This window comes from Cupressus sempervirens, chromosome 3 (genome assembly GCF_028749045.1).
Source record: "Cupressus sempervirens isolate cs-2001-9-10 chromosome 3, ASM2874904v1, whole genome shotgun sequence".
Taxonomy (NCBI): domain Eukaryota; kingdom Viridiplantae; phylum Streptophyta; class Pinopsida; order Cupressales; family Cupressaceae; genus Cupressus; species Cupressus sempervirens.
The window spans coordinates 391,424,124-391,496,018 of record NC_143120.1 but is presented as its reverse complement, the minus strand read 5'-3'; the positions used below and the strand labels follow the sequence as shown (position 1 = coordinate 391,496,018).

The window sequence follows — 71,895 nt, the reverse complement described above, 5'->3', positions numbered from 1 at the left end:
CTACACATTGTAATTTGTCAATCATAGACTTGTACAATGTTTGATTCACCTCAATTGAGTCATTATTCTTTGAAAATTTATGTTATGTCACCATAGTTGTGCTTACTAGCTTGGAATCTTCCAATCTATAAGTTTTTAGTATTTCCTTTACATATCTTGACTGAGTGATGTATATACCATATTTCATCTAATGTACTTGCAAACCCACAAAGAACTTGATCTCTCCAAACATAGACATTTCAAATTCTTTCTTCATTTCATTTGCAAAAGCCTTACATAATGTATCTTGACCTCCAAATATGATATCATCAATAAAATTTTCAAATAGTAAAATACCTTTGCCTTTCTCTATCTTCAAGTATAGATTGTTGCTATCATTAGTCCTCTCAAATCCAATCTTCACAAGATAACTATGAAGTCTTTCATACCATGTTCTTGGTGCTTGTTTCAAACCATATAAAGCTTTGTGTAGTCTATATACCATATTTTTGTTGTTAACGTCAACAAATCCTTTTGGTTGTTCTATATAAACCTCCTCTTCTAATGTACCATTCAGAAATGTAGACTTAATATCCATTTGATAAACTTTGAAACCTTTATGTATAGAGTAAGAAAGCATAGTTCTTACTCCTTCCAATCTTTCAACATGGGCAAATGTTTCTCCGTAGTCTATCCCTTCTTCTTGTGCATATCCTTTACAAACTAATCTTTCCTTTTTCCATGTAAATTCCCTATTTTCATCTAACTTGTTTCTGTACACCACTTGGTGTCAATCACATTTTTATCTTCCAATCTATGAACTAGAGTCCATGTCTCATTTTTCTTAATTTGTTCAATCTCTTTTTTTGTGGCTTTACTCCAATCCACATCCTATAAGAAATATTTCACTATTTTAGGTTCATGCATGCTAAGAAAACATGTATCATTTCTCAAATTTTTCCTTGTCATTGGTTTTGAATTTGTATCTGCTATAATTTGCGTTGCAGGGTGATGTCTCTTAACATACTTTGACAATCTTTGTTCTACTCTATTTTTCTCATTTGGTCTCTCAACTTCTGGATCACTATGTATATCTCTATTAGGTAGCTCAACATTTCTTTCATGTACACTAATATTAGAATCAGAATGTGCCTCAACTTTATTCTATAACTCAATACCTGAATGTAGCTCAGTTTCTAAATAAAACTTGACATTCATAGTATGTGACTCGCCAATTACTAAAACTTATTGATTTGTAACTTGATTTACAAAATCTTCATCAGTAAACATACCTTCATAAAAGTATACATATTATTTGTGTTCCTCTAGTTCCTTAATAGGTTTAGCCTCATGCACTTCTATATATTCATCAAATTTCACATTTGCACTTTCCACAACTTTGTTAGTGTTAGTATTTAAACTCTTATAAGCTTTACTTCTTGTAGAATATCCAAGGAATATACCTTCTTCAATTTTTGGATCTAATTTACCATTCCTAAAATACTTGAGAATATAACACTTTCTTCCAATACCTTAAAATATTTTACATTGGGTGAGTATCCATAACATAGTTCAAAAGGTGTGGAATGAGTACCTTTCTTGACTTGTACATGGTTCAAGATATAGACAGTTGTACTTATATCTTCTCTCTAGTATTTCAAAGCAACATTCTTCTCCATCATGAGTGTCCTAGCATAGTCCATTAGGGATTTGTTTCTCCTTTTAGCAATTCCATTTTTTGAAGGGGTCCTAGGGGTAGATGTTTGTCTTTTGATTCCTTTGTCATTATAAAACATCTCAAACTCATTTGATATAAATTCTTGTCCTCTATTAGATCTCAAACATTTCAAACTTTTACCTATTTCATTCTGAGCTCTTGCTAAGTATCATTTAAAATTTTGGAAAGCATCATATTTTTGTTTTAGAAACATAATTGTCATCATTATGGAATAATCATCAACAAATAGCATAATGTACTTATCTCCTTTGTAGATTTTCACTTCAATTGGTCCACACAAGTCAATATGAACAACCTCTAATATTTTGTTAGAGGTATGAGTCTTACTCTTAAAACTTGACTTTGTAATTTTTCCTAACTAACATTGTTTGCAAATTATATTATCATGTTTCTTCAACTTAGGCAAACCTTTGACTCTTTTTATGTTACTGACACTAACCAAGTTATCAAAATTAACATGACATAACCTCTTGTGTCATAGCCACACATCATCAAATTCTACAACTAAACAAGTAGCATCCTCCATATAAAGTAGAATAGATTACCTCTAGTTTGATCACCTTTCCCAATTAGTTTTCCATTAGTATCATATATCTTAGCAATCTTGTTCTCAAACTCATCCTTACAACCTAAATTATTCAGTTGTGACACACTCAACAAATTATAGTTAAGTCCTTCAACATAATAAGCATTGTCACATAAAAAAAATTCTATGAGTTTGATAGAAACTTTTCTTTTTATTAGACAAGGTGCATCATTACCAAACCTTACACTATTTCCATCATAATTATTCAAGATAATAAACTTACTTTTATCTCCAGTCATGTGATGTGAACACCCACTATCAATGATCCATCTATTATTCTTGTTCACACAAGACACTAGTGTAGTTGCCTCATCCTTATCAGAATCATCCTTCATTGCAACATACACCACTTCATCATCATCATCATTAGATTCATCTTTAGTTTCCTCTTTAGCAATGTAGCAAGACTTCTTGCCTTTGTCTTTGTAATCTTTGTTATCTTCATCCCTTCTACTTTTTTACTCATCTCCACCTTTGTAATTTTTCTTCTCTAGACATCTAGCAACATTATGACCAACCTCATTCCAATTGAAACATGTGATAGGTAACTTAACTTTGAATTTTCCTTTTCCTCTACAAAATCTCCTTGCCAGTAGTCCTTCAAGTTGTTATATGTCTTCCTCATTTGTATCATTGTCACTGGAAACATATTTTACCTTCTTCTTCTTCTTCTCATTAGGTTCCTTCAATGACAATTTGGCTTTGAAAGCATATTCAAAATTGTCCAATTTGAAATTATCAAAATAAGATAGCTCAAAAGTAGTGAGCCTACCTACCAGACCTTCAAGAGTTAGATTAGAACCTAGTGCACATCTTATTTCTTGTATTATAGAAACTCTAATAGCATAAATGGGTAGTAATGTTTTTAATACATTTCGTAGTACAGTCTCATCATCTATTTTACCATTAGCTCCTCTCATTGCATTAACAACATCTTTTATCTTAGATCAATATTGAGCAATATTCTCATCTTCTTGCATTCTCATATCATCAAACTTACCTCTAAGACTTTTAGATTTGGATCTTAGAACATTTGTGTCTCCATAAATAGTGTGAAGAGAATTCCACATTTTCTTTGCACTATCATAACCCTTCATGTCATCAAACATGACAACTTAGGGTAGAGGCAATCTCCAACATTGTCTAGTTGTGTTTTTTCTTCTTTTTTAGATCTTTAGTAGTTAGGGCTCCAACAAGACCAACATGCTCTATGGTGATGGTGGATTGTGCATGATCTCCAAGACTTTCAAAGTGTAGCTTCATCAGGCTTTTCCATTTAGAGAAGTTATCTCTATTAAGCTTAGGTACGTCTCTTTTCAACATTTTGATATTTTTTCTTCTAGTACCTTTAAACTACTCCTATTAAGTGGATGGCACTGATACCAATTGTTCGAATTCTATAGAATAACTAAGAGGGGGGTGAATCAGTTATGCAAGGTCCAGACATACAAATAAAAATTTTCACAACTTAGTGAATCCATATCCATAAAACATATTCATCATGCACGCATCCATTAGATCATATAATCACTTAAACTTTTAGGTTACTGTCAAATCAACTTTGTAGAAATGTAAGCATGAAACATAATAGATTCAATAACACATTTGACACAATGATTTTATGTGGAAATCCAATTTGGGAAAAAACACCAATAACATGTTTCTAACTCTCACTCTTCTGAAGTGATGCCTTGTGAAAGGCCAACTCTATTAAAGGTTATAATGAACACTATTAAATGTAACCTGGTTAGAGGATTTCAATCAACCTATTAGGAGTGAGCCTTGTTAGAGGACTTTAGATCATTCACTTGGAAAGTCACCCAATTAAAGGATTTACAAATGACTATAGGATCAACCTTAATCCAATGGATTTACTCTAGAGTGGTACAATGATTAGAAAGTAACAAGAAGGCTTGATCTGATTAAAACATATAACTCCATTTTGTAGATTATAGATATTTGTTTTAGTCCTCCATTCTGCTTGACTTTCACACACTTCAACTCTAATATCTTGTTCACCCTTCAAGCATCCATATCCTTAAACCTTCTTTCTTTGCTTGCCAATAGTAGTCTATTTTATTAGGTCACTGAATGAAGCAATATCCTAGACTCCTTGTCTTCCTTAGCTTTTCGCACATGACAAGCTTTTTTTTTTTTAACTAGCCATCTCTCTATATATAGAAAATTTAGATCTTTTGTCATTGATCCTCTATTGTGCATTTTAGGGTTAGGTAGGATTAGGTAGGATTCAATGAATCTACACATCTTTTCATTTTATTCCCTTCTAGAAACTTATCCTTCAATCCTCTTTAAATTTTCCTCAAAATAATTCATCTTTAATTCTGTGCCACCATCTCATCAAGTTTATCTCCCGCACGGTTCACACAATCCAAAAAATCAAACTTGTTAGCTCAAATTCATCGAATTCACAATCTTTCTTATAATAGTAACACTTGGCATTAACTTGCTTCTAATGCTCAACATGTACTACATTGCTCATCATCCACATTCAAATTAGTCGGCATGAACTAAAGTTTACTTGCTTGGCATCAACTAAACTTTACTCAACTTATACTGTATCACTCCACATACACTAGAATTTGACTTTACTTAGCTCCAACTGATTTTTAACTCAATTTCACTCACTTTGCTTGGCACCTACTATCCACTCAATCAAGCTTAGTGGACTCAATTCTTCTCTGTTGTCCTTCTAGACTTTGTTAGTGTATCCAACTTTTGCAACCTTATGTAGATAATCAATGCACTATAATTTCATTGTCTCAACTAATCTTTGTACTCCTTTTCCATATCATAACTCAACCTTTACTCTAGGTGCTAGTGTTACCTCATTTGATTAAATCATCATCATCAATCAAACAAATGATAGTACTCAAATCATCTAAGAAATTGTCTTACTAGCAAGTAGCAGGTTTGACATCAGTGACAAAATAATGATTGAAACACATACTTATACTTGTATCAATCAATTTTCAACAATATTAGATTGGTTTTGACATATGAATAACAATATACTAAAATCATTTACTTATTTCATGTCGAACTATCAAGAAGAATTTATTTAGGAACTATCTAATGGAAACATGTTTGATGAATCTAATGTTGCTATGGCCAATCTATTGGAAAAGAATCACAACATTACTGAGTAGGTCAAGCCATTAGAAATAGAACAAGAATTACAATCTACCAAGATGTGTGAAGTAATGGAGAAAAAGAGAAAAGTTGACGATGACAAGCAAATGATTAAGGATGACGAGACAAAAAACTACAAGACTAGATGCCAAGGATGAAGATATCACAAGGTTGACATAAAATCACTATGATATGGTAAATGATGTACTCGGTGAAAATCATGAATTGGAAGGAAGATGGAAGAGATTGTTGAATTAAGTACTAAGAATGAAAAATTCAAGAGTAGTCTAGAATTTGAAAAAGAAACCATTGAGAAACTACAAAGATCACAAGAAAGTATCAAGATACTAGATGAACAAATCAGAGGACATAGGTGATTGAAAGATACATCTAGACTAGGCCATACCAAGTATTTGAGCAAGGAGATTCATCAAAATAATATTAATAGAGGAGTGTGTACACCAATCCAAATCCAAATAAAACTACATGTTATCTCTATGGAAATCCTAGATAGATAGTAAATGTTTGCAAGAGAAAAATTGGTAAGATCAATGTTACTCCTAGGTTTGTTTCTTATTATTATCATTACTATAAGCAAGGCCATAAATCATATCAATATTGATCTAAGTTCAATGAATCCTAAAAGATGAATGCATTTAATAGATATTTCTTTACTTGCAACAAGTTTGGACACAAGTCACAAGAATGTAGATCACAAATGAAGTCTAACTAGACATCAAGAAAGAAAGGTAATACAATAAATTAGGATTACAACACATGGTATTATTGCACTAAATGTGGAAAGTGTGGTCATATTGTTTCTAATTACATGAGATTTCACTTTGGAGGTAGATTTGGTAATTAAAGGAACTCTGGTATGACATGTTATCATTTCCATAAGGTCAGTCACTTAAGAAAGAGCTATATATAATAATTGCTAGTGCCAAAAGAGGAAAATCCAAAAGGAAAATGAAAAGTCAATGTGGATGAATTACATGAACAAATAAATAAGACATGGAGGAAGAAGTCAGAAGAGAATGAATCATTAAATGAAACCGATGGTGACACCTTGTCTAATGGATTAGGTGAAACATCTATTTCCAACTAAGCCTTAGAAGAAGGTATGGAATTGAACTACTATTGATATATCTTACATTGGTTCTTACAATGAAATGGAAAGAAGTCCATATCTGCATATTGTATGATGCACAAGGACAACTCAGGAAGTTTGGAAGTATTGCAAAATTGGTAAGTCACACTGAGATGGTCAGTAATTAAAGATGTAGTGTTGATTGAGCAAGTAATGTTGTAAGAAGAAATTGTTTTATTTGAGTGTAAGATAACTCTATTATTCTAATCAAGTGTGTGATGGAAATAATGTTTTAAGTGAATTTATTAATGAGAACTAAACATGGGGTATGAAGCATTTAATATGCCCTAGTGGTCATAAAGGAAGCCTTATCATATATATGTTGGTTTCTAATATTCATTATTTCACCTTGCATTCACAAAGAAGAATTTTTTGTAAACTGAGTGAAGTGTAAAGTGTTTTTTTTTCTAAAACCCTAACTTGCAAAAATGGCTTCAAGTTCTACAACTGTAAAGAGAAAGTCAAAGGAAAACTTAGTGAAATTGATTCATAATGAAACATGCAAAGAATCGAAGTATAAATTATATCTAGAATTTTATATGCAAATGGATAAGGTGGGTGCACTATCTTCCATCCCACCTAGGGTTTTGATCGTGAATGACATTAATTCATTCTATCACTATAAAATTGGAAAAATTTGTGATTTAAAGCTTCAAGAAGTATTTAAAAACTGTGGATGGGAAATTAAAAGATGAATACAAAAACTTGGAGACTAAGGGTCTCACGTGTTCTCTTCATTTCTCGAAGGAGTTCAAAGATGATTGGATTCACATATTCTTGAGTTGAGTTCATGAAATGAAAATGTGGTTAGATGAACCTATTAAGATTACACAAGATGTAATTCATATGGTTACCCGATATCCCATAATAGAGAAAGATATAAATCATTGTGTATGGCCTCTAAGAATGAAATTGAAGCAAACAAAAAAGCACAATGGGATAACCAAGGATTAAAGTTTGTTCTAATTGATGACCTAGAATTGAAATTTGGAGTCTATCTTGTGGCATATAAGATCTTCCAATCAAGTAGACCCAAAAACATTATTTTCATGGCAATTGACCTAGGATATAAAATTTTGAAGAAGGGTCATAAATATGACACTGTTGAGCTACAGTTGAGGAAACTTGTAGTGAACATGAAGACGATTCAAGTTGCAAGGTCTAATTTTTTAAAATTTGACTCATTAGTGGCATGAATTTTCTTTTATATAAAAAATTATTTTCCCTCCATTGGTCAAGTAAATTGGAGAACAAACACTCCTATCATATTTCAAATCATAGAGTTTACTCGAACACTACGAGACAACTTTGATAGTGTGATGATTGGGTATTTTGAAGATTCCAAAGAAATAATGCATCAAAGGTATATGATTCCCTTACAGTTTGTGGAGAAATATCATGATGATATTTTCTTTATTGTTGATAGCGATAACACACTTTTGATAGCAACAATTCCTAAGATTGCATGGCTTGTACTTATGGATTATGAGATCAATATAGATCAAGCCACCAAGGCCATAGAAGTTTTATTGAATGAGTCAATTGATAAGGAAGAAAAACCATTCAATACATATGAAGAAGCTAAGGAAAATATTAAGATGGATATTGTTGCTCCCAAGGTATTTAACAAAATTAAGAAAATGATTGACAATTTGGAAAGTAAACTTCGTGTTGGTGAAGAAAATCAACCCTTGATTATTATTGAAGGTAAAGGTGAAGATAGTGTTGAAGAAGAGGATAAAGGTAAAAATATTGTTTTTTCCAAACCACAAGCATAGAAAGGAAAGAAAATACATTTGGAAACACCAATAAGTCCAAAGAATACAAGGTCAAGGACTTGTGCAACACAAACAATCACACCCCCATTGAAAAAGGGTATAATGAGGATTACTAAGCCCTCTCAACCATAAGTTAATACTTATCAAAAGAGAAATGAGGTGTCAGAGTCAACAAGAAAATCTATTAAGAATCTCTCTCAAAGGAGAAACAGATTAATTATGAAAGATGATAATAAAGAAAGAGAGAACAATGAGAAAATTGGGTCAAATGAAGGAAGCCATTTTAGATTTTATGTAAATAAGAGACCCAAGACTATCAATGAAATAACTAAGAGAATTAAAAATAGTAGAGGTTTTTCTACATTTAAATACTTCAAGTATGATTATATGAGTGACGAGGACAACAAAAAGTTAGAAGATGTTTTGATAGTCATGATGACTAGAATTAAGTACATACCTTTAGAAATTAGAAATTAAATTCTTGATGATCTATATCAAAGAATTGATAGTTGACAGAAACATGCTTTAAAATTTGAGAATGAAATGAGAGGAAGCATAATGGTTACTCTTATGCCACATTTTGGTCTTGAAGATATAAGTGAAGCATTGGATCATTATAAAGATATATTTGTTAAGAAATGAAGAGCTATTTATATTTTCACACAAAATATGTAATTAGTTGATCAGGACTCACAAATGATTTTCAAACAAGTGTGAAATATCAAAAATCCATAAGAAGTAATTCAAGTTGACAACATCAAGACATAAAAAAATATCGATCTCAACAATAAAGAGGAAGAGTGTGTTAGTATATCCCCACAAGAGATGGCATATTGTGTTCATCAAATGGTTGAAAACGTATTAATTAGAAGTGTATATGAGCAATGTTAGTATGCTAATAGAAACCAAATTTAAATAAAGCTTCTACAAACTAAACAAAATTTATAAACTTCAAGATAGACTAAGATGAACTCTCAATTGAGAATATGAGCCATTAATGGGCTCTCTCAATGAGAAGCTCTCTTGTTGAGTAGCTTTGTCTAAATAGATAGGATGTATGCTCAATATGCTTCCAAAGGCTTCAATGGATGATTGTGGATTTTTGGTGTGGATAGATGGCTTTAGTATGGATTTGGCTCTCAAAATAGCATTATAACTTTACTTCATGGATTGTGTTATTTTGCAAAGGGGAAGGATCCAATTTATAGGCAAGAGCCTTGAGGGATTGAGGGCTAAGATGCAAAGATGGGAAAAAGCTTATGGAGGTCTCAGATTGCATGAGAGGAGAGCACATGGATTGTGCTTCCTTATAGCCAATCAAGGAGTGACACATGTCACATGGTGAGAGGATGGAGGAAAGGGGAAGGATGAGTCAACAAAGGAGGCTCAAGGGATAAAATCTTCATAAAGACCCTCATAATGACTTGTAAGAGCAATAAAAGGGCTTGTAAGAGTCATTTATGACCTAGTGGACTTCATAAAGTTTTATGGTTGAGATATTTTGAGGGTGATGAGAGAAATTTCGACTTGGACTTGATTAGGAAGGTTTTAAGCTTGCTTAGGCTTGTGCAAATGATTAGAGGATGGATTAGGATGGTTTAGGATTAGCTTAGGGATAGACAAGTGGATGGCATTTAATGAGGGTGGGTGAAGGAGGAGATATTTGTTAACTTTGGCTTGGGTTAGTAAGTTTTAACCCATGTTTAGGGAATGTGACAAGGTTAGGAGGGGATTAGGATTAGGTTTAAAGACATCTTCTAGAAGAGTCTAGATTTTGGATGAGGATAAAGACTTTCTAGAATAGTCTAGAATTTCCTAGGGTGAGGATAAATTAGATTTTTAGGAAATAAATAAAGTTTTATTTATTTCAAGGGTTTGGGTTGAGGAGATATTTATTAAAACTTTTTTAATAAACATGAGGATTAATATTTAATCTTAATTAAATATTTTGAGTTGGGATTAGGGGTAGGAAATGATGAGATTAGCCTTTAATTGAAATTAAAGAAGGATTAGAAGATTTTGGAAGAGGTTATTGGTCATAAGGAAATTGGCCAAGTTTTGGGCAAAAAATAAATTTTTTATTTATTTTAGGATTTTTGGTCAATTTATTAATTAAATAATTAATAAATAAGAAAATAATGTTTAAATAAGATTTAAACATTTTTGGGAGGGATTCCTTAATTAAATATTTTTAATTAAGATAAAGGGATTTAATGGCATAAAAATTAATTAATTAATTAATTAATAAATGATGATGTCATCAGAACTTTTTCAGAAAATAAAAATACTTTATTTTCTAAAGGTTTTTAGGTGTCTACAAGAAGAACTATAACCATTAAGGATGCACTAGAAAAAGATCCAGTTGAAAACCTAAAGAAAGATGAGGATGTTACAATTGGAACTAAGAAGAAGGATGAAGATCCCATATCTATCAAGTTAGCATTCACTTGCATATCGAGATATACACCTGTTATTGAACAAATCAAACCATATCCTACATGTGAGACATAGGAGAAACCACAAAATAAGAATGACATATCTATTAAGTCATTATATACTCCTAATACTATTCCTATGGTTATCGGTGGAGAACAAAATGATGTAGATACCAAGAAGAAGGCTCAAGAAAATCAAGGGGGACAAGGGGAGAAATGATTAAAACTACAGACCCTAAATAAGGAAAAATAAATGTTGATACTAAACATGCTCAAATTGGTAGAGACTCCATAGAGCATAAAGAAGATGATTCTACTACAAGTGAGACAACACCAGCGAGTAGACCTCTCAGTGAGAGAATTATTGGGAAAGGCCAATTAGTTTTTGAAAATATAAAAAAGATAGAAGATTCATCACTATCTACCTATACGCAAAATGTTATATTCAATTCAATGTTGTTATATCCACTCTCTCCACATCAGTTAGAACAATAGAAGAAAGAGGAGAAAAAAAATTTTCTACACTAAGACAATTTGAGGAGATGCGTCAAGAGTCACCAATGCATATTGTTACTTCTCTAAGTATTGCAAAAGATGAGCATATAAAGGAGAAAAAGGAAGAGGAGACAAAACATTTTGAGGAATCCAAATAGACACATTAGGAGTCCATAGCTCTAGTGTCAATACAAGTATCCCCAAGCATAAGTCATATTGATTCGAAAGGAAAGAAGATGAAGAAAAAGAAAGAGGAAGCACAAGTAATCAAAACTAATTATGTTACATTAGATAAAGTCATTGCTATACTATCATGGGATCCAAATACTCTAGATGAAGAAATTATGGCTATATACACTGAGTTATGTGAAACAAAAACTAAGAAAGAAATCTTGAGGAAGGAGAATAAGTAAAAATAAGTGCTACATGATGGCAAGCATATATTGCTAGATAATGTGTCAGATATTGCATTGAATGAGAAGACATCAATTTTGGATCAACTTGTACAAATTGTGGACCAGCTCAATGCACAAAAAATTAATACCTGGTCAAAGCTTATGGAGAAAGAAAAGAATAAATTTGAGTGACAAGTGTTGGAAAAAATTTCTAGTGAAATTGCTATACAATAAGTCACTTTGTCCACCAATGTTACCAAATTGGAAAATACTATGAAGAATGTTTTACTATTGTTTCAAGAATTTTGTGATATTCCCTAGTTAACAAGTGAAGTTAAAAACAAAGAGCAAAAGGTTAGTGATGATAATAAGGTAGAGAAAATGATTTGAAAATAGATCCAAGTATATCATCCCTACACTACTACTAAATGAGATTTCTCACTAGTCTTGAACATGATTTGTTAAAAGAAGAAAGTAATATGAGTGCAAAGATCAATGAAATACAAGCATTGCTACTACCTCATCTTGAGGTTATGCAAGATCATATTAAAGTTGCAAAGGATCTCATAGCTTCCCTAAGCTTATCAATTGTTGATCACATGACCAATCTTGTAGCCAAGCTAAGGATATAGGAGAAGATTATTGAGTGGATCAAGTCCAATTGGGATAGTACATTAGAAATTATACTGAAGAATCACAAGGATTTTCCTTACCACTATGGATTGTATCCAAAGTAAGTATTTTGTATATTTAGAGCTATTTTGACATTAGTGTCAAAAAAGGATGAAATTATAAGCTTTTATTTGTATTATGTTCATTTACGAAGTTATGAGGAGCTGATATAATACAACAAACAAAAGAATTTTTTAAAAAGATTTTGAAAAATAATTTCAACCAAGGAAGTATATGCATAGGAGGTGTTGTATTTTTTTTTCACATATTTTTTTCCTACTAATATCAAAGGGGGATAATCTTAATCCCATCTTTAATCATGTTTCTATTTAGTGTCAAAAATATGGAAAATCAGAAGTGTAAATAACAATTGATGAACATAGTAACCAACTCTATATACTTAGAAATGGAGGAGATGAATGAGTTTCACAGTTATACCCAAGCTTAGTACTTACCAAGTGATTATATACTCACTAAGCAGAAGAACTCGCCAAGCTAGATAGATTATCCTAAGAAAAGAGATTACCAAGCTACATAGTTATAACCAAGTAGAGATAACATTGAATGACAACACAAAGAACAAAGCATTCACTAAGTGAAATAGAGGCTATGTAAAATATTGATTTGGAAAAAAATATGATGAGACACAATCATACCAAGTGGAAAAATGGTTTACACAGTTGAAGGTAAAGATTTATGAATATTTATTAAAGAATGTGAATTGATTGTTTTATGATTACAAGGTAGGAAAGACCAATGAAAATGAGGAAAGGGAAGGAATGAAATGATGGATTATTTTGGATCTTTAATTTTAATCAATGAAGCATTATAGAATGTGTAATGTCCCCATTTTAGCAGTTGACCAAGTGTGTGTGCGTTAGCCTTGTTCTACATGGTCCCGAGGGCTAACGAAGGGTTTAATGGGATCTTGGAGTGTTTTGGCCTAGTCATTTCCAGTTTGGGCCAAAATGAAGTTGATTTACTCAGTTTCAGGCATACTTACTATTTTTAGTAAGTCGGCAGGACACAGTGCAGATCAATTTTGGTGATTGGATTCGATACTCCTCGGTGAGAGCTTTCCGATGAGCTATCACTCACATTATTCGGAGTCCGATTGCTAATACATTTTAATGCCTGAAGTTTTATTAAAGTAACATCTAATTTAATTGTAAAATATTAAAGTGTTACTTTAATATTTATTTTATGGTGATGTGTACCCAAGGGAGACATAAGGGGTATTTTAATATATGTTTTATATTACACATCTTTTATCCCACATCGCCCATATGAGTTGAGCGGACCCGTGGGAATAGAATAAAAGGAAGCATTTGTGGCTTCATTAGACAGGTTGAATATGAGAAGAAATTGGTGTGTGAGTTGCAGCTTTGTTCTTGGCATTTGAGGACGTCTATCCTCTCTTGTAACATTCTAGACGTCATTGCCTTGGGGTTTGGCCTTTGAAATTCTTTCTTATTGGCTTCATTATCAGGCAGTTTAGTTGCATGTTCGGCTACAGGCAGATTTGATATTTTGCTCATATCTTCTTCACTACTTGTCCGACGCTTATGCCGCTTGGAGGGAATGGTATTATGAAGGTAGTGGACTGATTGGAGGACAAAGTATTGTAGCAACAAGTTCGTAAGCATGGGCTGGAGTATTATGACAATATTGCTGAAGTAATTAGTGAGTTGATAAATCTGCCATGTATTTGGTTTTATGAATTCTGAAAATAACATTTTATTAGCAGCCGTTCATTTCCACTTTGCATATTATTGTAGTTTCTTTCTTGTTTATGTTGTATGATACCAATTCCATGCACGAAACACAACAAACAAATAAACATTTGATTTTCGGAGTTATAAGGGGTTTTAAGAAGTTGAATGCAAACTATTTGACATAATTCCTTTTAGCAATTTGGTTTAGTTTTTTGGGACATCCAGGGGTGCCCATTAAAGTGGTATCAGAGCTATAAGTCCTGCCATCCTGTGGAGGTCTTATAGGGAATTTGGAACAGCCAGATAGAGGGAAAAGGTGTTCGACGAAATGTCAAAACACTAAAATCAGAAATAAATAAAAAACACAGGCTAAGCATTTATGTTTGAGCATGCGACAGGGGTCTTATAATTTCCGCAATACCAGAGCAAGACAAAATAGGATTTCAGACTTGCAAAGCAAACAGTCTAGTACATCCATGCAAGGGGACATTGAATCCAACCATACAGACACAGAGGAGATATTCTGTGATCAGGACAATAATATGGGTGATCGAGATGACAGGAATACAGGATTAGGCGGAGGCAGAAATGTTGGTCCAGATCAGGGGTAGGTACTGTTCCGACAATTACTGGATACATTAGAGCAGGGGCAGCGTATGCAGCAGGAGCAGAATAGGCAAATGGACATGATGTTGCAACTCATGGCTAGACAGATGGGTGTCAATATTAATCCAGGTGATGCCAACAACAGGAACAATAACAACGAGGGAAACAATAACAACGGGAGAAACAATAACCATGAAGGCCAAGGCAACAACAATGGTCCTGAGAATAACATTAATGGTAATAATGGACATGGCAACAATGGGAATGAGGCTGATAACTTTAGACACGTTGTACGCCCAGCACGGACTGCGAGCTCGAGACCTCTTCTACCCAATTTCCCACCCAAAGATCCGGTTCAACCAGTAAACGAACCGCAGATTACCGAATTACAGGATCAGTTCAGGAGGGACTGGGAGGCTAGTGGACCAGAGTTTCAGGCAGATATTTCTCTTAGAGATTATATGGACTTGAGGATGAGACACATGCCTAAAGCAGGAGGGAGGAATCAAAACTTTGAGCTGAGGAAGAAATTTGGAAAACTTTCTTTACCTTATTATGATGCTTCAGGGAAGATGATTGCACGAGCTTGGGTGCAGAAGGTAGATACATACTTGCAGCTAAATCCTATACCTGAGGAGGAGGCTATCAAGTATGCGGCTATGCACTTGGATGGTGTTGCACATGAATGGTGGCATCATGGCATGGTGACTTTGGGGCATAATCAGATTACATCCTATGAGGAATTCACCGAAACATTGATTGGGAGATTTGACACTAAGGATCCCGAGTTACATTTCAAGGAGCTAGCACAGTTAAAACAGTCAGGTTCTGTGGATGCTTACATTGCCGAGTTTCAGCGCTTGTCTGTACTTGTTACTGATATCTCTCCTAGGAGATTGGTGGTGTTATTTTGTGATGGTCTTGCTTATCCATTACGAGGTTGGGTGAAGGGACATGATCCACTCACGTTAGCTGAAGCAACTAAAAAGGCACGAGATTTAGCCCCTTCGGTATACAAAGGAAAAAACCATTCAACAGATTCTTCCTACCGCAAGGACAAAGACAAAAATTTGTTTCAGAAAGAGTATAGCAAACTCAAAGAAGGATCAAAAGGACTAGACAATGAAACCTTGAATGAACTTCGAAAGAAGAAGTTGTGCTTCCATTGTAGAGAGCCTTGGGACTTATCTCATAAATGTTCTCTCAAGGCTAAGGCAAATCAAATGGAGTATTTTTCAGCAGAAGAGTCAGAGTCAGAAGGGGAGGATCAGCACTCCGATTTAGATGAGGGTAACACTATAGAGGAGAGCAACATTCCTAAGGATGATAAATCGTTGGCACGCTTGACAGGGGCCTAAAAGGCAATCACATTTAAGGTCAGGGGTACTATCCAAGGGCAGAAAGTGATATCTCTTATTGACACTGGGGCTACACATAACTTCATAGATGCACAATTAGTAGCCAGGAGAGGGTTACAGACAGAGGAGCATCATGGGTTTAGAGTCATGGTGGCTAATGGTGATAAGTTATTATGCAATCGGAAGATATCTAATCTTCGCATCAGGTTTGGAGATGGCTACGAGTTGGAGGATGAGTTCTATGTTGTGGACATGGGAGATTATGATGTCATCCTCGGCATGACATGGATGGCTTCACTAGTTGAGTTCACACTCAATCTAGCGAAATTGGAGATGAGATTCCAGCATGAGGGCAGAACTGTGGTACTTAGAGGGCTTTCAGATGGAGGTTGCAAAGTAGTGTCCTTGAGGAGAATGCAGAGACTTTTTCGTCATGATGACATAGAGTGGGCGGCAGAGTGCCACATTATGCCAACTTCACCAAAGCCACAAGAAAAGGGTCATCCACTAGATGTCCAGAAGATACTTGATAGACACGCTAAAGTATTTAGTGATATTCCTCATGGGGTTCCTCCTGACAGAGGGATGGAACATGTTATTGAGCTCGAGGAGGGAGCCAAACCAGTTATGATTACTCCCTATCGTCATTCTAAGAAACACAAGGATGAGATAGAGAAGGCGATTAAGGATTTGTTGGAGATGGGGCATATCAGGCCCAGTAAGAGCCCCTTTGCTTCAGCAGTAGTATTGGTAAAGAAGAAGGATGGGACGATGTGCATGTGCATCGATTATAGGGCACTGAATAAGAAAACAATTAAAAACAGGTATCCCATTCCTAGGATTGATGAGCTAATTGATGAGTTGTATGGGGCATGCTTCTTCACCAAAATTGATTTGCGATCCGAATACCATCAGATCAGGATGAGAGCAAAGGACATTGAGAAAACAGCCTTTCAATGTCACTATGGCCACTTTGAGTTCATGGTTATGCCATTTGGTTTAACCAATGCACCTGCTACATTTCAAAGTTGTATGAACTAGGTATTCAGGAAGCAGCTAAGGAGATTTGTCTTGATCTTCTTTGATGACATCTTGGTCTTCAGTAAGACCTGGGAGGAGCACTTACATCATCTAGAGGAGGTGTTATCTATTCTGGAGAGAGAGTCATTGTATGCCAAGGAATCTAAATGTGAGTTTGGCATGACTGAGCTCCTTTACCTGGGGCATATCATTAGTGCAGATGGCGTTCGGGTTGATCCCGAAAAGATTAGAGCTATTGTAGAGTGGCCTACTCTCACAAACCTTACACAGCTTAAGGGATTCTTTGGTTTATGTGGTTTTTATAGGAGGTTTGTTAAGGGATTCTCACAGATTGCTACACCCTTGACAGATCTTACTAGGAAAGGAGCCTTCATGTGGACAGGGGCAGCACAGAGGTGTTTTTAGCATTTCAAGCAGGTAATGTCTTCATGTCCAGTTCTAGCTCTATCGGATTTCACGAAGCCTTTTGAGCTTCATTGTGATGCATCAGGTGATGGGATTGGAGCAGTATTGATGCAGGAGAAGCATCCCATTGCATTCGAGAGTAGGAAGCTCCGAGAAGTTGAGAAAAGTTATTCTGTCTATGACCGGGAGATGTTGGCCATAATGCATGCATTGGCCAAATTTTGATCATATTTGGTAGGTGGACGTTTTATGACCAAGACTGATCACAACAGTATTAAATACTTCATGAGCCAACGTGATCTTAATGACCGGCAACAAAAATGGCTGACTAAATTGCAGGCTTATGACTTTGACATAGAGTTTGTCAAAGGTAAGAAAAATGTGGTGGCTGATGCCTTATCTCGGAGACCTCACTTATGTGCTCTGGCAGAGATTTCAGGAGATTGGAGAGATCAGATTATAGCAGAGTATGTCGGAGATGCTTGGGCTTCTGGATTGATTTCAGGTACCATACAGGATGATCGCTATGAGGTGATAGATGGATTGATCAGAGTTCAGGACAGGGTTTATTTGATTCCGTCATCACATTTGAGAGAGGCGATACTGAAGGCATTTCATGATGCACCCACAGCTGGACATCCGGGGGTCTTCAAGACCTACAAGCAGATCCGAGAGCGGTTTTCATGGAAAGGGCTCAAGGATGATGTTCAAAGGTATGTCAGGGAGTGTGTGGTTTGTCAACAGAATAAGGGAGAGCACACATTTCCTGCAGGTTTATTACAGCCCTTGCCCATTCCTGATAGGAAATGGGAAAGTATTTCGATGGACTTCATCACTGGTTTACCATGAGTGCAGGGAAGGGATTGCATCTATGTGGTGGTGGACCGCTTGACGAAGTTTTCTCACTTCTTTGCTATTCCGTCCACTTACACAACAGCACAGGTGGCAGATCTTTTCTTTAAAGAGATATTCAAGTTACATGGGCTGCCCAGATTCATTGTCAGCGACCGGGATGGTAAATTTATGAGTGTTTTTTGGCAAGAGTTGTTTAGGTTCTGTGGTACAGATCTTACACCTAGCACTAGTTATCATCCACAAACAGATGGGCAAACAGAGATTGTGAATAAATGGGCGGAAGGATATTTGAGGAACTATGTAACTACGCAACAAAAGGCTTGGATCAGATGGTTGCATATGGGAGAGTATTGTTATAACACCACTTATCATATGTCCATCAAGATGACTTCTTTCATGGCACTCTATGGTTATGAAGCACCTAGCTTCATGGATTTAGTTTTGGGGGACAGTAGAGTGCCCAAAGCCAAAAACTTATTGCAGGATAGTCAAGACATCTTGAAAGTGCTCAAAGAGAATATATAACAAACTTAGAATCAACAGAAATTGTATGCTGATCAGCACCGAATAGAGCGTAGCTTCGAGGTAGGGGATATGGTTTACTTGAGGCTACAACCATATAGATAGTCATCGCTCAAGAAGAGCGGAGCTAAAAAGTTGAAACCTAGATTTTATGGTCCCTACAGGGTGATTCGCAAAGTGGGCAAAGTCACCTATGAGCTTGAGCTTCCAGAGGGCAATCGAGTGCACAATGTGTTTCATGTGTCTAGGCTTAAGAAAGCCATTGGTCAGAGTGTAGTGCCTTCTGCAGATTTACCCCCTTTGGATGAGGAGGGGAAGCTTGTGTTAGTACCTGAGGCTATTCTGGATACCAGAGAGAGGAAGCTTAGAAACAGGGTAGTGAAGGAGTATTTGGTCAGATGGAAAGACCTGTTAGAGGAAGATTCTACATGGGAGAGTGAGCAGGTTATTCAGCAGGCTAGACTGAGATTGCTTGAGGACAAGCAATTTCAAGGGGGGCGGACTGTAATGTCCCCATTTTAGCAGTTGACCAAGTGTGTGTGCGTTAGCCTTGTTCTACATGGTCCCGAGGGCTAACGAAGGGTTTAATGGGATCTTGGAGTGTTTTGGCCTAGTCATTTCCAATTTGAGCCAAAACGAAGTTGATTTACTCAGTTTCAGGCATACTTACTATTTTTAGTAAGTTGGCAGGACACAGTGCAGGTCAATTTTGGTGATTGGATTCGATACTCCTCTGTGAGAGCTTTCCGATGAGCTATCACTCGCATTATTCGAAGTCCGATTGCTAATACATTTTAATGCCTGAAGTTTTATTAAAGTAACGTCTAATTTAATTGTAAAATATTAAAGTGTTACTTTAATATTTATTTTATGGTGATGTGTACCCAAGGGAGACATAAGGGGTATTTTAATATATGTTTTATATTACACATCTTTTATCCCACATTGCCCATATGAGTTGAGCGGACCCGTGGGAATAGAATAAAAGGAAGCATTTGTGGCTTCATTAGACAGGTTGAATATGAGAAAAAATTGGTGTGTGAGTTGCAACTTTGTTCTTGGCATTTGAGGACGTCTATCCTCTCTTGTAACATTCTAGACGTCATTCCCTTGGGGTTTGGCCTTTGGAATTCTTTCTTATTGGCTTCATTATCAGGCAATTTAGTTGCATTTCCGGCTACAGGCAGATTTGATAATTTGCTCATATCTTCTTCACTACTTGTCTGACGCTTATGCCGCTTGGAGGGAATGGTATTATGAAGGTAGTGGACTGATTGGAGGACAAAGTATTGTAGCAGCAAGTTCGTAAGCATGGGTTGGAGTATTATGACAATATTGCTGAAGTAATTAGTGAGTTGATAAATCTGCCATGTATTTGGTTTTATGAATTCTGAAAATAACATTTTATTAGCAGCCGTTCATTTCCACTTTGCATATTATTGTAGTTTCTTTCTTGTTTATGTTGTATGATACCAATTCCATGCACGAAACACAACAAACAAATAAACGTTTGATTTTCGGAGTTATAAGGGGTTTTAAGAAGTTGAATGCAAACTGTTTGACATAATTCCTTTCAACAATTTGGTTTAGTTTTTTGGGACATCCAGGGGTGCCCATTACAGAATGATCCTAAACACTAATTAGGTCAGAGATGAAAGAGGCAAAATAAAAATACAAAATGACCTATATAGAACAATTTAACGTTGTTGTTGTTGAGAGATGTATTGAAGTGAAAAAAAGAGATAAGATGATAGAGTAAAGTATAAAGCATAATAGAGGTTAGAGATCAAATATTTAAACAAATTTGAGAGTAATTGCATAACAATCATAGGAGATGATATATTAGTTAGGATAAGATGGATCTAATCAAGAAAAGTAAGTTGCTATTACAAAGATCATTTGTTTCTACTTTCTAAACCCTTGTTAAGGTAAACCTAATAGTCCTTATGTAAATCTCTGAGTAGACACTAAGAAGAGTGTTTTAAAATCCTTGAGAAAGGTAGATCCTAGTAGATCTAATTGTATGCTCCTAATAGAGTAAGTCACCGGAAGTGAGGAAACATTGTAGCCCTAACAAGGCACCCTCGTACTAAAGTAGTGATGTATTTGTAGGTACCATCCCCATTGCAGTTTTCTATCTGGCCAAGGGTTTCTATATGACCAAATGATTGTAACATGTGTAATGATTTTATGCTTATGAGTTTATGGTCAATGCATGTTGAAATAGCTAACTCACTTTCAAATAAAAGTAATGTGGTAAATTTTTATTGATTACCCAGTGATAGAGGAATCAAGGTGAATATACCAAATTTGGGTAAGACTGAAAGTTTTGAGGACCACCCCTCCCTCTCAGTATCCTATGTTTCCTAATATTCTGACACACATGTTGCAAATGATTCAAGAAATAGACAATAGGGAATTATCAAGAAACAAATTTAAATTTAAATAATGAAGGAACATGAAAAGAGGGGAAAAGCTACAATATCATTAGAAAAGGGTTAAAAGACTTTAAAGAAAAACAGAGAACAAATATTCTTGCAAAATAATATATCAGACATTATAGTTGAAGTGGATAGGTGTTATTCAACAATAAAACATGATAGGTAAGAGGTTTGAATGAGGAAGGGCTAAACACATAAGAGTAATATTGAGAAACATAGAGAATAAGAGTATTATCCTTAGAAATAGATGGCTACTCAAAGAAGCATAGTTCTATCTAGATGAATATATGACTTTTTCTAAATGAAATGAGCAAATGAAGGAATGGGTAAAAGTAAAATCAGTAAGAAACAAAGGTAAGTATGCACGGATGAAAAATATGAAAGCTCAAAGAGAATTTATCAAATAAGAAATAGGAAATAGGGGTCCCATGAAATCACTTGAGTATAGTAAGTTAAAACTACATAGGTTTTCCATGGAGTAGAGGTCTTGGGTTGGGGCCCATAGAAGAAGGGAAGGATATTATTATTCTATTTGAGACACATGAGTATGATATTTGTATGGTCCCATATTTTGATTGTTACAAGAGAATTTCAATTTTGAACAATGAGAATGAAACAAGTAAAAGAAATAGTGGAATCACAATGTTTATAAAAGATAAATGGTATGTAACGATAAAATTTTCAAAAAGAAGATCCAAATAAGAAATGCATATGGTTGTGAATAGTAGTGAATTTAATCTAGGAGCATATTTGGGTTATTGGTGATCTTGCATCACCCAAAAATATTTCAAATTTATTAACTATTTAATTATTCGCATGGATAGTTTCTTTTTTTTTTTTAATCTTATGATAGATATATTTGGCTCATTTCCTAATGTAGTCCTTATGGGATGATCTAGGAATCTTGGAATTCCTATGTCTAAGTTTGTATCATGATTAAATGTTTCCATATGAATATATCTTAAGATTGGTCTAGTACCATTCTGGATTTCATGTTTTAATAGCTAGGTTGGTGAGATTCGACTTGTGATGCACCTTGGCGCATTGTTTTGTTAGAAAGTAAATTCAACCAGTATAACTGGGGGGTGAGGGGTGAATCAATTATGAAATTTAAATAATCTTTATCAAAACTTTAAAAAATAACCAATAGATACTATAACCACAAGATGATAACAATGCAGAAAGACATGAGATATGTTAACTACAGAAACCCTTGATTAGAGGGAAACCCCTGATGGGAATGAATCCCATAATATGATGTACTAATATTGAATGTTCCTTGTGAAAGGATAAGACCATGTTAGGAGTTGCTTCAACCCTATTAGGAACTGGTAATAAGTCAACTGAACCCAATGTCCAAATTTTTTTATAACTATTTTCACTAAATAGTTCAATATAGCATATCCTAGAGTGAATTGACTAATACAACAACTTATCAAGCTAATATTGTTCCTTTGAATTTTTCAACACAGCAAGTTCTCAACACGTCATCAACATCATTATCTACTATGACCTTATAATGTTTGCATCGGAAACTCACATAATACAATGATCATACACATTATGCTACAATCACTGTCTACAACCAATGAAAATATCTTTCCTTTATACCAAGTCCTAAAACAACTAATTGAGACAGCCTTGAGGCTTCCCCAATGTACAAAGAGTAATATAGGACCTTCATTTGACAATGATAAATCAATGTAAATCATGGAAGAATAATGAAGATTTATATGAAATTTCAAAGATCAATTTTAACATACTAAGATCAATTATGGCCTTTGGAGGAAACTATACCAATGTAAAGATTAATGGTCCTAAGGGTCTTGATAAGGACCCTAGGACGAATTTCTAATGTTAGGGGGGTCAATAGTATCCAAGGCATAAAAACTAGTTTAGAGGACTTAGAATAAGTTTATAAATCAATTTGATAAGGTTGGATAGGTTAAATGTTACAAATAATGCATAAGTTGTAAGTTGAGAATTCAAATTTTTGAATCCTAACAGCTAATTAACTTTTAGAGGGAAACCTTTTTTTTATGTAATGTAACAACTCTTAACCACTTGGAATTTTTTTTTGAGCTTAAAATGAAATTATAAATTCTTATATACTGATGGAAAATCCAAAATGGTGATTATATAAAGGACTGTACAACTGGAAGTGGAGATTTGCAATAAAATATAAGGCTTTCTCATTTTTTTACTCTTATTGATTGATTTAAATGTTTGGACGAATTGAGTACATTAATATGGTCATATTTTAAGTATGTGTATGCAATTCAGATCTGTTAACACCTTAAAATCATATATATATATATATATATAGACTAGTGAGGAAATTGGTATTTTTGTTAACTAGTTTTGATAGAACTTTGGATTTGGCACCCATTTCATGAATGAAACCTTTATTCTCAAGGAATGGACCTCTATTAACATATATATTATTTTCCTAACCTTAATTATGCAAGGAAACTAAGATTTGTAGGGGTGCCCTATGAGTTTTGTGGAGAAAAGTGAAGGAAACTTGAGGCTAGCCTATAGCAGTAGAAGATCTACTTGAAGGAGGCTATAATTTTATGGTTGGAAAAGTTGTAGGACATCAAGAACTTTTTTTTTTATGATCAACTAATTGATCCTAGAAGTGACTGTGGAAATTTGAACTAAGAAACCCTCATTTAAAGGCCTATTTGGGCATGGTTTTGGGGTTTTCATAGTAAGTAAATTCATGGATTGAAATTGATTTTAGAAACCTTTAATTGGGACAAAAAATCAATATTTTTGAAGATTTGCTAGGTTGGGGTTAATAAGTACTTGTACTTCCTTTGTAAACAAGGTGGTTTTTAAACCTAAGGCACAGTGAAGAGTTAGCATATACTTTCCAAAATAAGCCTACATGTAAATTTGATATGTTGTAAATGAGAAAAATGGGTGTCTAAATCTATAATTTATTTACCAGTTGTTTTGGAAAATTTGAGATAAAATTTCAAGAGGATAGCACTGGAGGGATAACTAGGGCTTATTGGCCTAATAGGAGAAAATTGGGGATTGGCCATAAAACCATTTCTTAGAAGCCTAAAACTTGTGGAAACACTTCAAACCAGACATAGAAAAGTGATCCAAGTCATTTGGGGAATTGGGTAAGTTGACTTTTGAGCTTTGACCTTGTAAAGCCATTTAAGTGCATTAGGTTCATGGCGGGAATTCGGGATAACATTGCATTTCCCTTATAAATCTTGACATCCCACCATATATCTCTACATCAATCTATTTGATCTTAAAAGAATTATCTTCGATCTTGATTCATTTTCTACTCTATTCTTGAATAACTTGAATTTTCCAAAAGCTTTAGACTTTTTGGTAAGAAATGCTACCCATAACATTCTTCGAAAATCATCAACAAAAATCATAAAGTAAATTTCACCATAGAATTCTCTATTTCTTGTAGGACCACTCAAATGTGTATGCACAATCTCTAACTTTATTGATGTAGAAAATATCTTGCTTGGAAATGAACTCTTCTTCTATTTTGCCATCACATATTCCTTTCAAACCATGTCCTTATGGGATAAGCTGGTTTTAGTATGACCACTTAGAAGAAGTGAAAGAATAATTTTGGGTTGCTTTCAACATTGGACCATATCGAGGTACAATCTTATATGAAGTAGTTGATATGAGTTGCATACCATTTTGTTTTTGGGTAGACCTTCACAATAAGATGTTGGAGCTATTCATGATTATCAAAGAATGTTGTTTCTATCATCAAAGATGGAAAGATACTTACATTACTTCCTTGTATGGATGAAGGAATGAAAGCTAATAACTTAAGATTGATGAATAATTTCACTATAATTTTTCAAACTAATTTGAATCATAAGGTTATGAATCTATAATAGGTGGCTGGAAAGATTTATAAGGTTGAGAAATTGTTAAAGAATTTGATGAGTACACTTGAAACTATTATTTTGGAAACTAGTGAAGACCATAACGTGATGTTACAACATGGTATCAAAGGTGAATTGGTATCAGATGAGAAACAAAATATTATGGATGAATTTCAAGTTGATAATATGGATGGTAGAGGTAAAATCAAGCAAAAATTTTTTAAGAAAAAGTTGATTAAAGATTACGATGGTAAAACTAGTAGTGGTAATCTAAATAAGAATAGAGTTTGTCGAAGAAGTAACAAAAAAGTTATTTGACATTGGCTATTTTTACTAGATTTGTTGCATACTTGCATGAACAACAGTAGAATAGGTCATGGATAGATTCAAAATAATATTGGATCTTCATATGAAGAAGACAAGTGGATGAAGAATGTTCATGGTATCTATATTCAGAACATTGTCAAATGTTCAAAAATTCATGTTGGACACAATTGATGCTGATGAAAGTAAAGGAGAGATTATTGAATGATAGGTGATGTTGATGAAGGTCAAGGTCAGAAATGATCTAAAAATTATATGTAGAGGACTTAGATCAGTTGTTATGTTATCATTGATGTCAAGCCTAGAAGAATGGCATATGAAATAGTATTGGCAATTGGGCAAGACATATTACTTAATCATGTAAGTTGCAATCATATGAAGGATGTGATGTTGAATAGAGAAGTGGAAGGAACATAAAGAAGATGAGATGTAGAAGAGAAGTTAAGTATGCAAACCTAATAGGGAAACTCATGAAGCCTATGATAGTATAATGTTGGTTTGATTGTTTTAAATGATTTCAAGAAGTATTGAGATGATGTACAAGCAAGTTAATTTGGTTAGTAAAACAAGGGATGACAATGGAGAATGAAAAGACAAGCGATGCAGGAGCACTTAGGTTTTTGGCTTCTCTCTATTCAAATTTTGTCTTGTAAATGGTCTTAGCTCAACCATTGTAGAATAAGGACTTGGATAAGTCCTTAAGGTGTGTCTAAGTATATTAGGAGTTAGCAAGAGTTGTTGAGCTATTTTTGTCGATTGGATTCAAATAGGATTTAGATGAGCAAATGTTGCTTAATGGTAAAAATTGGTCAAAGGGGTTGACCATGATTAGAAATAGGTGAAAAAAAAAAAGAAAAATGTCATTAATTAGTCCTAAGGGATCAAACTAGACACATCTGGGGTCCTAGGAAGAATTGGAGAGCAAAAAGAAAAAAGTTGCTCATGACAACGTTTCATTTTTGCAAAGTTGTCATGACAACTTTGACAACTTTTGTGAAAGTTTGCACATAGTCATTTTTGGGTAGCTTTTACAACTAACACATGTGCAAGAGGCCTATGTAAGGATATTCCATTCCCTAAACAAGGGTTGGGATTGATATTGTACGGAGGCATAGTGCATTTCAAGCTAATTTTTATGCAAATTTACCACAATACAACTAAGAATTACTATTCCAGATTCCTATGGATTGATCTAGTGGTTTTTTTGTGTACATAGTTATCTCTTTTTGTTTTCATACTAAATCCATTCTTGTTTAAACAATTTAGTTTGTTTTTTTAGGAATTAGAAATTATTTTTGTTTGGGTGACTTTGTTGGTTTGTACAAAATGAGAGTTGTGGGAAAATGGCTCTAACTTTATTTCTAACAATTGAATCCTCATGGCCACTTGGAATTGAGTAGAGCACTATATATAAATTATAAATATGCAATTTGATGCTTTATGGAGTTGGAAAACTAATTTTACAACCAAGCCCTAGGTGATCCCTAGTATGTTCGGCAAGGTGACTTGGTCATTGCTAGATCAAAAAGGAGAACAAGGTGGATTGGTTTGTGCCAATAAATTGGTGATTTGTGTATTCCATAGGGTGAAGGAACCTAGGACTAAATGTGGGTAAGATTTGAATCATTTTGATTAATTCAAAACATTAGTAACTAAACTAACTACAACAAGTCCTTAAAACCTTAAAAATAGGGTCATTTTGGCATAGGAGTATATGGATGAGTTGAGGGTTCAAGACCAATTGAATCTTGGAGTTTTCCCAAAAGGGTGTTACGATACCAAGTTATTTAATGAGCTTGTTAAGGATTTTTTGCAGTGAGGAGTCAATTTCCCTATTAGGAGGCCTAACTGGGAGCAAAAAGGGCTACAAGGCCAAATAGTGAGTTTGAAGAGATCATTAAGGAGTAGGAACACATGGCCACCAAGAAACCCTCAAGAGACATGGAAGGATTAGTGTTGAATTATTAAAATGTTCACTTGGTCAGAGAGGCTCTCGATTACTTAGAATAGTAAATTGGCTAACCATAAGGCTAGGGTGTGTTTGAAGCGGTGGACGAGTGTTGATTGGTGAGGATCCAAGAGTAAGAGGGATAGGAGTGTGATTATCCCTTGCATTAGGGTGAAGAAAGAGACCCTAAGAAGCTAGGAGAAAGAGTGGGCCTAGTATGGAACCAGAGAAAGAGTGCCTTTAGGTCTTGGTAGTTGGATTTTCCCCATCAACAAGGACTTAGTATGTTACATAAACCTAGAGATTGTGGTCATAAAAAGAGGAAGGTTAAGTAAGAACAATATTAATTGAGGAAAAGAGTTAATCAAGAAATTTTAGTATTAATTAATCATAATATTAACTAAGTGATGAGTTTTTTGGTAAAGGAAGAACACGATTTGATAAAGTAGAACAGTTTTTGAAAGATCAAGGATGACATCAAGTGAAGATCTAGACTATTCTAGAAGATTTTTAGATAAGGAAAAAGTCAATTATCAAGATCAACAAATGGAATAATTAAGTTAAGATCTAATGATGAATATTTGAGTAGTGTTTTGAGATCAAAGAAAAGTTCAAGTTCCAAGATGGAGATAAGACTAACAAGATTCAAAGAATGTTATACCTAGCGCCAAGTTCATTGAATCTAAGTTGGTTGATGATCATGTGGATGAGATTAACTGATGGAAACCCTTAGGAATGAGATGAAGTGATAGAAATATGTTTATATATGGAAGAGACAAGAAGTAAAAATTTGTTGGTCTAATATCTAGTTGAGTTCTAGTGCAAAGTTGTTGAAGGATATCATACTGAGCAGATCTAAAGTGTGAAGTTGAAGTAGAGTGAAGAGTTATTGCTATGGCTAGTTAGTGAGCAATATATGAGAAAAATGGAAATCCAAATAAGAAATGTGAGTTTCATATTTATCATACACTAGTACAAAAATGATAATATGTGACTAAAAAACCACTAAAATTTGTATATATGTGACTAAACTTAATCACATGACTAATAGTAGTTAATATCCAGTCATTTATAACACTACTAAATTTACTACCGAGCAATTTTAGTCACTTATTTGATCGCTGATTTTGATCATTGATTTAGTAGTATATATAGTGGTATATTTAGTAATATATTTAATAATTGATTTAGTAGTATATTTAATCATGTGGCTAGTCACATATTTAGTAATATATTTGATCACATATTTAGTTGTATATTTGATAGGTGATTTAGTCACATATTTAGTAACATATTTAATCGTATATTTGATCAAATATTTTGTATATTTAGTCACATGTTGAGTGGTATATTTAATAGCATATCTAGTAGTATATTTGATCAAATATTTAATAGCACATTTAATAGTGTATTTGGTCATAATAGGGCACGATGGAATCAAACCACCATCCATCTGCTTCTAAAGCATGTGCTCTTCCATTGAGCTAGCACCTCTTAAAGAATGATTATACAATGTGTAAATTTTTATATTGTCTGGTTCTTATCTTTTGAGTTAATCTCAATCATTTCTTTAGTGATTTATACCTAATTTCGATATATAATTAGTGTACATTTATCTTTATTTTTTCTTAGATGGAATTATAATTGATTATTGTACTTAGAAATAGTTAAATTTCCTCTATCTACATGATTTATATCTCTCCTTAAGTTCTACATCATACAATTAGAAATATCAATCAACATATTAATTAAACATCACCATTGTCAAAAATTGTTTGAACATCTAATCATGACTCACAATTATTCTTAATCAATGCTTGATTATAGCACTATTCATTTTTCTCTAAAATTCAACCTTTAGAACTAATTAGACCTACCAATGATGACTCCATCTTTTGTTGAAAATTCCATATTCCTTTAACACAAACTCATTAACCTTTTGTTATTCAAACACCTCATTCTCTGATTACATTGAAGATTTACAATCACATACTATAGATGAAAAAATTCAAATTGTACAATATAAGAACTTGCCCATACACATCACATCACATTGCTTGATCTTACACAACCTCCTTAGCCATCTTACACCATGTCATCAAATGCTTGTATAATTACATTAACTCCTTTTGAGGTCTTTGGAACATTTCTTCCTAAATAGACCTTGTCAAAACTATAGCTCTTGATCTTTAATCTAAAATGTATATGAAATTTTGCATTCAAAGGTTTTCCTTAGCCCCTTGCTGAAGATTGAAGATGTTGTATTCTACATGGGATATATTTTTATGGCATCTAAATTTATTAATATTATGCATCTCACATAGTTATTCAAACTTATGTGCTCTTAATGCTAACAAATCTCCACAATCCATGAAATATCTAGCTATTGTTTCTGGATAACATTGTGTGAAATTTTTTGCATCAACATTTCAAATAACACACTCTGATCCATATTAAAGTTTGTAGAGATTAGTTTTACTTAATCACACCCGATTAGGATCGAGTCCCTTTATAAATGCTCTTTCATAATTAGAATCACCCTCAGCCTTCACATGTAATAGAAATTGAAAATCCATTTTTCTTGGCAATGTTTAATCATTATTGACTATATTTAATAAAAATTGCATATGTTGCTCTGTATCAAACATTTCTATATACATCTTGCCCATAAATGATGTTGTAATGTAAAATTATTTGTCAAAAAGTTATTTGCTTGACAAAAATCTTGAACATAATATATGCATGAACAATGCATACTTGATATGATTTGAAAGTTCTATCAACATGGTTGTCTAAATTGCTAGTGCAAATAAAAAGAGGAATGCCATAAATAACACAGACTGTTCAATCAACTATTAGTATCTACGCAAAGTGTACAGCAATTGAGAATGAAATTATTTTCTTGAATTTCAATTAATGAGTATATAACACATACAAAAAAGTAGTCATATAAACTCTTGAGTGCACTCTTTAATTGTTAAATAATTTCCGACTAGCCCTTATTTAAAGCACAATGATGTAGATTAAACCAAATACAAAAGGACCAGAGCAAAAAGCATGAATTGTAGAACGTAATATATTAAAACTGCAACATGTAATGCCACCTTTGAAATAGTTGCAGAAGAAAAACCTGCAACTCTTCCTGTCTAAAATATTTTTAACTTGTGCAATAGGAAGAAACTAATTTATCTAATCTAATTTACGAGTGTAGATTTGCTCAAAAAAATTAGAGGAAGCTCTATACAAATAGGAGAAGTATATTGGAAGAGATATATAAATCTATCAATTTCTATAGAGGCAGCTAGCTTAGGCATAACATATTTCTAATTTCATGATAAAACTTTGGTTTTATTCAGTATTCTCGACGAAATATCTCTTGAATGCTTAATATTGTGGAAAAATGGAATAGTTGTATGTTTAAGCATAATCCAAGATTGTTAAGTGAACATGAAATAGAAATCATGCATTTGATTAATTTTTTAAGGTGTCTAGACAAGTGCCCTGATAAAAGGACTCGAGGGCTTGTGATTGGTATTTTTTCAAATCATGAACCATAACCTTGAAGGAATATTGCCAAAGTAGATTACAAGAATCTCTTCCTATTGTAGATTAGACCCTCTGTATTAACTTTAAACCTGAGAAAAATCTAATTTATTGCACAAGTCCATGACTCCACAAAAATAGCTGTACAAAAATACGAATTTGTGTTGCAGAGCAACCGACATAGGCATCCTTATAATGCAGTCATACTTTCACCATATGCAAAGAGATCTCCAATACGGGATAATAGAAGTACACATTTTCAAGCATACACCCAGCCTTTATCAAAAAGGAAGTTGGATCAAGGAATGGACATCCATCCAAAGATGAAAGTACTGAAATTTTTAGTGATTGTCTGATTTTATAGGCTGTTGAGTGGGCGTTTTTCAGTGTATCAAATTATATGATGTTTTTAAATAAGTCGTCACATGATTTGATTGAACAACTATGCAGTTGAATCTTAAAATCACCTTATAAGATAATCATATTATAGTTACATGTGTCGTAGATCTGCGTATCCAAAATGTGGATCCATAGACAAGACATAAAACTTTTTAACAAAATGCCTCAAAGAGATATGTCCCAGTGTACTGCAATTGCAACATATGCACAAAATGGATTTATTGGAAAGGTTTAAGACACTTTCAAGCAAATGCAAATGGTAGGTATAAAGCTAAATACAACATTTGCCAGCACTCTCCTGCCTGTGCCAAAATGGGATCTTTCAAACAGGGAATGGATATTCACCGAAGGATAAAGGCAGAGGAATTTTTGTCAGATGATGTAGTTGCAAGTGCCCTGGTAGACATGCATGAAAAACGTGAAAACGTAGACAAGGCAAGGAAACTAATGGTACTATTATTCTAAAATAAATAATGTGTTGGAGTATGGTAGGTATATCATTTGTTATAGACTATAGTTACTAGTGTCACTGTCGTGTAACTCTAAATATCATAAAATTTATGCACTGGTTGACATCAAGTATAAATTTCAGGTATATGATATTGACAACAACCACAATATCGGCTTTCCTAAAATATGTCTTTTATGTGAGTGACGTAGTTATGGAAGGACAATGGGAAAACAAAGAAGTTTTTACCTTTTACTTGGAGCTTGTCAGAGATCTGCTTCACCTGTCTTTGTATCTTTTCTTCTTCCTTGTCATATTTATTTTAAGTATGGCATTGCTTTACATTTTTTGTCATATTCTTTGAAGTCAATTCAATATTTTGGCTATGTTCTATTGGGACCAAATTGGTTTTGTTTTTCTCGTTGGAAGAAACTATGGCCTGCCATTACACTTGATAAGGGAGCTCTATGAGACATTCCAGAACTTCAAGTCCAGGGTTGCTGACTTTATAAGATACAGAAAAATTACGTCCAACATGGATGATCATTTTCCAAATGCAACTGCTGAAGACCTTAGCTTGTGAGTTACCTTTTCTGTTTTTTCTCATTTAAATTTGTATTGCTGTTATCTATTTAGCAGACAATGACAAAAATATTTTAGAGGGAATTAAAACCCATAAATACCTTAACATGCAGAAGTGATGCCACATGCATTATATGTCGAGAGGAAATGGTTGGAACAAAAAATTTACCTTGTGGTCATCTATTCCATGTACATGTCCTACATGCAGGTCTCCAGTTATTGCACCAGAAGGTGGAACAATAACAACTGGAGCAGGGCATGGTGTGCAACCTGAACAGCAAAGTGCTGGGACAGAAGGTGGGAATTGACATCTTTCATGGAATCACACTTTTATCAATGATTGCTGAATTGATGGTTGTTTTTTAATTGTCACTTTTTGATGTGTCATTGTTTCAATTATGAATTACCAGGGCTACAAGCAAATGTTGGCTCCTCAAATGCATCAGGTCAAGGGTCTGACGCAAATCATTTTTTGGCTCAACATCAATTAAGAGTTCAAGCTGCTGTTGCGGCTACCCGCCTGTATGGGAGTTCTTTTGTATATTCTATAGCTCAACCTGGCACAATGAATTGGTAAATGTTCTTTCTTATTTGGCTAATTTCCCAGATTCCACATATATGTTTGTGTATCCTCATTTTTTTTTGTTCAGACAGGTATTGATATCTTGTTAGGATTTTCAGGGCTACACCTGGAAAGCTCAATTTATTAGGATAGTTAGAAAATAGGTTATTATATGTTGATAGGACGTGTTTGTAGATGTTAGAAAATTCTTTTAAACTTCAAACATGTATAGTAGAAGGCACCTCAGCATAATTTTTTTGCTAGGCAGGTCCCCAGGGTATATTTTTGTACCACAGCCATACATGGCAGGACTTGCTGCTCCAAATAATGTTCCTGGACGTATGGGTAACAGTGAATATCAGGAGTGTTTTGTAGCAATGAGTTCCTTTCCAATGCATCCAGAGTACCAAAGATGGTTAGAAGTTCAATCTTAGATATTGGCAGCCCAAAGGACTTCAGCAGTCAGTGGAAGCAATCAGCTATACCCTCAAGTGCTTTTATATGGCTTTAATCCTTTAAATATGAACCATTCTAACCAGATATCTCCTGTTAGGGGTGCTGTTGAAGACAACTGACAGAGTCCTTCCACGAGTTCACAATCTCTTGATCAAGCTATCAATAACTACTCTGGGATATTGAACATTCAAGAGTTACTACTAAGACAAAAGATAGAGGTGATCAGTTATATATATATATATATATATATATATATATATATATATATATATATATTTTTTTTTTTTTTTTTTTTTTTTTTTTTTTTTTTTATTTTTTTTTTTTTTTTGCGAGCAAGGAACTCCCTTGATTCAATTCCTGGGCTCAAGGCTGATGATTCTAATGTGAAGACTGAGGCTGATGATTAGGATCACGTCCCTTTATAAATTCTCTTTTATTAAGAGATATTTGGTGAATAGACTTGACCATCTATGACTGTCTCTTGGAGCAAATATAAGATAAAAGATCCAAACAAGAGATATGACTATTGAAATCAATAAGTGATTATATCTCTTCAGATCGGGATTGCAGAACAATGATCGAAGTTCATTCAGACTTTGCAGTTAGAATTCAGAATAGAATTAATTCATATCCATTCTTTCTTGATTATCACCTGCAAGCAAAATATAAGTGTTCTTGCAATTGACTAAGAAGAATAGGAGAAAAGATTGTAAGGGATATCAAATTGATGAAATTGGAAACATGGATTATGCACAACACTTCAGCAACAACCATATCATTTCTTATGTGTCGTGAGTTTGTTATGACACAATAGAGATACTGCTTGAGCAGAGATAGTGACAAAATTCCCAACTTAATAGCAACTAATATCTCCCAAAATGTCTCAGACCAAATCATAGAATGATCAATTCAACATTGTGACTTCCAAACTTTGCTGAAGGTCTTCGGTTTGGCATAGGAGGTGATGGTCAAAAGTTCTGCAGTTTGGAAGAAACCTGATCTGAAAGAAACCTGTGCTCTTGGCTCCTTGTTAAAGTTGAAGTAAACATCTCTAGACAATTCGCTATAGTTGTCCAATATTCCAGAATACAAGAGGACTTCCTGAGCAAGGCCTGAAAGGGACAGTTGATTATTGTTTAATGGCATATCACTGTAAATCAATAAACGTCTGATTTTAGTATTCTCATTGTTGTTGGTAACATTGGCTACAACACAATAAAGAACTAGAAAAGTGCAAAGGAAATATTGAGATTGCTAATGCCCTTTCAGAGTTGTATTTTAAGACTTTAAAACCCTTTGCCTTGGATTTGATATAAAAATAATGGTCGGAGTCGCACGAATATTAGCAGCCACAATTTGATTAAGGTCGTATTTGAGGGAGTTTAAGTTTTATATATGCTGTGTGGATGTAAATATCAAAATATTTTTATAAACCTCCTTTCTCTCGAATAAGATTCGGTAGAGATAAATAAGGTCCCAAAATATACGAATTGATATAATTCATTGGATTAATCTGGGAAGTTTTAGGAATTTCATAAATATAAATAATCTTATTGCCAAATTCTAGAGGGGTTAATTTATAGGCGGATATCCTTGGATTTTAGTGAATTTATCTTTAGGACTCACAGGGGACTTGGAGAATGGTGTGCCAATATTAATTTTGTGTTGTGAGGGAAGCCATGAAAGTCACAGCAAATTACAGGCATGAAGATCTTGTATAATGTCTACATATTAAAGGGATCAACTGCTTGTTGTGAAGTATATAAAACATTTCTGTTACTTTCATTGATAGATCAGTTGAATGTGTAAGTCTACGAAATTCACCATAAGGAATAATCTGAAGTTCTTAAATTATGAATCTAGGATGAGACTCTGAAGAGTTTTCTGTTAACTGAATTTGGATGTGGATTGGCATTTGGAGACTCTAGTCATTCAACAGATCACTCAGTTATGCAATTCTCTGGATTCTGTGTCTTTTATGCATATCCCTCGTGAGTGGAACAGTGTGGCTGATTGTTTGGTTAAGTGGGCCTCCGAGAATGTGTCGGATTGGAACATTATTGATCATAGGATGCTTCCCCTTGATTTATCTCAGATGCTAGATCAACTTGTGGACCAGGATAAAGCTCTGTAGTTCTCTTCGTTCCTTGTGTTGTTCTGTTCTTTTTGGTATTCAATAAAAATTTTACCCCTCTTTTAGTGAAAAGTTCAGAAATTATTTTAATAAGGATTGGCACATATCTACCTCAGTGCGCACAACTATATGCAGGCTGAACTCCATTAAGTCTGTCATCAGTGGTCAAGCTTCATCAGCTCTGTTAATATCAGGTGGATGTTTAATTATCAACATGTGATGTGGCACTGACTGTTGGAAACGACCATGATTTATTATTATTGCATTACTAGTTCTGGAAGGGGGTGCAACAACATTTATGTTCTAAGGAATGTCAAACAAAGTTGTTCTGCATTCAAGCCCTTATATTGGAGAATTCTGATTTCTATGTGATTCAAAGACCGTTCTTCCTAAATTTGGAACTTCACCAGTTTATCTTGACCTTGCACAATACTTTGAGTTGAAAAATTGCAGTATATTCTTGATGTTGTTTCATAGATTTGAAGCCTGTTGTGATTGCCATTCTTTGGTTGAGTTGTAACCAAGGATGACAAAACTATAATTCATGACATTGTTGATGTTGCAGATGAAGATAGCTAGCCCATTTATTTTGCCACAACAACAAATGATGATTATGACATCGGCATTCCAACTGTGGCAACAACATTGACCACCTCTTGTAATGTTCCCGTTATAAAATAAATCATTAATCAAACTATTGTTAATGGGCCGATTGATTTAATATATCTCAGACTCATTTTTGTTTCGTTTCTGTAGTTTGTGTTGGCGTCGGCTATCTTTGTACACACTCTGAAAGTTTTCCCTAACGGGTATTTAAGCAAGACTTGTAGATAGTCATTAAGTATGCAATTTGGATTATTTTCTTTGTATTGCGAATTCTTGTTGGGATTCTCTATTGTTCACCATTTCGGAAGTGAAAGATCTTCCCTACTTGGCTTGTTTAGTTTCGGTGGGATTCAACCCTCACCCTATTCTATTGCATGTAATACTTCGCTCGGATTTGGAAAATCAGAGCACCATCTCTTGGCAAATATTAATTGAAGGTTGTTTGTATTCAAATCTCCATTCTTGTTTGGCATTGTCTAATGAATTTGGGATTAATAGTTTAAAGTGCAGATCTGAAATCATTCTTTCTTCTGTACCTCATCTGCTTCTCACAACACTCCATGCAACTACCATTACACACCCGTATGGCCTCCAAGCTAAGCCACAATACCTCCCAACCAACCATATGGCCTCCACAGCCTCCCTGTCGTACAGCTACTCTGCTAAATTTACAACCTTGTTCTCACTTCACCGTACGGCCTCCTTATAACTCCATACAGCTAAAGTGATAATCGTACATCATCTCTCTCCCACCATACGACACATTTGGTGTCCAATAGCATACCGTACGGCCTTCAGCCTTGTCTATACACCCTGTTTAGCATCCATACAAGTGTATCAAACTTACCATACTGCACTCAGCTGACCGTACGGCTTCATTCTAGTGGTTGCATATTGATTTGAGGGGAGTTTTAGGTACGGGTCATCACACCTCTACTGATTGAATGAGCCAATGGACAAGTCATTGATTTTTCTAGTAGTTGAAAATGAACACGTGGCTGGTTGCACAGATGATATGGGATCCATCCTTGCAGTTTAATAAGCCATTAGAGACAACCTTGAACGAGGAGGTCAGGAGGTTAAAGGAAAAAAAAACTTGAGCTTTAGAGGGAGTAGACTGCAAGGGGATTTTGTTCTAATCTCATGATGGTTTTATATCTAGCACTTTTAGTTGTATGTGTATCATGCTAGATGACGAGTCCCTTGGAACAAGATATCTTCCATGAATAGAAATATGAATGGGGCATTCTCCTGTGACAGAGGGAGAAGTTAGAGGATATGATTCATCTTAATCTTCAAGGTTCCTCATCATATTTATTCAGAAGGAGTAGAACATTTTGATGGTTTGCCTGGTGATCAGGAAACTGCAGTTGACTATGATTCATGAGATGAAATTCCATGTGTGTAAACTAAAAGTTTTTAATACAAATGCCTAAGATGGAATGCTATTCATTCACATTACATTATCACTAAAGATTTGACAACCGATATTTTATCCAAGCCTTCTACCAAAGTGAAGTTGTGCATTACTGAAGACAAACTTGGAGTTATGAATCAAAGTTTTTATTGAATGGAAGAGCCACCTCTGCTAGGTTAACAAAAACTTAGAGGAATGGAAGAGCCTTCTCTCTAACTCTCTTTGTGCAATATCCTTAAAAATCTTTATAGCAAGATCATCATTTCATGCATACCCTGTAGTCAGTGAATTCCATAAAATCACACATCTTTGCAAGATATTTTGTTTAATAGTTAAATTTATTGCACTATGGAGTAGATTTCCAAGTAACTTTATAAATATAAATGACTTTAGCAATATTCAAACTTTAAATACATTGAAACTATAAATGACGTAAATAGATTCTAGTTTTTAGCTAATGAGAATCCATATGCTGAAAAAGTACTTCCAATGTGAAGAAAAAAGAAGCTTCAATTACCTTTCTTGGTTGATCATTTGTGGCAAAAATATCCTCAGATATAGAGCTAGTTGAATTCTCTTTGTAGCATGCATTTGGAAAACTGAAAACTGAAACAAAATAGCACAATCGATAAGTAAGAGATAATTTCCACAGCAAGTCAAATTGTGAAATTGCTATCAGGATTTAACTGTGTGGTTTGAGTCAAACTAATTGAACCATGTTTCATGAGTAGTGATTCAACATGAATCCATCTCTCATGAGAATAAATGGAACACAATGTCAAATATCCTCTATGAAGAAATAAACTTCTACTACCTTCTTATTCTGCTACAGTGGGAGTTGTCTTCAATTTTCCTGCCTTCCAAAGCAAATTCTTTGACAGAAATCATTGGGAGTTATAGGTTCACCATCAAGGAATGTTTCAGCAAGTATTTCATCAACCTCTGAAACTTCTTCTATAAGCTCTCATCTACTTTTTGTAGCAAAGCTAGCAAGATTGGATGGTATTTCATCTAAAGTGATTTTCTCCCAACAAAATACAATAAACTATCTATAAGAAATACAATAGGAAAATGTTCCCAAGTTAGACTAGCTTACAGCTCAATATTAAGAAAAAATAATTCTAATTCAGACTAGCACATATGCATTCTCTATCATTTATCAAATCCATGCAAAGATAAAGTTGTGTACCCTTAACATTTATCCACTAATGCTTCATCCATAACTACACACCTTAAAATTTATAATCCAAGAGAAATGCCCACAAAATAGGGTATAAATATCCTAAAAGCGACTGAATAAGAACAAGCTCAAGTCATCTAACTAACTATGAAGTGGTATTAAGATAATGCATAGTCCAATGTAACATCAATGCATGCTGGGTTACAAACGAAATACTCTAAGGGCTTAAAACTTTTGCAATTGACATAATTCCTCCTATAATAAGGGAAATCATGTACCCATAGGTTCATTTGGCCCGTCAATGACTAGCATGTTACCATTACTGGGGAATGTTTTGTGCCCAACTTTGAAATTAGAATCCTAATACACACCTTGAGCCTTGTAAACTGAAAATTATAATGAACATGGAAAAACTAATTTGGCATCAGAAATCAACCCAAGGATGAACCATCTACATGATATATTGCACGAGAAGATATATGAATTACGGGTTAAAGCCACAATAACAAGCTTTTCAAATATTGCATGGGGTGCAGGAGAATGGAGAATGGACGAATCCATAAATTTTATCCATTCTACTTCTACTTCTACCTTTCCACCACCACAAAATATCAATTTTTCGAATGGAACAATAGGGTATTAATCAGATGCTTCACTCTTGTCATCAACATTGTTCAAGGCTGAAATTGCGGCTGCTCTGAGGTCATTGAAAATGGATCTGTTATTGGACTATGACTCATGTTTATGTCTCCATGAACCTTATGGATTCAAGGATTTTTTACTTGACCTTCTTGGAGAGTTTGTTTTTTTAAGGTCTCTCGACTAATTCATAAATGAATTTATCTGATTTCTGAATTATTTCAAAACTTCCAAATTACTACTTATATTTTTCATAATATTTTAATTTAATGAAGTTTATATACGTTGCCCATCTGTAAATGACTACGACTGGAAGTTATCTTGATATTAGTTTTTAATTTTCTTATAGTCCGTATTCAATGAGTGATACATGCTAACAATAGTTTGTGTTTGTTTTTTCAGCCTTTGTTAGAGTAAAAAATTATGCTTTAGTTCCTGCTGTAAGATCCTATGCTGGGTTACGCATTAACTTCTTTTTACTTCATGAAAATTATTGGTTTAAGAGTTTATGTTGTAACAACAATCTCACTGCTATTAGAAACTAAATTGAGAAAGCATACAAAAATTGTTTCTTGAGATATGTTTATTAGCTACATGACTGGATATTCTTGTGATATTCATGATGAAGTAAAAAACTTGCAACATTATTTGTTCTAAGAAGTACATTATTGGGAAAAGGTGTTAAACTTATGATTACTAATAAAAGTAGTACAGAAATACATATTCTTGGCACTGCTTGATGATCATTTGTACCTTTAAATCAAGTAGCATCCTTTGTGATTCCCAATACTTTGCAATACTTGGCAATGTCTTCTCTTTGCACATTTGATCCTTCTAACTTTAAGCTAGGCCAGGGCACATGCTTCTGGGGCAGATCACTAGTTCCCACATATTTAACTCAAACTTTTCCTTTTATCAAAGTCCATTTGACAACCCAAACAGAACAGCTCAAACATCCGACCAATCACACACTGGTAAACTAGGAAATTAGTTAATATCATGAATATTATGAAGATATAATCTAGGAGTCGAGCATTAGATTTAGTTGTTCTTCAAATTGTTCAACTTTTCTATCATATCTTCAATGTTCCTATGATCATTAAAACTAAAACTGAATCCTTAACAATATTTTGGTATAATTGCAACTCAATTCGTTCAAGACCATTTACCATGTTTAGCATTATTGTCAAATATAAGATCTTTTTTATAGATAAAAGTACATATGTCATGTTATCACACTCAAATTCTATAAAAGAAAGGCAAGTAGCATTTAAAAGTCAGCTACTCTTCCATTCAGTAGACTACAAGATAGGTAAATACAATAACACTTTCATGAGCCTTGCGTTTCGATACAATATGAGCACACCTCAATCTTCAAAATCCACCTCAATCTGTGAGGGTGCCTTCAAGTAATCCACCTCTAAGAAGTGAATCCACCCTACCATTCCATGCATCAAAACAGGACAAGAATTTTTCATTCAACTCATAAAATTGTAAAGCATTTTAATAGAAAGCAAAGGCAGTATTGCATTCCAGCAAGAGGATTTTGAAGGTGAAAATATTATTCAAATATTAAGAAGAAACATAAGCTCCAAAGTGAAATACCCTTCACAACCGGTCGATAGAACATGTTTATTTTTCTGTATACTGTTGACTAATGAGTTCCAGTTAACCATTGTGCATGCTGCTTATCAACAAAAGATAAAATTTCTGCAATAGCCTAAAAAACCATAAATATTAATAGTTAACATAATAAAAAAACATAGCTTCCGTTGATATGTGTTTCATCAATCAAATCATGCCATTATTTAAGAATACAAAATTACAGTAGTTGTAAGGCCACAACTAAATAGCTCTTGGAACCCTGAGTCATTGATTTCTCCAAAAATGGATCAACTTATTCCCTACTACAAGTCACTTCTACAATTTACATTTAGTATTTCAAAAATTAACAGTAGTTCAGGGTCTATGCACATTGTTCTCTTAAGCTCAAACCAAAATATCAATTTGAAAAGTGCCAATGATGTTGAAAATAACCCGCTTCAATACTTCAGAGCTACCCTAATGCTCTACAATTGCTGCCAATGTATAAAGATCATGGATTAAAAAATCCTAAATGCAAAAATGCAAAACACAAGTCAATAACACACTTCTCAAATCACACATCAATCATATTATGTGTAATAATGGAACCTAACATCAACCATCCACTTGTATATTCTAAGAAAAATTACAAAATCCAAATCTGAGTTCAATATCCTCAATGTTGGGAATCAGGCTAAATGCTTCTCATAATTCGCTGATTAATTTAAAGAGAAGCCATAATCATGCATTGATCTGCAGTATATTTACCAGCATTGGTTTTCTGCAAGACCTATTTGACAAGACAAAAGGTCACGTTTTTAGCTTTAACTTAAGATATTTTTGACTGAGTTTAGAGGAATTTTTTAGGTTAGTTAATATCACTAACTTTTTTTTTTTTAAATATGTTTTTCAATGTGGAAATGATGTCTTTGATGTAATGCCTTATTCTTAATATTTCAGGCCAACTGTCACATGAGGGATGTTGGTTACTATGAAAGAAGTTTGCCAAAAGTCCCAATAGGGATGGCGTCAAGAATAAAAGAAGTTTACAAAAACCAACACTTTTGTGGAAGGTGGCATAATTGCTGATGAGCAAATAATCCCCTACATGGTGATGGTAACATAATTGAATTTAAGCGTATATATATTGGAAAAATAGCCATAATGTCAGCAACCATATTTGTTTTTTCCTGTAGAAGAAAAGAAAGAATAACAATAAAAATCAAACTAGGTTATTTAAATAAAGCATTTCATTCATCCAAAAGTTAATATTGTTTCATCTTAGACGTTATATAATAACAAAGAGATGGTATAGCTTCAAAGAGAAGACAACAAATTTGAGATAGACTCCATATGCCTTTTTTAGTCTTTGATTGAGAGGCAAAATCAAAACCCAAAATGTCTTTATTAGAAGGAATGATACCTCCTTATAATAATCAGATTTTATAAACAGGTTTGACTGCAAGGGAAATTTATAGGAAATGAAATCACAATTCTATGAAGCGTACACAATTTAGTAAGCCTCTTCAATATTTATTTTTACATTAATAAGAGCTGCAAATGAATTGATAATCGAGATGCACACATGAAACATGATTCATCTCTAATTCTCTCTCCCTCTTAAATCTCTATCAAGTTCACTCCCCATGTTTTTTATTAAAATGTCTTGAATATTGTATCAATTCCAGAAATTGGTATGAAGAGAACTCAAATGTCTGTACATGTGGCATGCATAGATGATTGTTTTCACAAATATAAACCTGAAAGAAACATGTCTAGCAAGTAGACCAATAATCTAATGAATAAAATGGTACAACTATCTGACTTGATGGGTGCCTAGATTGTCATGCTTACCATCAGTCATTGGCATGATTTCATATTTTGGATTGAGTTTTGCTATGTATGAGACTTTCAAGGACATACTGACAAAGAACAAAACTTTTGGGTTGTCAGCTGGCTTAGAGTTGAATTTGGTAACTAAATTGGCATGTGGAGCTACCACAGAAACTGTTGGGTAGACTGTGGCTTATCCTTTGGATGTAGTTTGTGGAAGGATGCAAATGGTTGGATGGAAAGATGTTGCCCCTGTTGTAACTGGAGATGGAAGAATCACAACGCCTATCCATTACCCTAATATGGTTGATGCATTTAGGAAAAAAGATCAGAGTAAAAGATTTATTGTGAAAAAACACTTGAAGGCCATGAAGCTATTCAAGAAGGATGTAGGTGAACACCAGGAATACCAAGTACCTAAAAATCTCCTAGTACATAAAAAGGTTGAAAAGTCTTCTTCCCAATGAGCCTATTAGAAAAACTGAAAGAATGCAACTAACTTGGTGTGGATCCCCACGATATTCTCAAGTGGAAGACATGCAATACGTACAAAATATAGACAATATATTAAGAATTGCAGTTACTACTTAGAAGATGCTCATGCAACAATGCAAAGTTGGGGTAATGACAAATGTAAATAGAAAGAATGTTTTTTTGGCAATTTCTGAATATAAAATATTTGGCAACAATATGTCAGATTTAAGTGGAAGCAAATAGAGAGAATACAAAAGAAATTTATGATAAGCAGTCTCCAAGTTAAAGTCTCACTCTATATGAAATGTTACAAGCTGAAATAGGAGCATTCCTTTTGGAGACAAGGGTCAAGGTTTGAATAAGATATTATCTATAAAAATGGTTAAAGTGGTTAGATTGGGGTGTTATATTTTTAGAGTTGGAGGAAAATTGTGGACTGTTGATTTAAACTTTTGATTGGACTTTAAACAGTCTTTAATAAGGGGAAGATAAATTATTTGACATTCAATTTGGCTTTGTTTGAATGACCAGGATTGTCTGCTAGACTCAATAGATAAGGTTTTAACTTTTAAGAGGTTACTCGACTTTGTGTTGTTCTGTTTAGCTTGTATTGGATATCTGTGATTGAGTACTAGGTTTACAACTTTGTTTTTTAACATGAGCTTTAGAAGGGTAATGCATTTATGGCTTTTAGATTTAACCTTGATTTAATAGCCACTAAAGGTTAGTGAGAAAACACTCAATCAGTCTGTGTTGTGGATCTTAAGGCCAATTAGATTTGCATGATCTTGATTTATGCATTGATTGGATGGCTAAAATCAAGTGTCGAATTCATTAGATGAAACCTCCGTACATTTCTTGAGTGACCCAAGAAAGCTTCTCAAACTAGACCCTACTATTAGACAGAGATGGACAACTTAGAATTTTCCTTAAGATTTTGTGGACTTTGGCGCAAAGGATTGAAAGACTAAAGTTAAACCTCGATTCCTTTTTTTTCCGGATTGGATTAAGATCTGGAAACTAATATTCTAGCTTAGTTCATTGAAAAGAAACTGACAACATATGGCATGTGATGTTATAAAAGGTGAGAATTGAGAATAATAATGACCATAACATTATATCATATCAAATGCTTGGTTTAGCTTTTCTTATATTTGAGCATGGTGACTATAAAAGAATTATATATAGTGTATATCAATTTGAATCTGAAAAGATTAGTTTTGGATCCAACATTTGTAAAAAGACTATTTTCATGAAGCTTTTCCACTTTTAAAAGCTCCCTCAATCTTTGTCAGGATGGTCATGAGTTTATGCCTGCAAGTTCACCTGAAAAGAATCCATTTCTTGTTTTGGTGTCACCAAACTTAATTCTCCATGATGAAATTTTTAATTACAACAACTTTTTTCTTATGTATTATTTATTTAAATATTGCACCTTCATTTTTACCCTACAAACATTCCTCAAACTGAAAGTTAGACTCTTAATTGCACTAGAATTGGGTTTGACGATGGGAACCAAACAAGTCTTGGAACTATTGGAGATATTGATGACACCACCATTTTTGTTTGCATTTTTTATTTTTTATTTAGACCTGAAAAATCTTATCGAGCAAGGCTAAGTTGCAACTGTGAACTTGAATGGTATTGACCAATGCTTTCTAAAAGGCTTCAGACCAAAGATAGTTGGCAGTTTACAGATTTTGTTGCCGCATCACTCTATGATGTCTTCTTGAAGGCCTTCAATGGAACATTGAATTTTCTGTACCATCACACCAATTACTTGGAGCCAAGTGATATCAAGACTGGCATGGATAGTTGGAGCCTAGTAGGACCTCAAGGGGATAGCTGTAAAGATTTTGCAGTAGTAGAATTATAGATAAGAAAATTCAGTTGAGAATGACTCCTTGTAACAGTGGTGTTGTATATCCCATTCTGAAGGTATTGTAAATTAACAGTAGGGAGCTTAGACTTGGTTGAGTACAAATAAAAAGATATAGATTTGAAGAGGATTAATTTTATTACTATTGGCACTGAGACAACATTATCATCTGGAAGAAAGCATGCATTTTTTGAAGTAATGGAATTTTTTTAATTAATTCATGTGTGCCATACAAATGAATGTACCTATAACTTAGATCTATATGGTTCTGAAAACAAGAAGGATGATTAAAGTAGTATTTTTAATGTTTCCAAAGATTATAAAATGTAACTGAAGATTGGTTGTTTCTTTTTTGATTTGCAGTCTAAGGTTTTGCAGTTGCTTTTTGTGTTTGGTGCTGGAGCAGTTGTGTTAAAATTGAATGTTCTACTCCTGGTATTACATTTTTCACAACATCAGATTACATGCTTGTTTACTTCCTAAAAGGGTACTTTTTTTAATTTCCAGTATTATATAATGCAGCCAAGTTTCTGTCTATATTGAGAATTTTGAATTCATCTAATGGTTACATAAATAATGCACGGAGGCCACATCATTTTTTTCCAAAGCCCCAGCCTTCTAGGTAACTGTCTATTCCCCTGGATGTTGGAGATCTTGTATGTATGCTTGAAAACAATCTCATGCGTAAAATTATTGTGGTGCTTATTTCTTTAGCTTGGAGCTAATGGTCTGGTTATCCATTTATGAGTGTTGTTGTTAAAACCAAGTAAGAAAGCACTTGCTCCATAACCTATGTTTCTTCTTTATATTTCAGCTGGCTTCCTGATCATTGCAATAGATTAAGGAAGTTGAGAAGGCATTTCTTTGGAAAATTTGGATTAGCAACTATTCCTAGCTTTACAGATCTCCTCAAGAGTTGTATCTTTAAAAGATTGTGCATTCAAAATCCTCGGGATAAAAGTACTGGGAAATACAAGATTTGATTTTGCCGAACTGCTTTGGTTCTTTGATTTTATGAGTTTGTTTATCTTCTTCAATGCAAAAATCATTGGTGATGGCGACTATTAAATTGTGTAGCAAGTTCAGCTTGGATAACAATTCCAGTATTATTCATTTAGTATATCATGATGGTAAACACTTCTTTGTTAAGTAAATGATTTGCAATTTAAGTTTGTAATTATGTGCTGAGTTGGTATTCCCTTCAAAATTTGAATTTTGTGAAATGATAATAAAATGGATAGATTGTTACAAAGAATCAGACTAGAATTACTACTAGTTGTTGAAAGAGAATAAGAGTTCTAGTCCCATATCGTAACTTAAAGCTTACCTAAATTCTTCAGCATTTTTTGGGTGGAAAAGCCGAGACACTCACGTTTGTACAGATAAATTTCAGGGCAAATGACATCTCAACAGATGTCCTCCTCATTTGCGTTTGTTAAAATTGTTTCAATGTAAAGGGGAACAAAAAAGAGAACAAATGTTTTGTTCCACCATGAATATTATTTTCCCTGTAACGAAGTGTATTAGTCTATAAGAATGCCATAATATGAAGATTTAAATGCTATATCACAAAATTCCCTACCAATCAGAGCCTTGTGCTTATTAGAGAATATTATGGAGTTCTATGACCCAGAGAAGTTTTTGTGACCATGCTCTTGATGTTGTAAGGTATGTGAATAAACATTTCTTCGAGGTAAACTATCGGTCATAATCCAATCTAAAACCCCAAAAGGGAAAATAATTTGCACTAAAAACCAATGATTTTCACTTCCTAATATCCTTTTGTGAAAAAATCTGCACTCCAAGCAAATGACTTTCTCAAATACAAAAATATCAGATCAGATACAAAGAAAAATCAAGCAGTAACTATGTTTTGAGACAATACATTATTTCCTTTCCAGGTTCTACCAGTTTGGTAACCTCGCCATACCATAGATTGCTTCTATGGAAGACTTGAGGACAGTGGGAGAAAATAAGGACAAAATACCTTAAAACATGATTACCCTAACACCTAGCTGGCCCACCCTTTAATGATTATTACACATTCGCTGGTTTATCTTGCCATAGATCTAACATATTTTAAGATTACGGCTGTATACACTCATTCAATGACTTATATTAGGATTTTAGAGTTAAAGAATGATAAACATAAAAGTCTATTTAGAAACACAAGTAAACTCTCAAACTGTTATCATTCTACAGATGTAGAGTGCTCTCGTATATCACATTGTCTACAACCTGAAGGCTGACTTTAATGTAATATTTGAAAGTTATTTATAATGTCCCCTTTTTGGGACATTAGAAATCTTAAGTCCAATCCATAAAACATTAATTTTGTCTAAAGGGAGCTTAATGCAAATTTATAAAATGGCCAAATTAATAATATAAAGTGGATTGAAGGTGACAAAGAAGAATAAGACGAAAAAACAGAAGGCAATTGAAGAGTCACCTTTGAGCATTAAAAGAGGGAGTCTGGTTCATTTTCAATATGCTTGGATTATCGTTTGTTTGGAGAATTTGGGTTTCTCTTGAAGAAACATTGGGAGAATATAGATCTTCCATTTCAGACCTCAGGATGCAAACCTTTGGGCCATTGTTGGTGGATTGGACGTAGCCCCGGTTCATCACTGCAGTGGATTCAAGACAAAGTTCATGCTGGGTTTACAAGTTCTTTTATATGTTTTCAATCTAACTGTTATTGGTGTTTGCAAGATTGGACTCTATGTATGTTATTGTATTGCAGATTTATAATGTAATAGCAGGTCTGATGTGTGAAAACTGAATATTTTAATAAGCGTTATCGGTCATTTTCTGGTTTACATTGCTAGTTTGGTTCGCATGAGTACTATTGGTGCTGAAATCTGTTTGTGAGAAATATTGATAAAATATCCATTCGGGATATTACATTGTTCAAAATAGTGTTTGTGCCCCCTCAATCAATGATCCACACCTGCTGTTTTTGTGCAGTTCATGTCTTAGTTTCACACAATTTTTGAGTTTCTGGGACAATTTTATGCCTTCTCATCTTAGCTACTTACAAATCACCCACATGAAATGGCATTGAAAAGTGAAGATGACCATCAAAAACATCAAAGAGGAAAAAAAATGAACACTATCAAAAACATGGAAGTAAATACTAAAACTTGGGGTAAGACTTTGTTATTGTTCATTTCTCCCAATTTAAGTGCTATATGTTGATATTATGTCATTTTCATTTGGGAAACCTGAATACTCTCACTAATGGATACAAATTTCTTGGATGGAACTCAGTTAGATGTTCACAACTTTGCGGTATGCAACATTATGATTATATCAAGATTATTTTTTGTCATTACTGACAGCAATGGCTGCAATTTTGCTAATGGTAAGAGAATTTTCAAAGACAATACCTATAACTTATACATAAAGAAAGCTTCAAAAGATGCTCTAAAGTCTCCACATAACAAGATTTAGGTGTCTAGGTATGTGAAAAATATAAAAGAAAAAGCCAACCTGATGCAATTGCTCCAAGAATTGTCCACCAGCAATTCGTGAGATGCCAAATCAATTCTAATGTAAGAATTTTGTTGGCGGGTGGCCATGCGGGCATGTTCAACTAATTGAGTTCTTAACTTCTGGGACTTGTGAAAGCAAAATGGAAGAAGATGTCAATTTATGGATATCCCAGAACAAGGAGAACGCAGAGAAAGTTGGTCTTAAGATAAAGATGAAAGATGTTGATGAGGATTGTAATGGATCTTTTGTATCTATATCATTAGAGTTTGAATATGATGACACCTTGACGTTAGCTCTTCAAGTTGTGAATGACAAGCTTCAAAGGCTAAGAATTGAACCAAAATACTTAAGGAATGAACTGGAGAACATATTGCAAATTTTTTGAAGAGTTTTGGTGTAGCAAAACTAACAGGATGATAGAGGAGAGATCAAAAGAATCATGTGTATAGTTCAGCTTAAGATTTCACTATGGACTATAAAATGGTGATGAGCATGATAGATGGAAGTTCAAAGAGAAACATTGCCATGTTGTTCTGTTAAACTGATTTGAGGCTTGGAAGTTTCTTACTGCAACGCTGCATGTAAGGGTCAACCAAAAAGAGGAAAAGAAGAAGACCCCATGAGGAAGGGAAAATTTGTATGTGTTTTATTTGGTAGATTAATGAATAAAATCTGTTGTTTTATTCAGGTTTCAAGTATTTTTACTGTCTCATTCATGCTATTGACTGGTTTTGAGCTTTTCCTTGTATATAAATGGATTAAATGACAACAAAAGTCTATTTGGAAATGAGTAATGACGATCTTCCTTTCTTTTGGATCAAGTTTGAGTGTCTTTCGTGGAATATGTTGGAAGATTCAATGAATTTTGTTTAAAAATGATATGAAACTCTCATGTTTGGAAATAGACATAAAGGTTTGTTCACATTTACAAATTTAATCATTCAAAGATTATAAAAATTTGTGAATTCTTAATAGAATCAGGATACTTTAACATGTTTTTTATTTGAAATTGAATGGTTGTGTTTCCTTGAAGAAAGTTGATGCCCTTGCGGGTTAAACAATGGATTTTTTTTTCAGTGATATGGGGGGCATAACTACTGATTGTACTGTTGGATTTTCCTAATTTTTTGGTATGTTGTCATGATCCTAATTAGATACAAGCCCACCAGAGTGATTGTTCAAATTAGTTCAATGCAGATATAAATGTGTGAGTGCAAGTCTAGAAAACAGTCAACATATGACAATCACTGTTACAAATGACTCTTGTTCATTTGAAATAATTTTTGGTTGACTGACAGTTATAAGATTTGAAAGTTGGATCTATTGGTCAACAAGATCAATGAATGCATGGAACAATTGCATTGGATTTATAAACATTTAAAGTCTTTTATAAATATTTTTTGATGCACAAATAACTGTTAGGACAATTAGTAAATACATTTGGACTTTTGTTGTTTGATTGATTATTGACAAAATCTTTGTTTGGATGGTGGGATGATAAATTAGCAATGTTCCATCCATGGTGGTAAGTTGCAAATATGTTATAGTGAACATTATAGTAGTGGTAGTGAAATTCATATGTGAAAGTTGTTTGTGACTCCAAAATGTACGAAGATGGTGTGTATTATTATATGTATAAGACATTCTTACCTTCTACTTAATGCTTTGAGTGATTTGGTGTTATCATTATTCACTGTGATTGGACTTCATATAGTTGTAAAGCATCACTTGGCCAAATTGTTAATAATGGATTTAATGCTCCAAGGGCATAGGATCACAAAATTTATGGCTTGGGAAAAAAAATTTCTGGACTCATACTGAATATGAAAAGGATACATGGATCCCACCTTTTCCATATGGCACTCACCTCCTCCAAAAAAATTTAAAAAGGCAATCCTAAATGACAGCAAAACTATGTAGGCAAAACTGTCTACATCTAGCCTTTGCCTTTTTAGGGTATTAAACCTACAAAGCATGTGCATTTAAATGTTCTAGTTTTAAGTTTCCAATAATCATTTATAAAAGAAAACTGGTCTATCAATATTGTATTCAAAACCATAGAACCTTATAAATATTCCTCATTTGAGAGACATGAAGCTTGTAAGTTGGAGCCAAACACAAATTATTTGGTCAAAATTGCAGTTTCATAGTACTGCAGTTTATAAAAAATAGAAATCAAATTGAATTTCCAATAATGGAGATTCCTTTATGCTACCACGAGACCAAAATGACATTGTTGGATTTCATCTTTACAAACGCTCCACTCAGAGAAGGTTGGGGTTCATTTGACCTATTTTGGAGGATTTAAAGGGCATCAAATCCAGAAAATAATAACAAAAGCACATAAAGATGAATGAAAAAACCAAAAAAAAGTAAAACCATTTGGACCTGAAATAACATTACTCTCTAATATACACACAAAGACAAACACGTATCTTTAACATACCCAACAAAAAGAGAAGATCACAAAAAGAAACCCTGGTATTTAGGAAATGGATACTCTAGAAACTCAAAAAGATTTAATAAAAAGTTCATGAAAACTTCACTACGATGATTTATTATAAGACTTAAATTTGTTGAGATTAGCCCTAATATAGCTTCAAAAATAGTATTTAATTCTTAATTAAATATATGGAAAGAAAGAGGGCAAGTTATACCTGTAGGTTGTTTTGAATAGAGAGATATCAATGCCCTGCAAAATCTCAATCCCCCACCACTATCAGAACCGAATATACGTAAAATGAGTCAAAAGAATATTGTGATAACATTAATATCCCACTTTACTCACCACAACTGCAATAAATTTTTCAAATGAATATACAAATTATCTGCGAGAAATCTGCTCAACTTGAAGATCTTCAGTCCATCAGAAGAAGATGTGTTCAGCGAGAATAGCATTCGCTTAAAACATTTCGCCTTTTTTCGCGCGGTTTTCCTTTGGCAAAAGACATAAACAAAGAATAATATTCCTACCTTTCCTATTCCCGCCTTTCCTTTGCGTTGTCTTAATTTGTTAATTAAGATAATTAAAATAATTTTAAAACATAATATTTTTATTCAAACAAAATTTATTAGTATACTTTATAATATGAAAATTATCTTAAATCTAAATTCTTATTGGATGGGAAACACCTGTACAAGAATTAAAATGGAGAAAACAAATTAGAAAAATACATAATAATAAAATATCCCCAAGTTATTTAACAAAGTGTCTTGTATCTTAAAAGATGAAAAGTGAAACCATGATTAGTATGAGAAAGAGAATGTTCAAGGCCATGAATGAGTTATGGAAAATAAAATCAACTTAATTCATTTATAAATAAATATTAGAGAAAGTGAAGAGAGGAAGTACAAATGACTAATTGTTAGGTGATTGATTATTTGATCACTTATTTAGTCATTTGTTTGATAGTTTATTTAGTCACTTCTATTTGATTGATCTCGTGATTTGACCCAATGATAAAATTAGTCACTTATTTAGTCACCTATAGCTATAAATTGCAAAGAAACAGTGGAATGTGATTAGTTTTAGTCATCTAACTGAAACTGTTAGTGGTGTGACCAAAATTTTAAGTCACATAGTCACATATTTACCAAAATGTACTAGTGATATCATTTCATTATTACTCTCTAACCATTATAGAAAAACTCCTCTTAACTAAGTGGACGTAATAGTATTTCTTTGTAAATCCTTTTGTAAGGTGATATTCCATTGAATATTTGTAAGTCCTTTAGAGATACCACTTATTGAAGGATGATAAGTTCTAGAACATCTTTGGTGAAAATCCCCTAACAGGGTCATACCTAATAAGTTTGCTTGTAACCTTTGACAAAGTTGGCTCTTAACCAAGCTCACTTTAGAACAGTGAATTATATTTGGGTGACAATTCCCAAGTGGATTTTACCCTAATTGAATTTCCACATTAAAAATCATGGTGTTAATGTGTGTATGCATATTTTACATCTTATTTTCTCTTACATGTTAAAACTATCATTATTTTTGTAATTTGGTTAATTAAGCTATTACTCACTATTGGAAGTAAGGATTTTTTTATTGCATAAGGTTGATTAAGTTTATTGTATTTACCAAGTTTATTTATTGATAGGTTAAATATGGTATAAGTATGGTTAATTTTTTAAAAGGGCCCAAGGATAATTGATTCACACCCCCCACCCCCCCGCCCCCCAATTATCTAACAATTGATATCAAAGAAAAGGTGCTTGGAGAAACAAGTTTGAAAGACTTAAGCTAAAGACCCAAAGATGTATACAAGAGAGGTATCAAAGTTGAACAAGGATAAATTTCCATCATGGAAAAGAAGAGTGAGGCTCTACTTATCTGGCATTAGAGACTCTGCATTTTACTACCTTGACAATCAATACACATTGTCACCCCTAGTCCAATGACACTTGTGTAGATAGGAGAAAAATAAGAACACAACTCCCTAGTGATAGAGAAATTATGTCTTCCTTGATTGATGTAGAATTTTTTGACATCAAAGGTTGTCCTACTTCTAAGGATATGTAGGAAAAACTCATACTAGTTCATGGAGGAGATCAGAATATATTAAGGGAAAATGTTGAAAGTCTTAGAGGTAAATTTGATGACATGAGAATGAAAGATGGTGAGAACATTGTGCAATACAATAATTGAATCAAGGAAGTTTGTAATGCTATTAGAGGAGTTGGTGGATTCATTAATGATGAATTTGTGGTAAGAAAATTTCTTAGAAAACTATTACTTGGCTATACTATTAGAGTTTCTATTATTTAGGAGTTGAGATCTAGACCTAGAAATGATATTAATCTTGATGCTCTAGTTGGTACAATGACTGTGTTTGAGCTTAATAATTTTGATAACTATTGTTTACCTAATATTGAATCTTCTTTCAAGTCATCTCTAACTATTGGAAGTTCAACAAAATAGAAGAGTGTCATAATAGTTAGAATGATAGTGACTACCAATCAAATGATAATGATCAAGAAGAGCTTGAAACACTATTAGAAAAGAGGCTACCATGTGGAAAAGGAAAGTATAAAGGTAAACTACCTTTGAATTTTTTTAATGTAACAAGACTGGTCATGTTGCATCTATATGTCCTGATAGGAACATAGATGAAATGAGTGAAAAAAGAGAGAACAAATATCGAGGAAACAAAGACTACAAAGAAAAGGAAAAGAAGGCTTGTTACCTAGCAGAGGAGGATGACACCGACTATGAAACTAATGATCAAGAAGAAGGTGAGGAAGTTGTGTATGTTACAATGAAGGATGACTCTAAAGGAGAAGAAAGGTATGCAATATAATTATCTCTCATTTATAAAGTTAGTAAGAATGATACATAGATTATTGATAGTGGTTGTACACATCACATGACTGGTGATATTGGAAAATTTGATACTCTGGAACGTTATGATGGAGGATTTGTTAAACTTAGAAATGATGTCCTGTGTCTTCTGAAAGGATAATGTTCTATTATGTTGAATGAGAAGATTATATGTGATAATGCATACAGGATACAAGAACTAAAATATAATCTATTAAGTGTAGCCTAGTTGAATAACATAGGTCATTGACTAGAGTTACAAAATTGAGAGGTGAAGATATATGATGATATTAGTAAATTGATCGGTATTGGTGAATAGAAAAAAGATAGCCTATTCCATCTAGATTCTATTGAGAATACATGTTTGATTGAAAGGTATTAAGATGTTTGGCTATGGAACAAAAGGTTATGTCATGTTAATTTTGATACCATAGTCAATATTAGTAGAAATAAAATAGTGAGAGGTTTATCGAGCCTATGAAAACCTAATAAAGTAATGTGTAAGCAATATCATATTTAGAAAATGACTAAGTCAAGTTTCAAAAGTAATTCTTACTTATCTAATGATGTATTGGAATTGGTTGATACTGATCTATGTGTTCTTATGAAAGTTCAAAGCTACTATGGTGATTGGTATTTTATCCTATTTGTTGATGATTTATCAAGAATGATGTTTGTTATGTTTCTAAAAGATAAATTTGATGTTTTTCATATGTTCAAATGGTATAAGGAAAGAGCTTGGAAATAAATATGTAAGCAATTGAAAATGTTTGAGATATGATAGAGGACATGAATTTATGTCTGATGAATTTTTCCATCTTTTGCAATGAGAATGGAATTAAGAGACAATTGTATGCACTGAGGACACCATAGTAGAATGAAACGACTAAAAGAAGAAACTATTGGCCATTTTTGTCTCCCATTCAGCCCATCATTGATAATTGATTTGAGAGATCTTCAATGGGCTAGATTCTTTGATGTGAGTTAATGTGATTTTTAGTTGTGTTAACATATTGTGTTTTTTAGGATTAACCTCAGACAAAAAAAAAAATTATATACAAATATAACCAATACTAAAAAATAGTAATCGCATAAAAGAGAACACAAGATACCAAGATTTAAGGTGGTTCACCCAATCCCTGGGCTACATCCACCAACAACAAGTCCAATATTATTATGATCCAGTGATTACAACCTGATTACAATCAGTAATCCCTTACAGCTCAATACTGCCACAAGAACCAATTTTTGCATCACACATTCATTATAAAATCCCTAACCCTAAGCCTTTTTATACAAGCTTTTGTCACTTACAAAATTAGGCCTAGAATAATAGAAAAGTAGCATCCGATGTCTTTTACAATATATGGTCATTTTTGGCTTCGAGGGCACTACCCCTAAGAACCCCTACGAGGGCATTACCCCTCAACCCCACCTATATTGCAACAAGGAGCACACCTAGGGCACTACCCCATTACCCTGCAGGGGCACTGCCCCTTGACCCCATCTTGGGGGCACTACCCCCATATCCCCGTAGAAATAATATAGAGGGAAACTGTGTTGAATAAACCTCTAAGTTTGATTAGGCTCCACATCACAACAATCTCCCACTTGGAGACTGATCATAGCATTACTAAACCTATAGCTTCCATGAGAATATATCAAATCACCAAAGACTCTGTTGTTCTTTTATTATGTTCAGTCTAGAAGACCAATCAGAACTGAAGAGGAATTCAACTTCTCCCTTAGCACAACCTTAGTAAACCTATCTATTAGATCGTCATTTGTATGTATCTTCTCCAACTTTAACTGTCCATCATCCAAAATGGACTGAATGAAATGGTACTGCAACTGAATGTGTTTTGTCTTTGAATTCAAAGTTGAATTCTTTGCAAGATGAATGGCACTTTGACTATTTGTAAAAAAATAATTATCCTTCTGAGGGTGTCCCAATTCTTTCGAGAAGAACTAAAGCCATATCATCTCCTTAGCTACCTTTGTAGCAGCAACATACTCTACCTATGTAGTGGATAAAGTATTAACCTTCTGTAATCAAGAAACCCAGCTCACGTTGCCCCACCAATAGTAAATACATGATAACCTGCAGTACTCCATCTGGTATCAATATCCCCTGCCAAATCTGAGTCAACATAGCCATGTAAATCAGTAGTAAAGCCCCCAAAGTGTAAACACTTACTGGATGTTCCTCTTAGATATCTGAGAATCCATTTAATTGCATTCCAACGCTCAATTCCTGGATGATGCATATACCTACTAATGACTCCCATAGCATGTGCAATAGCTAGCCTAGTACATACCATAGCATACATAAAGCTTCCTATAGTTAAAGCTATAAGGTACCTTGGACATCTGATCCTCCTCTTCTTGTGTTTTGGGACACATCTCCTTAGTCAACTTCAAATGACTAGGTAAAGGTGTGTTGATAGCTTTAGCATTCTCCATAGAGAAATGGTGCAATACCTTCTCAATATAATCAACCTGAGATAATGTCAATTTCATGTTCTTCCTATCTCTACAAATCTTCATACCAAAGATTTGTTTTGTTGCCCCCAAATCCTTCATAGCAAATGCATGTGCTAATTAGCATTTCAGCCCCTTAATATGATCCATGTTAGACCTAGCTACAAGAATATCATCTACACATAAACATAAAATAATACAGTTGTCATCATCCAACCTCTTAAAATAAACACAATGATCTGAATGACACCTACTATATCCATGCTCATGCACAGACCTGTCAAATTTTAGATAGCATTGTCAAGGTGCTTGCTTCAAGCCATACAAACTTTTCTCTAATCTACACACTAAGTTCTCCTTACCTTTGACCTCAAATCTTGGTGGCTATGTCATATATATCTCTTCATCAAAATCACCATGAAGGTTTTTTTTAATATCAAGTTACTCCAAATGAAAATCTTCAGTAGCCAAAATACTTAAAATAGTGCAAATAGAAGTCATTTTAACAACAAGAGAGAATATCTCATCAAAATTAACGTCTTTTTTCTATGCAAATCCTTTGATAACTAACCTAGCTTTAAATATTTTCTTACCTCCATCCTCTTCTTTCAACCTGTAAACCCATTTATTCTGTAAAGCCTTTTTACCTGAAGGTAACTTGCATAAATCTCATGCTTTATTTTTCTGCAAAGAGTCCATTTCTTCTTTCATTGTAGACTCCCACCGAATCTTTGTATCCACTTGCACAGCTTCATCATAACATTCAGGTTCACCAACATCAGTAAGTAAAATAGAATACAAAGAAGGAGAAAATCTTTGTGGAGGTCTACTCATCCTTGTTGACCATCTAACATTCACTAGTGTGTGTGGCATTTGTTGTTACGGTTGTTGCACATCATGAGGAATTTCTAGAACATCAACTTTTGGAGTATCATCTAGCACTACGAAATCATTTTCTTTCTTCTTATGTTACTACAACAGATCTTTGTACAACACTTTCTCATTGAATATGACATCCCTTCTTCTTATAATTTTATGATTTCCAAAATCCCAAAGCCTATAACAAAATTCATTAATGTCATATCCACCAAATACACATTTCTTTGACTTAGCTTCCAGCTTGGTTCTATTTTCAAAATCTATATGAGCAAATGCTTCACAACCAAAATTTTTGAGAAAAGAATAACTCACCTTCTTACCAGTCTATGCTTCCTCTAGAATACCATAGCCCAAAGGAATAGAGGGACCTCTATTAATCAAATATACAATAGTATTGATAGCCTTCGCCCACATGTTTAAGGGCAACCTAGGATACAACCTCATGCTTCTTGCACACTCCATTATAGTCCTATTCATGCGTTCAGCCACTTCATTTTCCTATGGAGTCCTCGGAATAGTTTTTTGTCTATGAATGCCATTAGTGGAGTAATAATCTTCAAATTCATGACTACAATGCTCACTACCATTATCAGATCTGAGACATTTTAATTTCTTTCTAGTCTCATTTTCAACTAAGCATTTCCATTTCTTAAAAGTTTGAAATACATCATATTTCTATCTAAGGAAATAAACCCATACTTTTCTAGTTGCATCATCAATAAATGTAACATAATAATGAGAGCCACCAAGGAAAGATACCAGAGCCATTCCTTGTAAATCTGTATGCACAAGCTCTAATTTCTCACTTTTATTTTCTTTCCCAGTCTTCACAAAACTCACTCTCTTTTGTTTTCCATACACACTACTATCACAAAAATCCATATTGACACATTTCAGACTTGGTAAAATTTTCTCTGAATGAAGTATTTTCATACCTTTCTCACTCATGTGCTCAAGTCTATTGTGCCATAGTGCTATATCAAAATCCACAACATCTATTTGTTCTTCATGCTCAACTACATCAACTATTCCTAAACATTCATTTTTCTCTAAAACAATCAAAGTAGAAGGAATAATATAACTTGTACAAAGATATAAGATGCCTACTTTCACACCTTTTGCTACTACAAGGGAACCTTTTGAAACCTTCCAATTTTTATCATTAAAAATAATCATACAACCCTCATCATCGTGTTGCCTTATTGAAATTAAATTCCCACTCAACCTTGGAACATGTCTTACCACATGTAGTAGCCAATGATTCCCATTCTATGGCCTAATCTTAACTTTTAGCTTTCCAACAATTTGACAAGGTTCATTATTCCCCAAATAAACAAGCCCAAAATCCCCTTGGACATAATCAATGAAATAATCTCTATGAGGTGTAGCATGAAATGAAGCATCAGAATCTAAAACCCATGAATCATCAACACTTTCTAAAGATAGAAACAAACTATCCTTTTTAGATTTGTTACTTACCACATTTGCCTCCTTGTTTCTTTTTGGTTTATTGCTTTCGTTATTCTTTTGAGTCTAGCAATATTTCTTCTTATGCCCTAATTTCCCCCTACTAGCAATCTCTCAGTCCTCTAGATTGAGACCTCTTCCCCTTTGACTTTCCTCCTGATTTCCCATGATTTATAGAATTATTTCCTCTCTCGGTCATTCTATGTCTTCTTTGTGCATTCAAAGCACTTCCTGATGCAGATCAACCCAAGGTTTTCCTACAAGTTTCCTCACTCAAAACAACATTGATCACATCATCATATTTTAAGTTACTAGATCTAAGAGCAGAATTGCCCATAGTCACTACCAAACCATTCCAGCTTTCAGGCAAAGAACACAAAATCAAGAGAGCCCTAATTTCTTCATCAAAATTGATACCCACAGAAGATAACTGACTAGTAATAGTATTAAACTCATTTAAATGTTCCACAATAGATCCACCTTCTATCATTTTCATATTAAACAAACACTTCATAAGAAATACCTTGTTTGAAGCGAAGGAATTTTCATATAGTTTTGCTAGGGTTTGCATCAACTCTTCAGTTGTCTTCACTTTTGTAATATGAAATGCTACTGATGGTGCCATGCATAATCAAATGCTTCCAAGTGTCTTTCTGTCTAAAAGATCCCAGTCATCATTTGACATAGATCCCTGATTCTTGATTTTTCCTTCCAACAACTTCCATAAATCCTTCTGATAGAGATAATACTCCATTTGCATCTTTCATAACTAAAAGTTCTTCCCATTAAACTTGTCAACCCTCAGCTTACCCTTGTCTACCATATCTCCCACTTAACCATGACACTCCCACTCAATTATGAGACCTTCCTGTAAAGGATCGTTAAAAAAATGAGAACAGTTTGGCTTAAAAAAATGTCAACGATCTGGCTCTGATACCACTTGTTAGGATTAACCTCAGACAGAAATAATAGTTACATTCAAATATAACCAATACCAGAAAATGGTAGATCGCATAAAAGAGAACACAAGACACCGAGATTTAATGTGGTTCACCCAATCCTTGAGCTATGTCCACCAACAACAAGTCCAATATTATTATGATCTAGTGATTACAAACTAATTACAATCTCTAATCCCTTACAGCTCAATACCATTGCAAGAACCAATTTTTGCATCACACATTCATTATGAAATCCTTAACCCTAAGCCTTTTTATAGAAGCTTGTGTTGCTTACAAAATTAGGGCTAGAATAATAGAAAACTAGTAGCTAACACCTTTTACAATATAAGGTCATTTTATGCCCCCAAAAACCCCCACGAGGCATTGCCCCTCAACACCACCCTATACTGTGATAGGGAGTGCACTTGAGGTACTGCCCTAGGACCCTGTAGGGGTGCTGCCCCCAAAACACCATAGAAATAATCTGGAGGGAAACTGCACCAAATAAACCTCTAAGTTTGATTAGGCTCCATCACAATAATGTTAACTTGATCTCTCTCTTCATGAGTAGAGTTGGCTCAATTCCTTCGTTGACTGGGCTAGTTTAGTTTGTTCATTTGTCAAGTTGCAGGTTAACAAGCATTTTCTACTAGGGTTGACACTTTGTATTAACCATTTTTTCCATTTCAGAGAATTACTTTGTTGCTCTTTCTGAAATAGAAAAATTCTCTATTTTGGAGGCTTACCTTTTTGCTTCTGCAAAATCGTGAAATCATTGCTAATGTTTCTTTAACTGTGCATTCAAGAAATGTGCCAAATTTTGTCACAAAAATTTTTACCCTTGTGCAAATTTTTTACCTAAGAACAACCTTGTGAAGCATGGAAACAACCTCCAAGTTGTGGGACTTGAACTATGAGGTTGAGTCTCCGGAGAAGGTCAGCTTCCTTTACTATCAGGGTGCACCTAACTACACTTGGAAAGGAAAAAGGAGAAAGAATGCATGAAATAAAATCTACCTACTCTAGCCTAAGGGGTGATGCACCGAAATAGAGTGTTTGACCTTATCTCTACCCATAAATGCACAATTAACTAGTTATAACCTCAAAGAATACATATTCAAACTTTGTTTAATTCAACAACCACATGTAGATTAGACAACAAAAGAATGCTATAGAAAGAGTTCACTTAATATCATTCAAATGTCAAAAGTAGATACAATCATGCAAGTTACAAAATATAAACAAAAACATTAACCAGAGGCAAAGAAATTGTGCCCAGTGTGTTAATGGCTAAAAGAGACTTGGCAGAAGATTACAATGGTTCAAAGGAATGAGAAATTATAGTAGTATACATAGAAGCAATACTAGCGAATCAGAGAAAGATCAACCCTTAAAAAGACTACAAAATTTGCCTTTATAGCTTAGGCATAACTAAGATATTTCCAACTAAAGTGACTCCACAACTATTGCCATTAAGTTCTCAGAAAACAATCAAGCTGATCTAAAAAGATCGGATCTAGTACACTTGTAGGGACATGAAAATCATGGAAACCCTGACTAGAGCAAACCCCTAAAGCGATGAAAATGGTGCCAATCAATGTCAAAATTCCTCAAAATGGACAACTAGGCACTAGAAAAGAGTGCCTTTGCATCATTTTAAACCTAGCATTAAGTGGAGTGGTTGGGATCGATCAAAAATATCAGATTGCACAAGAAACCCTATCTTTCCTTGTTTCTAACTCATGAATTAGCAAAGTCAACAGGTCAATCCAGTCATGCAACCAAAAACCTCCATGTGGACCAACCACACTATTTCCTTCCACCACCCCACAAAGTCTTCATGGGTTTGACCATTTAAACTAACTAATTGTGCCACCTCCTTTACTTAACTGCTGACATTTTATACTATTGTCAGTTCTAACCACAGTGTCAACTTAACTATGTCTTCCTTACTAGGCCTACTGGGACACATGGTGAATCCTCACTATGTCACTATAACTAAAGGTCAAGCAACTTCCTATAGCAACAAAGTGAGAGACATCAATCTTCCTCCATCTGACAGTCTCGAAAAATCATCAATCTTGTGAGTGCACCAACTAATAGGGATAGGGTCTTTTTCCAACCTGTCTAACACTAACCCACCACACCTTAGCCCACAAAAGGAATGGACCAACCTGCCACACATCAACTCATCACTTTATCTCTATAACTGAATAATGTGTAACTTCCCAAAGTGACAAAGCAACTACCCTTGATTTGTTTGCATCGGATGGTAGAAGGTAGAACTAAGGACATGTGGCCCATGACCTTGACACATCAAAGGCTTGGCCAATAAAAATCCTACCATATGCCAGCTCAGTCTGACTCATCACGTTGTCACCCTACAACCCATACAACATGATATTGACATGTCAGCATAGTTGGAAGATGGTCCACCAAAGAAAATCGGACCCCCACAGACACATGGCACGATGTTGCTTTGTTGCATGACATAAAGAATGGGCTACAAAGTGACAAAGTGACAACCGTGGATGATGAAAGATTTGACAGTGAGGAAGTGCACTGAAGGAACTAGCCCACACCTTGCATAGTCATTACCTTAGCCAATGTGAAACCAATAAATTGTCAATGTGTTCTGATAGGAAGGGGTCCATCAAGCCATTGCTATGTCACATTAAATAAAGGATGTGCAACTCTACATAGCATCATAGCAATGACCATAGATCATGAAAAGATCTAATGACGGGGAAGTTGTGGGCCCATAGAAAAAATAACTTAGGAAAAATAGGAAATACAATAAGGTTTTATTTTTGTTTATTTTCATATTTCCATTAGCATTAAAATATTTTAAAGTTGGAAGGGACCATTGGGTGGGCTTAGACATTTAGATTCATTTTTTTGGTGGGAGGCAAATATGGTTAACATTTCTGGTGACTCAAAGGGGATGCAAACATGCTATGCATAAGACTAGTGGCCTAAAGCATCCATTGGGCTATAGAGTCATCGAAAATGTGGATCTTGTGCATTATGAAACCCTAACCCCACCTCTGCAATACCAAAATAGGAACTTTGTAACTAAAATCAAGAATGAAAACCCTTTGCAACTTCAAAAACTTCAAAACTTGGCTATCTCATAGAGAGACAACCTGTGCTCATGCACTTCTTGGAAGTGGAAAAAAAAGGGGGAAACTACTCTACTATTTACATGTTTTACATATATGCAAGGTCAAACAAACCCATTGACTAGTTTGTTGAAGTAGCTCCCCTTTCTCACAAGCTAATTTCTTGTTCCATGCATAAGGACTACTGAAAATAACAGCAAGTGTGACAAATATGCTATTGTATGAAATAAATTTCTCCCAATTATGTAAAAAATGAAGCTTTCCAACACTGGGGCATTACCCTGTGGAACAAAATATACTTGCTCCCCCTTGTGATCTTCATCCTCATGCTCAAGTGTAAGCATGACTAAGGGAAACTTGCTAATTTGTTGCAAAGCTAGATACCTTATGGGGTAGCATCTTGATGGTGTAGGGGTAAAGGAAACATCCTTGACCACTTGATTGTGCTTTGAAATGGTATTCTCTAACTAGTTTAGAAATGATTACTCCTCTTGCGAAGGAAAAATCTCGACATTGTCTCCATGTTGTTCTTGAACCACCTCCTTTGAAGCTACTAGTATGGTGTGACTTACTTGTTGTTGTAGAACATACTCTTTATATATAGGAGATGATGATTCAATATCTATGGAAGAGAAGATAGCATCCAACTCATCCAAAAGATCATCCTCATCATTGATCTCCTCTATTATAGTTGTAAAGACATGCATAGGTTGAGGGACAACCTCATGCAGGTTAGCATGTTCCTCCTCAAGGACAAAGCTATCCTTGAGACTCTCTTTTTTATCATCCATATCATTGAGGATAGTCTGCTATAGTGAATGATCTTCTTCCTTAACACACAATAGATCCTCATCTTTTGGTAAGGGCTCAAAAGCCAAGACTTGTCCCTCAAAGGGAGGAACAACCTTTTCTTCTTTTTCTTCCTCGACAAAGGAGGGAAGCTCTTCAAATAATAGAATTGTATCCTCTTCCTTCTTCTAAGTACCTACCTCCTTAGTGGGCTACAACTCCTCCCTGGTGGTTCTACTTGCTTTATTTCATTCTCCCAAAACTCCTTAGTTGGGCCATCAGGAGTCCATATAACTAATCCATATTGAACTAGGGAAATAGTAATAGGTCCAAGAGGTTCATGACTAACCCAACTTTCTTGTATAGGGGGTGGAGGGGCTACAACAGGAGTTTCTTGTAATGGATGGGGCTTCTTGAAGCTTGGAATGACATATTTGGGAGAAGGGGGGCATCTTCTTCCTTGGCATGTAGAGACATCTAAAATTGGAAAACTTCCTCCCTATAGACTTCTACATTTTAGTCTTTTGTGCTTGGGCAAGCCTACAGTTTACCTCTTCCAACTCCCACATTTGTTCTCCTCTTTCACTATTGATCCTTATTTGTCTCTACTCCTCCTCCCACTAAAAATGGGAGAGAGCCTCCCTAGCCCTTCTAAAAATGGTTGTAGTCTCACTCATGACCTCATAGGTGTAAGAGTCATGAAACCATGTATCCCTAACTCTATGCATTTAATCAACCCAAGACCTCATGAGGAGCATGAAGTAAGCAAGATTCCCACCATATGAAGGCTCATAAGGGTTGTGGACTTTTTCAAAAGTTATTCCCAGTTTGGAATAGGTAGAAGAAAGACTACTTATGTGGTTGCAAAGCCCCTCCATCATGGCCTCAAGAATGTTATAAGGTCTAGTGAGCAACTCAATGGGCTAGTCATTTGGTATTGCAAGAGGGACTGAAACCAAAGAGGAATCTACAAATGAGCTTGATCTCTCTTCCTTTTGGTGATCTCGATAATCTTGATTTTCATAACCAAGTTATGACTGTAGACACCTAAAAACCTTTAGAAAATAAAGTATTTTTATTTTCTGAAAAATTTCTAATGGCATTATCATTAATTAATTAATTAATTATTATTATTATTTTTTTATGCCATTAAATCCCTTTATGTTAATTAAAAATATTTAATTAAGGAATCCCTCCCAAAAATGTTTAAATCTTATTTAAACATTATTTCCTTATTTATTAATTATTTAATTAATAAATTGACCAAAAAACCCAAAATAAATAAAAATATTATTTTTTGCCCAAAACTTAGCCAATTTCCTTAAGACCACTAACCTCTTCCAAAATCTTCTAATCCTTCTTTAACTTTGATTAAAGGCTAATCTCATCATTTCCTACCCCTAATCCCAACTCAAAATATTTAATTAAGATTAAATATTAATCCTCATGTTTATTAAAAAAGTTTTAATAAATATCTCCTCAACCCAAACCCTTGAAATAAATAAAACTTTATTTATTTCCTAAAAATCTAATTTATCCTCATCCTAAGAAGTTCTAGACTCTTCTAGAAAGTCTTCATCCTCATCCTAGGAAATTCTAGACTATTCTAGAAAGTCTTTATCCTCATCCAAAGTCTAGACTCTTCTAGAAGATGTCTTTAAACCTAATCCTAATCCCCTCCTAACCTTGTCACATTCTCTAAACATGGGTTAAGACTTACTAACCCAAGCCAAAGTTAACAAATATCTCCTCCTTCACCCACCCTCATTAAATGCCATCCACTTGCCTATCCCTAAGCTAATCCTAAACCATCCTAATTCATCCTCTAATCATTTGCACAATCCTAAGCAAGCTTAAAACCCTCATAATCAAGCCCAAGTCGAAATTTCTCTCATCTCCCTCAAAATATCTCAACCATAAAACTTTATGAAGCCCACTAGGCCATAAATGACTCTTCCAAGCCTTTTTATTGCTCTTACAAGCCATTATGAGGGTCTTTATGAAGATTTTATCCCTTGAGCCTCCTTTGTTGACTCATCCTTCCCCTTTCCTCCATCCTCTCACCCTGTGACATATGTCACTCCCTGATTGGTTGTAAGGAAGCACAATCCATGTGCTCTCCTCTCATGCAATCTGAGCCCTCCATGAGCTTTTTCCCATCCTTGCATCTTAGCCCTCAATCCCTCAAGCCTCTTGCCTATAAATTGGATCCTTCCCCTTTGCAAAACAACACAATCCATGAAATAAAGTCATAATGCCATTTTAAGAAGCCATTTTACATCAAAACCATACACTCACACCCAAATTACAACTCCATTTGAAGCCCTTTTTGAAGCATAAGCTTGAGCATACATCCTATCTATTTAGACAAAGCCACTCAACAAGAGAGCTTCTTATTGAGAGAGCCCATTAATTGCTCATATTCTCAATTGAGAGCTCATCTTAGTCTATCTTGAAGTTTATGAATTTTGTTTAGTTTGTAGAAGCTTTATTTAAATTTGGTTTCTATTAGCATACTAACATTGCTCATATACAATGACTAACATAGGGAATGTGAGGCCTGAGGGATAAACTTCTCATGATATGGGGGGAATAGTAACTATTTCTATGACATGGGTCCATGATTGAAGCTTCATAAAAACTACAAACTCATAGAAAACCTAAAAATCACAAAGACCAAAGGTGATCTATACATAACAACACTGTGTCTGTATGAAACCAGAAGGTGTGCACTAGAGTCACCATGGTGTTTGATTGAATGTCTACAAAGGTTAATGCCACTAAGAAAAAAACTAGTTTCTCAATGGATCAAGCTCAATTGGCTAACCAACATACTTATGTAGTTGAAATTGATTAGTCCCACTGTGCATGCCAAAAACTATTGTCACAAAAGTTTGCACCCTTGTCCAAGGTTTTTACCTAAGGACAACTTTGTGAAACATGGAAACAAACTCCAAGTTGTGTGACTTGAACTCTGAAGTTGAGTATCCGTAGAAGGCTGACTTCCTTTTCTATCAAGGTGCACCTAACTACACTTGGAGAGGATAAGGGAGAAAGAATGCATGAAAGAAAATCTACCTACTCTAACCTAAGCAATGATGCATCAAAATAGAGTGTTTGACCTTATCTCTACCCATAATTGCATAGTTAGCTAGTTATAACCTCAAAGAATATAGATTTAGACTTTTTTAATTCAACAACCACATGCACATCAAAAAACAAAAGAATGCTATAGAAAGAGTCTTCACTTAGGGTTCATTTGGTTCGTGGAATTTTAAAAACCCGAAATTTTACAAACCTTGGTTTAGCCAAATCAAGGTTTTGTATATCTTCATTCCGATTTTTGGGATTTTACTGAAAGCATTTGTTTCACTCAAAAGATGTGTGTGAAGACACATTTTTATGCATAAGCTTGGAGTTGAAGGAAAATTTCAAAAAGTAGTCCAATCTATTATTTTTACACTCCTTAAAAAACAAAACCAAGTTTTGATTTTCAATTCCTACTTTTTTTAGGAAGTTGGAAAACCTGGTTTTGAGGCAAAATTGGAAGTCTCGTATGCTAATTCCATTTTGCAAATTTTGAAACAAATGCACAAATTTTCAAATCCAGGTCTTGAAAAAGCCAATTCCTATCATCTTCCAGGAACCAAACAGACCCTTATTATCATTCAAATGTCAAAAGTAGATAAAATCATGCAAGTTGTAGAATATAAAAAAAAACATTAACCAGAGGCAGAGAAATCTTGCACAGTGTGTTAATGGCTAAAAGAGACTTGGTAGAAGATTACAATGGCTCAGAGGCATGAGAAATTATAGTAGTATGCATAGAAGCAATACTAGAGAATTAGAGAAAGATCAGTCCTTACAAAGACTACAAAATATGTCTTTATAGCTTAGGCATAACTAAGATATTTCCAACTAAAGTGACTCCACAACTACTACCAATAAGTTCTCAGGGAACAATCAAGGTGATCTAAAAAGACCTAATCTAGTACACTTGCAGAGACATGAAAATCATGGAAACCTTGACTAGAGAAAATCCCTAAAGTGATGAAAATGATGCCAATCAATGCCAAAATTCCTCAAAATGGACAACCAAGTGGTGGAAAAGAGTGCCTTTGCATCATTTTAAGCCTAGCATTAACTGGAATGGTTGGGATCAATTTGAAAGATCAGATTGTGCAAGAAACCCTATCTTTCCTAATTTCTAGCTCATGAATTAGCAAAGTCAGTAGGTCAACCTGGTCATGCAACTAGAAACCTCCATGTGGACCAAACACATTATTTCCTTCCACCACCCTAGAAAGTCTTCATGGGTTTGACCATTTAAACCAACTAATTGTGCCACCTCCTTAACTTAACCACTGACAGTTTACAATATTTTTAGTTCTAACTATGCTATCAACTTAACTGCATCTACCTGACTAGGTCCATTGGGACACGTAGAGAATCCTCGCTATGTCACTATAGCTAAACTTGAGCAACTTCCTATAGAGACAAAGCAAGAGACATCTATCTTCCTCCATCTAACGGTCTTGAAAAATCATCAACCCTACTAGTGCACCAACCAATAGTGATGTGGTCTTTTTCCAACCTATCTGACACTAACCCACCACACCACAGCCCACAAAGGAATGGACCCACCTGCCACATGTCAACTCATCGCGTTGTCACTATAACTAAAGAACATGCAACTTCCCAAAGTGAAAAGAGACCACCCTTGATCTATTTGCAATGAATGGTAGAAGGTAGAACTAAGAAAATGTGGCCCACAACCTCAACATGTCAAAGGCTTGGCCAATGAAAATCCCACTATATGCTACCTTAGTCTCACTCATCACCTTGTCACCCTATGGCCACACACCATGGCATTGACATGTCAGCACAGTGGGAAGATGGCCCACCAAAGAAACTCGAACCTACACAGACATATGGCATGATGTCACTTTGTCACATGACATAAGGAATGTAGAACTCTACAAAGAGACAAAGCGACAACTATGGATGATGAAATATCTAACAATAAAGAAGTGCACTGAAGGAACTGGCCCACACCTTGTACAATCATTACCTTAACCAATGAGAAACCAACAAACTATCGATGTGTTTTGTCAAGAAGGGGTCCACTGAGCTGTTGCTATGTGACATGAAATAAAGGTCATACAACTCTGCATAGTGACATAGAAATGATCATAGATCATGAAAAAATTTGATGATGGGGAAGTTGTGAGCCCGTGGAAAAAATAACTTAGGAACAATAAGGTTTTATTTTCATTTATTTTTGTATTTCCATTGGCATTAAAATATTTAAAAGTGGGAAGTGATCATTGGGTGGGTGTAGACATTTAAATACAATATTTTACTGGGAGGCAAATATGGTTAACATCGGCCAACAATTTCATGCCACATGGTGGATCCTTCTTGTGTTGTGCCACTTTTAATCTGATGGTGGTCATATTTTCACATCATTCTTGGGGCCCCTTGGGAAGATACAATGACCATTAGATTTTGAAGCATCTTTGGATATTTATGGATGCATCTCAGTCATTTGTGGTTATGTGGAGATCTTGGATCTATGAATGTGTTTGATTTCACTTGTTGAGGATATTTTTGTAGTATATGAGACATTAATTTCAAAATGAAGATTTACATCAATGGCTCATCATTTTCTAGGTAAATCAAATTTATTCCACACGAATCAACTCTATAATTTTCATGGCGGGTTAACATTGTGTGTTATACCATCCCATGTTTTTTGACAGTGGTACAAATTTATTTGTTGTGGCCATGACACATTACAAGGGCTATTATTTAATGCTAAATGATATTCTTTAGCCTTGTTTACACAACATCTATGTATCTCCATGCTTTATTAATGATTGTAATGATTCAATATCATGGAATTTGATTTCTTATAGCTAGGTGCTTTTGTTTTTCCCTTCATGTCACTTCATCATAGTAGATTGTATTTCATGATCAAATTTAGTTTTGATATTTATATATTGCTACTCTTTGCAACTTGACTTCACTTTGGGTTGGGGTTTGAACTCCATAGTTTAGATTTGAGTTATGCCCAAACTCTTTAAAAGATAGTTTGTGAACACTTTTTTGGGTTCTTCTCCATTTGTATTTTGTAGTAGCATTATGCTCTACAATTTTTGCCTTCCTTTAATGAAAAAACCTTGTTCTTACCTATTCTATCCATTCATTAATTTGTGCATGTTTATTGCCTTGTTTTGAATGCTTCTTATCTATTTTCTCAAATCTACATGTTGTGTCAAATCTGTTAGCAATTGCTACATAGTGAAGTATCTTTTCATTTGAGTACTTCAATCAGTTCTAAACCTACATGTGTTTCCTTTCAAGATAGATTAGAGTGCAGATAGTGTATTCTAGTTGTTTCTGTGTTGATGTGTAGTGAATCTATAGGCAGATTTGTAACCACTATTTCTATCTCGGTGCATCACCCCTTTCCCTTTCTACATTTTTATCTCAGTTTCCTTCTCCCTTTTCCTCTCAAGTGGTAGTGTAGGTGCATCCTAATAGTAAGGAAGTTGACCTTCTCTAGAGATTTAGCCTCAAAGTGCAAGTGGACCACACTTGGAGATTATTTCCATGTTACATAAGGTCACCTTGGAAGTAGTTCCTCACGCAAGGGTGCAAACTTTTGTGTCAACATTTTTTGGCATGCCCGGTGGGACAATCAACTTCAGCTACACAAGTCTACTAGAAGCCAATGTAAATCCATTCACTAAGAAATTGGGTGTTATTCTTGGTGCAATCATCCTATGGAGGCATTGCATCAAACACCATGGTGACTTTGGTGCACTTCTACTAGTTTCAAACAGACCCAGTGCTAGTATGTAAAGATCAACTTTGATCTTTTATGATTTCCAAAACTTTCTATGAAATTGCAACTTTTATGAATCTCAACCATGGACCCATTTCACAGAAATAGATAATATTTCTTCCCCCCACCCCATATTTCCAATTTCAATCCTATCCCCAAGTTGGTTATAGCTAGTATGGTTAGAATTCTTAATCTCCTTCCCTTGCTCCACTAGCCCCAACATCCCCATATAGAGAACTTGAAGCTATGATGGCTAAGATGGGTGAGAAATTATTGAAACTCTAAGTGCAAACAATCGAATAAAGAAGGTAGATGGATTTATAGCTTCATAAGAGGAATGAGTAGTTGTTGGCCTAGGATAAGCAACTTGCTGAGATTGAAAGGAAGCAAGAGATAGAGAGATAGTAGGAGGAAATAGCATACCAAATCTATCTCCAACAACAATAATAAGAGAGGGAGATACAAAGACACGTTGAGGAGAAACTTTCTATGCAAGTTGTTGCAACAAGAGAGGAGGAAATGAGGCTACATTTGGCTCATTTTTAGACCAAGGAAGTAGAGGCAGCCCTCTCTCTAAAATTTGTCATCTCAAGCTTCAAGAAGCCCCCTCCATTATAAGACCCCACTGCTTTAACTTCTCCATTCTCTATGTGAGAAAACTGGCTTGCTTGTGAGACTTATACACCTATCACCATTTTTCACTCTTTAAAGGTGAACTGGTTATATGAACTCCTGATGGCCCAAACAAGGAGTTTTGGGAGACTAAAAACAAGCCCACAAAGCTTCTATGGGAGGAGTTGTAGCCTATTGAGGAGGAAAAGGAGGTAGTGGTTGAGAAGAAGGAAAAGGATTCAATCCTCTTATTTAAAGAGTTTTCCTCCTTTGTTGAGCAAGAAGAAGAAGAAGAAAAGCTTGTTTCTTCTTTTGAGGAACAAGTCATGGCTTTTGAGCCTTTGAAAGAAGATGAGGATTTGCTGCAAGTTGAGCAAGAAGAGAACCATTTTCTATAGTAGACAGTCCTCCACAATGTGGAGGATGGAGAAGAGGATCCCAAGGATAGCTCTATCATTAAGGAGGAACATGCTGACATGCATGAGGTTTCCCCTCAACCTATGCATGTTATTGTAGCTATAATGGAGGAGATTGATGATGAGGATGATCTCTTGGATGATTTTGATGATATCTGGTCTCCCAAAGACATTGAGTCATCATCTCCCATATATGAGGAGCATGTTCTTCAAAAAAAAAATGGAGAACCACACGATACTAGTAGCTCCCAAGGGGATGGCTCATCAACACAATGAAGAAAAGGTGGAAATTTTTCCTTAACAAGAA

At 34.4% G+C, this 71,895-nt stretch overlaps 2 protein-coding genes and 1 pseudogene across 4 annotated transcripts; 2 read left to right on the top strand and 1 right to left on the bottom strand.

Annotated features, from left to right (window-relative positions):
* Positions 1-31,097: 31,097 nt before the first annotated feature.
* Positions 31,098-51,673, bottom strand: LOC149566671 (uncharacterized). 3 transcript variants are annotated; one of them, XM_089819989.1, is made up of 4 exons: positions 51,494-51,673; positions 51,363-51,397; positions 38,139-38,227; positions 31,098-31,812 (listed from the first exon to the last, which is right to left on the bottom strand). In XM_089819989.1, the coding sequence occupies exons 1-4, from the start codon at positions 51,601-51,603 to the stop codon at positions 31,789-31,791; spliced, it is 258 nt and encodes an 85-aa protein (XP_089676115.1). In that variant the 5' UTR covers positions 51,604-51,673; the 3' UTR covers positions 31,098-31,788. The 3 variants fall into 3 exon arrangements, with proteins under 3 accessions (XP_089676115.1, XP_089676113.1, XP_089676114.1); XM_089819987.1 differs by lacking the exon at positions 31,098-31,812 and adding an exon at positions 34,189-34,576; XM_089819988.1 differs by lacking the exon at positions 31,098-31,812 and adding an exon at positions 37,493-37,896.
* On the top strand, positions 31,824-33,183 carry LOC149566673 (ERAD-associated E3 ubiquitin-protein ligase HRD1B-like). The gene is made up of 4 exons (XM_089823374.1): positions 31,824-32,200; positions 32,294-32,443; positions 32,560-32,677; positions 32,820-33,183. Exons 1-4 carry the CDS (start codon positions 31,977-31,979, stop codon positions 33,021-33,023), a joined length of 696 nt encoding a protein of 231 aa, XP_089679500.1. The 5' UTR covers positions 31,824-31,976; the 3' UTR covers positions 33,024-33,183.
* On the top strand, positions 33,218-34,064 carry LOC149566672 (uncharacterized; annotated as a pseudogene).
* Positions 51,674-71,895: the final 20,222 nt, after the last annotated feature.

Bases quoted from the DNA above. Each gene is read 5' to 3' on its own strand.
- LOC149566673 (XM_089823374.1), top strand. From the start codon at position 31,977: ATGCACTGGTTGACATCAAGTATAAATTTCAGGTATATGATATTGACA. The intron at 32,201-32,293 runs GCTTTACATTTT...TCTCGTTGGAAG, and splicing joins TTTATTTTAAGTATGGCATT to AAACTATGGCCTGCCATTAC. The intron at 32,678-32,819 runs GTGGAACAATAA...TTTAATTGTCAC, and splicing joins TCCAGTTATTGCACCAGAAG to TTTTTGATGTGTCATTGTTT.
- LOC149566671 (XM_089819987.1), bottom strand. From the start codon at position 51,603: ATGCTATTCTCGCTGAACACATCTTCTTCTGATGGACTGAAGATCTTC. The intron at 38,228-51,362 runs GTATAACTTGCC...ATTTTGTTTCAG, and splicing joins CTATTCAAAACAACCTACAG to TTTTCAGTTTTCCAAATGCA. The intron at 34,577-38,138 runs GTAATTGAAGCT...TGTCCCTTTCAG, and splicing joins CAAATGATCAACCAAGAAAG to GCCTTGCTCAGGAAGTCCTC.